Below are 72,089 nucleotides of genomic sequence, written 5' to 3'. Positions count from 1 at the left end.
TATACACTAATATGTATAAAATGGATAACTAATAAGAACCTGCTATATAAAAAAATAAATAAAATTCAAAAATAAAACACACACACACACACACACACAAAATAAAAAGAATAAGTGGTTTAAATTGATTATTTAAAGTGGCAACAGTAACCAGGGAAGCATCTATAAGCAATGAAATCACTATTGGAAAGAAAGAGCAGGAAAAATAAAGCTTAATGAGCTGAATTCTCCCCTCTCCTGTCAGAAATTCAATAAACAATGTCTATAGTCAATAAATCAAAAACATCAATATAAATACATGATTTAGAAATGAAGAGATAATCACCAGAAGAATTGGGAACAGCAAATTATTTTTTTCTCTGAAAGCAGAAACAGAGAAAAATAGTGATTAGGATGATAATGGTTGTTTTTAATCCTAAATTTTTCAGAAATATTTGAGTTTTTAAACTACACGTATGTTTCATGAATTTCTTGGGTAAACATTAAAAAAGGTCTGTTATTGCTAATTAGTATAGAATTTCTGAAACATTAGATATGTTGAAAAACTTTTAATTGTTATGATACTGCTTTTCTTAATATATCTACCTAATATGTCCATCCAGTAACTACTTCTCAGTAATATTAAAAAAATGAATGTGATAAAAAGTATATCTGTATCCCAATAGGTAGAATTGGATACATTTCATTACCTTTGAAGTAAAAAGCAATAGATTTAGAATTGATAAAAGAAAAACACTGTGATAATTTTCTGGAGTTTGCCTCAGTTGATAATTATTTATCTTATTTGTGTACGTTCTTTCTCATTGCTAGGCAATTGAGATATTTATACAGTTACATCACAGCTTTTTATTATTATGTGCTGGAAACTTTGATAATAAAATGAGAGCTCATCTTGCTCACTAAACTCAATTGAGAACAATTTTAGTAGAAAAAAATTGGAAGAATTAAGGAAGCAACCAGCCAAGCACTAATAAAAATCAGATGCACTATAAATTGCACAAGATCTGAATATAATCTGTTCTTTGTTAACATCAAATAATTATTCAGTAGCATGAGGTTTCAATTCACTGTATATTAGGGATATTCAATAGTTGTTAGTGATAAGTCACATAGCAGCATAAATTAAGGGTACTAATCAATTATGTTTGATGTGTTGCCATTTCTTGATGTCAGATTATCTATTAACCTCTGAATGGTTTTTAATTGAAATAACTTGTATAAATGTTAAAAGAATATCATATTTATTATTCCGGGTTGTTTGTAGCAATATGTTCATAAGGTTGGCAGTCTTTATATTCTGGAGCACTAATATTGCACAAACTGGATTGTCATGTTCTTATTTCTTGGCTAATTATAGCTTCCATGGCATGTGACTGTGAAGGAATGAGCTTGAAAGCAATCCAAGGACTTTTACATCTCCGAGGGACCACGGAAAGGAAAAAGCAGACTCTGACAAGAGATATTCACATTTTTTTTAAAAAAGTAGATTTTTGTTAAATTTTTACTTTGATCCAGTTTCCAGACATTTAAAACACGCCCTGGAATCAGGATGCTAAACTTTGAAATTGATTTTGGTTACTTTGCCTTGGGAATGAAATTGATTTTGGTTACTTTGCCTTGGGTAGGGCTTTCGAAATCCAGAATCCTAAGGTTGATTTCTTCTTTATTGTATCTCCCTTGTTTATTTCTCTGACTTGTCACACAATTTCCATTTTTGATCTACACAGTTATACAGATCTGGAATAATTTTCTTAATGGCCAACTACAAAATACATACCACCCAGTATTCACTCAAAGGTACTTTCTGATTAAGTTATCCTTTTAGTTTATTGTCCCATGTTTAATATAACCCACTTGTATTACATAGGAGATAATTGTATATGACCCCCCCCCCCAAATCTGCAAATGTCACATAACCATCTGGTGATGGTTGGGGTGTGGAAAAAGGAATGGAGTATTCTAGGAAGTTGGCTTAGACCAAATTTCTTAACTGCCTTCTGTGTCTCTTTCAGTTAAGTTGTTTCAAATTCCCAATTTGTGTGTGTTGGGGAGAAGCACAATTTGGAGTAATACCCATTAGAGCTGATTTTTGTGGAAGATGTTGCCTTTCCCACATAGCTATATACTAGTAACCTCCAAATCAGAAGATATGTAGAAGGAGAAAACATTGAGAATTGGGAGAGAAGAAGGAAGAGGAGGGGGAGGGGAAATGATATATGTGAATGAAGATAACCTGCTTAAATTATCAAAGCAGGTTAAAGCAACCACCTGAGAGTGCATTTAGCTTCTGAAATCCTTAGAGATTATCCTTAGAAGTTAACGCTTTACCTGAAGATCAAGCTGTTCCTTCACACGATTTTCCCCCATGTATGACATGCATGATTGTTGCTTAGAATGTGTTGCCAGTATGTGGGTTAATGGGGAGGTGTGCCCAAAGTACTTGGACTCAATTTTTAAAACGTTTAGAACCTAGTCTTTAAAAGGTTAAATTACTGCTCCTATGGGGCATTCTTTGGCTGGCACCACCTGAGAGAGTTGCTGGATTTCCCCAGGTCTTGCCGGAGGACGTGCTCCCTGGCTTTGTCTAGGCCGAGAAGATCTGCAGTCAGGTACCCTTCCCGGCAGAAACCAAGCTGGTCACCAACACCTGTACACCTGTAACACTTTATGTACTTGGGAGATCTTACTATGGCTTACTATGTTATTCTTAAAATTTCTTTTCCACTTGGTAATTAATCTCAATTTTTGAAACTTCCTGGAATGAATTATTTTTTTCAAGCCTTTTGGACATAGGAGATTCCTGTGAAACTACTACACTGTTAAATTTTGGCAAAGATGGACTATGGTATGACCCTTTCCACTAAGTAATGGATTTGGATTTCATCTAGAACAGGCATGAGGTACAGGAGGTAATTACCATCTCAGTCAGTTAAAAAGGTGTGACTAACGATCTTATTTGAACACAGGAAGATAGATTGCACTTCTCTCCTTAGCCAAATGATTGAACTTTATCAGGCAAGCACACAACTTCCAGTTGGAAAGTGGGTGAAAGAAAAACCCCAAATGAAACAGTCAACTAATCTGTTCTTTAGTCTCCAAAATGCTTTGACTCTGCCATAATTTTTTTTTTTTAAAGGAAAGCCCTTTAATTAATTAATTAAATTATTTTATTTTTAGCTGTGTTGGGTCTTCCTTTCTGTGCGAGGGCTCCCTCCAGCTGCGGCAAGCGGGGGCCACTCCTCATCGCGGTGCGCGGGCCTCTCACCATCGCGGCCCCTCCCGTTGGGAGCGCAGGCTCCAGACGCGCAGGCTCAATAATTGTGGCTCACGGGCCCAGTCGCTCCGCGGCAGGCACGCGGGATCCTCCCAGGCCAGGGCTCGAACCCGCGTCCCCTGCACCAGCAGGCAGACCCTCAACCGCTGCGCCACCAGGGAAGCCCTCTGCCATAATTTTTTAAATACATTATTGGCCTGATTATTTTTGGTAGAGTAGAAAATAGGTTTTAACATAGCAGTGGGACTGTTTTCAACCACAGCAGTTCTTTTCTCTGTTTTTTAATTGTAAAAATTAAATCATACCATAAAAAGCTCAATTATCCATAATGCCAGAATTCTAACAAGGCTGTTCCAATTTTGCCTATTCATTTCTTATCTTTGGCAGGAGCTTTTAGTGGGCACAGAAACAGGGCTTAAATCCTTTTCAGCCTGATACAACAAAGGGAGTTTGAAAACGGAAATCAAGAGGAAAAAAGAGTGAAAGGTTTGCTGTTTCCAGCAGGGCAATCTTCCCCAAAATAATTCCTTCTGGCCTCAAATCAAAGGGACTAGATAAGCAATTCCTCCCACCATCCTGGGAAAAGTGCAAAGCAGACCGATTTTGCAATCCACTCAGAAAAGACTGTGGGAAATATGAGATTTGAAATGTGGTCAAGGTGAGTCTGTGAAGGGTCATTCATTCATTCATTCACTGATGCAAACTTTTACTGAGAACCTGCTATGTGGTGTACTTTGTAGTATGCACCGGGAAGACAGAGGTGAAAGAAACACTGTTTCTGGCCACGCAGAGTTCATAGTTATTTGGAAGATGCTGATGCGTGCAAAGAGGTAAGTAACAAAACCACGTGGCGAGGTTGTAACACAAGTACCAACAAGTTTGGTGGGAGCCAGGGAAGTGGACAACTCAGTTTGATTATGGAACTTGGGAAATTAAACAGAAAAACTGGTACCTGGCTCCTGAAGAATAAATGGAGATTGCACAGTCACAGGTAAGATGATGGAGGATGTTATTCAGGAAGATTAGATCCTGGGTGGCAACTTGGCAGAACTCACAATGAAAATGAGAAAGAGACACAATAACAGCTACCATTTAGTTTCTACTGTATCAGACCCCATGTGTGTATTGCTTTACATGCATTTTCACCCCAACTGTTTCAAGTTAGATATTATTATCATCCCCATTTTACTAATAAGGAAACCAAACTCAGAAAGGTTAAGTAACTAGCTTAAGGTCAAAAAGGATTCAAATACACATTTGTCTGGTGCTCTGTGACCACTGAACTCATTCAGTCCTGCTGTGTAGTTTTTAGACTATCAGAAAACCTACAATCTGTCTTGGGTAGCCAAATTGAAAAATAACCTTGAGAATGGACATACAGCTTATATTGAAAAGAAGAGAATGCAAACACAAAAATACAACTCAGAGCTGAGTGAGTCCAAGAGTGGTCAAATCAGTGACTTTCAGAATCCGTTGAAGTCAGGTAAACTATCCACAGCTGGTCAATGTGGGCTCAAAGTGAGCCTTCCATTTTGAACTTGCTGGTTAGGTCGAATCTACCCTTTTTTGTCTGTTTGTTTTTCAGTCTGCTAAGAGACAAGTTATATAGACAGAGGTTGTATACCTGGCATTTTAATTCAATAGAATTTGCTTGACAGGGTCTACTGTAAATAGAACCTATAGTGCCTACGATTATAATTTTAATGAAACGTTGCCATCTAGAGGTAAGCTAGAGAGCTGATGTAGCATTGCCATAGCAAGATTTGGACTCGGGGTAGATATTTCGAAGTCAGATGTTAAATAAAATAAATTAAAAATATATACTTTAAGGATATTATTGTTCTTAACATACACCAGACAAATTGCCTGTAGACATTGCTAATCACTCTTTAAATTCACTATTAGCAAAAGGATTAAATATTTTTAAAATATTTAAAATTTATTAACTTGTTTTCTTTCTTTTTAAAAATATTCACTTTATGACTTGTGTTGTTTTTTTCCTAAGATTAGTACTCCACATGTTTAGGAAAATCAAATCTGTATTTGTTAAGCAAAGGAAAATATTTATAGAACATTTTTCAATTACCCAGTTATTGGCTGTGTTCCAAAAATTGTTTAAGTGCTTATAGGCACATACTTCTTTTTGCAGAGACAGCTATTCTAAATGGGAAGTCAGAGGCCAATTTATTTACCATACAATTGTGTTGAAATACTGAATATTTCTCACGGGGAGAAAGGAATACAATCTTGATGCATAGATAGTATAAAAAGGGTGTGGGGTAGGCACTGAATGAGAAATAGGTTTTTATTTTAACATCAAATCTAGTATTTGATCTTGTATTTTTCTAAAACGTCATTCTTCTTTCTCTCACCGCTTTGAGGCTAAAATTAGATTTTCTTTTCTTGCTTTATATCCAGTCCTCATTGCTTATCTAGAACCTTGGCTCCAGGGGACTTGAGATCCAACTCCCCACTCTTGTCTTCTTTCACCTTAGTAATCTTGAGCTCATCATTGCTCCATACTCACTCCCTAACATCTCTCAAGGTGATTCTTGAAGAATGATTCTTACAAGGAGTAGCGCTGTGCAGGAGGACAGGTCACATATCCAAATCTTTGAGTGTGGATCTTCAGTTGAATGTGAATAGTTTCATCTCCATCTGCCAAGTTGATATGATAACCAGAAAGCTAAAATTCATTGTCATCACTAATTCATTCATTTATCCATTCATACATTCACTCACACAGCACTCATGCATTCAGCATCTATTACATGCCAGACATTATCTGAGTACTAAACATGACAGCAGGGATCCTTACCCTTATTAATCTTACCATTTAGTATTACTGATCACTAATGAAATATCTTCCCCTCCCAATGTCCCTCTAATGTCTTCCTTGTTCTTTCATCTAATTAATCTCTTTTTCCTTGAACATGTGAGACCATGAGTGGAGATCTCCAGTCTATTCAAAAGATTCAGTCTACGCAAGAGGGAAGAGATATGGAGATATATGTATATGTATAGCTGATTCACTTTGTTATAAAGCAGAAACTAACACACCATTGTAAAGCAATTATACTCCAGTAAAGATGTTAAAAAAAAAAAAAAAAGATTCAGTCTAGGCCCATAAGATTTGGCTAGACACCTTTTAGTGAGGATGTGTGGGAAACCTGGAGCGTCTTTTTAAAATGGCAGCTCTATCCCAGTCTACTCTGCCAGCATCTTTACAAGATCTGGACCATTTCCCTTAATCACTTCAGTTTGTGGTCAAATGCTTGGATTCTTCAGGAAACGACAACCTTGTATTCCTAAATTCTCAGCTGCTTGTTCCATGTCCTTATTAAATATCTGACTCAAGACTGGTTTTCCTGGTACGAATAGCTCTTCCAAGAAGTAAGAGAATAGCCACCTCAGTTTTGATAACTCTGTGATTCTCACTACCTGACCTCCTGCCTTAGCGATTTTAGGGGATAAATGCCAGAAAAATTGATGGGATTTCCGTCATCCCCACAATTCTCTGCAGCTTGCAGTCAGATTTAATTATTTGCTCCATGACAAATATGACATGTCTTTATCAGGAAAACTTGACTCATGGGAGGAAAGGCTTTTGGTTCTCAAGCTACACGAATGTCATTTAATGAATATAAGAACTGAGTGGGAAAAAATATCCCTCAGAGAAAATGATCACTAAACTCTTAGATCTCTACCACCCCAAACTCTCCAGAGCAGGAAAGCGAGGCAAGAGGTTCTTTGGGATGAAATGCAGAGCACACAAGCAATCTGAGATTTGACAGAGTAGAATGGTCTTGTTGAGGGTACTACTTATCTTGCAGGGAATGAATAGAACTTCATGGAGGAAAACTATCTATATAGTAGAGAGGGGAAGAAAGGGAGGGTGGAGTAAAGTAACAGCCTAATGGGGGTGTTTCAGTTTGGTGGGCTGCTTTTTTCTACCCAGTAATTCAGGGAAATGATTCATTCCATTTATGGGTCCCCCAATGCCTCAGTTCTAGTAGACTTTTGTTTTCTAGTGGAAGAAGGGGAAAAACAGAATGGAGAGAACTCACCATCTTCCTAACGGCCTTAGCCTGGAAGTGACCAACATCACTTCTGCTCATAATCTATCAGTGAGTACTTTTCAGTTGGCTATACCTGGTTCCAAGGCCTCTGGAAGGGAAAGCACACATTTTTAGAGAACAGCTAGTTGAGTCTCTGAGGCAGGAGAAACTATGTACTACTACACGATGTTAATGCCATTAAGAAATAATTTCAGTGTTTTCATGGTGGTCTGAAAATCATTCCCTTATGAGCAACTCTTAAATTATGTTGCAATCACAGGATCAAGTGTTTGTTCTCAAATATTCAGAAAGTACAATGTCATTAATTCCCAGTTTGGGAATTATTAAACAATATAACTAAGCAAAGTAGCCATCACTTATTGTTTACATCATGTTTGTGAATCTGAAACACACATGAAATAATAGTCACTCTGCAGCTTAAAACCCCAGAGATATTTCGTCTCAGCAAAACATATAAGCTACTTTCAGGGACTAACACCACATGATCTAGTCCTTACCTACAGTTCCAACTTTTCTCACTCCATGTCTCACTGATTCACCGCACGTTTGTCGTGCTAGCTTTCTTTTCTGCCTTCAGTCAGTTCAAGAGAATTACAATGTCAGGACCTTTGCTGCTCCTTGTTCTTGTCCTTTTCTCCTCCCAGATTTGAGCAAGGCTCTCTTTTTCTCAACATTATGGTTTACCTCAAATATCACTTATTCACGAAGCCTACTTGGCTGCTTTATACTATCTCATTGGTTCCCTCACTACCTCATCTTCTCTGGTTACATATTTACTGATGATTTCTTTAGGGAAGACATTGTTCTCTGTTCACTGCTTTTTCTTAAGCATATAAGATATAGGTAGCTGGCATATAGTGGGCACTTGATAAATATTAGACTAAATATGATATAAAGTTTCTTAATATCTTAAATATGATATAGATTTTTTCCTTGGTTTAATAATTCAAAGAAAAGGTTTGGGGTTAAAAAGGCTTACACAAATTATTAGATAATTTTCATTTCTGAGAATAAGAAGAAATCATTGTGAAGTCTAGACAAGTTAGGCACAGGTTGGCTTTTAAGGGTATATATATGTGCAGGAGGGGCACCTTTCTAAAAGACTACTATGTTCAGTGCTTATGTACATGATCTCATTTAATAATCAAAGCAACTACCTGAGGAACGTACAATGATGGTCATTTTCTAGAAGAGGAAATTCAGACTCATTTAGTTTAGTAGGTTTTCAATTTATTCAGTGCATAAATCAATTGAGCTGGAATCTAAACCCAAATCTTCTGGTTCTAGAGCCCCTGCTCTTTCTACTGAGGCACTTCCTTAATCAGCAACCTCCATATTCAGAAACACCTCTTCACAATAGCATCACTTCCATGAAACACATTTATTAAATTTTATGGTAAGAAAAATTGGATCACTTAAGAATGAATGAGTCAGCTAATCTACCAAAACACCAAACTAATGGAATTATTGGAGATATGGAAAATACAGTGAATCTTCCAGTTCCAGGTTGGAAGTCTAATACCATCAGCATAATCTAGATTTTTTAAAGAGGTTAACATTAAGAAAGAGTGCCACCTTGTGCTAATTTTTATACCAGGGGCACTCCTGCCTTCTCAGAAAGGATTTATGAAAGTGTGCTGATGCATTTGCATTTTGTCCATTGCATATCTTTGAAATTTGTAGACACACAAAATAAAATAACATTCTATTGAAGATGAAGAAAACCACAGTCTTGGAGTATTAGTCATAATTAGGATTCCCTCAGATTTCAGGGCAATAAAAACCTGAACTGTACCTCAGTATGTATTCATTATTTTCTGCTTTAACTTATGGGAAGGTAAAGCAGATAAGCTTTATGTCTATGTCTTATCTACTGTTTGAAAATGTTGGAAACCAGGTGGAAACTTTAGGAAGAGGGTTGGGATGAAAAAGAGAATGACAGTCGAGATGGAGGCCTCATCCCCACTGCTGATTCTCTTTCTTTCCCAGATCAAGGACCATGGCATGAGCCTCATATTGAATAGAAATAAAATCTAATCACAAAATGACATTCTCATTTATTAAAGCAAGCTTCAGGATTTTTCTCAAATCCAACCAAGAATTAGTATTCAAGTTTGAAATGAGTTATGAGATGCTTAGGCTCATCTCCCCTTATAGAAATGAACACTGGCATTTATCCAATGATTCTCTTTCTTTTGTTGTGGAAAAGTTGGAATTATCTAATTATGACTGTTGTCCATTATTAAATAAGATGTGCTCAGATCTGTGAACATCATTTCCAGGAATGTAAATAATGTTGGGAAGGGGAAATCAGTATACTTAAGAAGCTCCTGCTCTAAGCTTCTTTGTCTGCAAATTATTCTGGCTTGTTTTATGGCTGTCTAAAGAAAATTCTGCCTACTAAGTGCCTCAAATTAGTGTGTGATTGGATGTCTCCATTTAACCTGCCTTAAGGTGAGAGTAATGGATGACACCTTGTACTTCATATTTCTGCTTTAGAGAAGGTAATAAACGGAATCAGAAAAATTTCTCTTTGAAGCAGTTACCTTATTTCCCACACAAAACTTAGCTATTGTCTGTACCAACTCTTCTTACCAGCTCCTATAACTAAGTGAACCTTGGAAACATGGGGGTCCTCAAGAGAGAAGAGCCCCGCCCTAGGCGGAGTCCTGGAGGCTGTGTAGGCAACACCAGCATCCCTCCTGACATTGCATTGACAGAGATTAACTGATCACTTTCCTGGTGTCCTGAAATTTCCCACCCATTGTGATGCAAACAAGCTAAGTAAGACCTGGTCTATTACAAAGACATGGTACCCAGTTTTGGTTGGTCCTAGGTTGGAAGAAAAATTGATTTCCTCATTAGCAATTAGAGATGCTGCCATACTAATTTGCCTGAAGTAATGAGCTTCACATAATTTAATTGAATTTCTGCCACATATCTGCTTTGTGCTCTGAGCTGCGTGCCTCACGATGGGGGTGAACCAAGCATGATCCCCACCTTGCTATTTACAGTCTAGCGGGCATATGAGACCAAAAAAAACAAAAAACAAAAAAAGATAAAAAGGAGTTTAAAGAGGAAAAGAGTAAAGAGAAGTAAACACACACCCCCCCACACACACAAATAAACAAAACCCTGGAAGGAAGGATATTGTCCTCACTGTGATTGAAGAGAAATCTGGGACAAGATAAGGCTGGAGAAATAAACATGGGTCAGATCACACAGGCTTAGTGCTCTAATGCCAAAACATACAGGCATTGTGTATCAGCCAAATAAAATGAACATTTGTACACCTGCTGTGTGACAATCTCATTAAAGACTCACAATAACTCTCTATTTTCAAATGCTCAGTTTTGTAGATGAGAAGTAGGATTTAAGAGGATTAAATCCTACTTAAGAGGATTAAATGCTCAACTTCACCAGAAAATGTGTGGCAAACCGTGGTGAAGTATCCAGTTTTCCGTGCTCCTTTTTAGGTGACTTTAACATAAAATAGTAAAATATTTATCTGCCAAACATTTTACACACACACATCAAATAAATACATTCAAGAATCAAAGCAGTTAAAATATTTCTGTGGGCTGTGGATAACAAGTTCAAATGTGAGCAGTAGAGTGCGTAATCAGTGTTTAGGACTGAATCTAACACCAAGTGAAAGTCTGTCCAATTGTATATGCATCTCCTTTTCGTGTTCCTCAGTCCTTCGGCATTTCTTGCCTCCTCCATCTTCATTGCCTTTTCCCTGTACTCCCTTCTAATTTGCCTTTGTCCTTCCTTTATTCTTTTCTTTCCTGTTCTCTCAACTAGGTGAGAATATTGGTGGTACGCATTGCTTACTAATGCATTGTCTTATTTTAAAAATATAATCTACAGCTCTCATGCACAAACAAGTAAACAAAACCAACAACAAAACCAAGAATAGATCCAACAAATGAATGGGTGGATTGGGAATAGCTCAGTGTTTTGGAGTCAGAAGACCAGCCTTTGAGCCCAGTTTCTGGACTGAACTTTTGCAAAGCATGAGAAATTCAGCTTTCCTACCTGTATGATGAAGATAACTTTTGACCTTTTAAACTCGTAGGGTCATTGTAAGGACCAGTTTGGATATTGGAAGTGGAAGTGATGTGTCACTAGTGATAAGCTATTTAAAAATACTACTACTTTCACTGTAGGTGCTTAGATGCTTTGACCCATCTCCTATTGTTACTACTCTTTTGCAGGGCTTTTAAATGAACACTTAAACCGTGGAAGCACATAATACCTAATGATATATTGGCCAAAGTCATCCTTATATCATGAAAGACTGACGTTTGTGAAGTAGATTTTTCATTTGGGAAGGAGACAGTCCTTTGCTGACTTTAAACAGCTTGGCACCGTTAGGCAGTTCACTTTTCCTGGAGTGTTGTTATAGCGCCATCTGCTGGAACTTGCGGAGGTTGACACTAAAGACTTAAAGGAGCCTATCAAAGATGTACATAGACAAACATGATTAAATTCCTGTGAGCTACGAATAACTATAAGCTTTGTTTGAAATAATAACTCATTTCCTTCGTATACTATGGTATACCCATGTAACAATATACTATGTGGTATTTAAAACAACGAAATGACTCTGAAATGAAAGTAGTTCCAAGATTTATTAGAAAAATCTAAAAGTGCAGAACAGTGTGTTTTATTGTATTATTACTTTAATTCAAATATAGAATTTGTATGTAAATGAATATATTTGAATAATTTTAATAGAAGGTATTATACACGTTGACATTTTAACTCTTTTTTTTTTTTTAATTTATTTTTGGCTGTGTTGGGTCTTCGTTTCTGTGCGAGGGCTTTCTCTAGTTGCGGCAAGCGGGGGCCACTCTTCATCACGGTGCGCGGGCCTCTCACTATCGCGGCCTCTCTTGCTGCGGAGCACAGGCTCCAGATGCACAGGCTCAGTAGTTGTGGCTCACGGGCCTAGTTGCTCCGTGGCATGTGGGATCTTCCCAGACCAGGACTCGAACCCGTGTTCCCTGTATTGGTAGGCAGATTCTCAACCACTGCGCCACCAGGGAAGCCCCATTTTAACTCTTAACAGTGTTTACTTTGGAGGAAAATTCTTGGTGGAGGTATGGCTTCATTACTTTTAAAACAATCCCTGTCTATATTGTTTGAATCTCTATCTTGCACATATATTACTTTCCTCTTATATTACTTTATTTCTAATAAAATAATTGGGGTTATCTGTATAGTGAGAGTTTAGAGCCATTTGTTTCATTTTTATGTTTGCCTATGCCTGAAAATTGAGTTAATAGAAGTGTTCTTTTTTAACTCCTTTCTTTATGCCTCTATAACATTTTGTCTATATTTGTTTTATAGCAATTATATTAATTTGGTTCTAGCATAGTTACTATAACAACACATCCTAACATTTTCAGAACAAACATGGTTTCAAATATTGTGGCCTTTTGTCTCCAGTAATTACTCTTGTACTTTTTAGACTGTGAAGTCTCTTTCTTTTAATTGTAGTAAGTAGCTCATTGTAACAGACTTTGCTACTAGCTGTGTGAACTTTAGAAAAATTACTTAATGTCTAGGTGCCTTGATTTCTTATCTGTATAAGGAAGATAATGCTATCTATCTTAAAGGTGTTTATGAAGCTTATAGAGCAGGAAACAGGTAGAAAATACCCAATATTCACAGTTGTTGAGACTGCATATGTGTGTAAGTGTTATGTGTGTGTATGTTGTGTGTATCTGTCAACCTCACTACTAGTTTGAAAACTCTTGGAAGGCTCAGATGTCTTACTCATCCTCAAATCCTCAGAAGCTAGCAGAGTGAGTGCCTTATGTATTAGTAATAACAACTCTTTTTAAATTCACTTCCTAAGAGTTTATGAATTACCAAAAAAAAAAAAAAAATCTAAGCATAAAGAGAAACTAGGATGTGAACGTGACCCTTCACAAAATTTGAATTTTTGACTCTGGGTATTTTTCTACCTAGGTCATCTTTCAACCTAAAGTTTTATTTGTTTGTTTATTTATTTATTTATCTAAATGATTGTTATAATCCTTCCAATGTGATTTATTGCAAGGTTTTATTGTGTGTGTATATTATTACCTTCCCTACCTATAAACAACAGGGCTTTGCATGCATGAACTTTGTATTTGAATGCAAAAGTTCCCACCAGTTATTGATGTTGCAATCTAACTAAGTACTGTCTTTCAGGGCAGGGACTGGTTTACTTATCTTTACATCTCCAGCATCTAGCATAGTGATCAGAATTGAAGCACTCCATTAGTGGGTAATTACTTTCAATGGTACTTTCAATAAGTAATTACTTTCAATAAGTAATTACTTATTGTACTTTCAATAAGTTTTATAAAACTCCCGCTTTCAAAGAGAAATCAAATCAACTTGGAAGGAAGGGGCACAAAAGAGGTCATGAGAAAATAAAGCAAGAACGGGATCAGCAATAGCCTGTGAATCAAGGAACAAAATGCTAAAAGTAAAAGAGGAAAAATCTTTGTATCAAACACATTAAAAATATATATGTGGGCTGTAACTTGAAATATATTTAGGCATTATTATGATACAATCAGTGGCTCTGGGAAGTAATGTTAAGAGTGCACTTACCAAATAAACAAAAAACACTTTAAACAGTGTTTTCGAGATAGTTGACGTATAATGTGCTACACACTCTTGAGGTATATAATCTGATACATTTTGACATACACGTACACCCAGGAAATCACCATCAAAATTAAGATGGTGAACATATCGTCATCTCCAAAAGCTCCCTCATGCTTTTGTGTAATCTTTCCCTCCTGCCCCTTCCCAAACCCCCCCCCATTGCCGCAGGCAACCATGGTAGGCTTTTTGTCACTATAGCTTAGCTTGCATGGTCTAGGTTTATACATTGTATATATATGGAACCATTCAATGTGGACTCTTTTTTTGGTCTGCCTTCTTTCATTCAAAGTGCTTATTTTTAAATTCATCCATGTTGTTATATATATCAATAGTTCGTTCCTTTTGATTGCTGATGAATAGTGCATTGTGTGGACATACCATTTTGCTCATCCATTCACCTCTCCATGGACTTTTGGGTAGTTTCCAGTTTTTAACTATGGCGTATCAGAACATTCATAGATGATCATACTCTTTTTGTATTTAATGAATAATTATCTTTGGCTCCAATAGAAACATATATCTATAAAATTACTTTAGATTATTTACTTGCAAATGATAAATTATCTTTGATTCTCAACGTAAGAGTTATCCTTTCTTACTTATGCCATCACTGCTACCAGATTAATCATCCTTAAAATGCTACTGACTTGCTTAAAAAGCTTTGATGGCTCCACACCACCTGGGTGTGACTCGATATCATTTTAGATAGTAAGGTATGTTTTCTTCTCTCTGCTCTGTGTAATTTTCCTCCCCACTACCAATTCCCTCATTGCAAGAAGGTAACCAAAGCTTCCTTTGCCCTCTGCTTTAGGAGATTTTATGTTGTGGAGCCAAAAGGAGAAGTTGCTAGGCAAACTAAATACTCACAGTATCCAAGTTTTCCAAACTTCTGCATATTGAGGGGATTTTATGGTCAATAATTCCAGAAGGGATGGGTTGGAGGCAAGGATTGTTTGGTTGGAGATCTGAGATAGTTGGACCTGGAAATATTTGGAGACCTTACTTAGCCTAGACATCAGATGAGACTTCTATGGGTCTTGTGAATATCTGAGTACACTACCTGATTTCCTGCAGAGTCTTTCATAACAATCCTTCTAGTGTTGCTGAAAGACGTCAAAGAGGACTGATGAAGACCTGGGGCCTTGGGAACAACAACAGAAGGCTTCAAGGCCAAGGTTGCCAAAGAAGCATGAACAAGAGGCATATTATGGACGACTACTGAAGAAAGATGTATGGGGCTATTTCCTCTAATGTTTATGACCAGTTAAAACACCTAAAAGTAGAAGTTGGAATTCCGCAAGCACGAGTGACATCGGATTTTCCACTAGTCAGGCAACTGGAAAACTGAAGCAGGTTATATTCCATTTGGAAAAGTAAAGGGGAAGTGGCATTTCTTTCCCACTAGTGTTGCAAAATTAAGTCATGCTTCCTACGTCCACAAAGTCGAAGTTAGGAATGCATCTGGCTACAAAGAGCAGAAAACTCAACCAAAGGTGGTTTCAACATAAGGGTGCATTTTTCTCATGAAACACCAAGCTCAGAGGTCAGCTGAGTGCTAGTGTCCAGCTGCCCAAATTAGCATGTTGACCCTATTCTTCTGTTAATTTTTTAAATCTTAGGGTCACAAGGTGAGCCATGAGAGATATAGGCTTGTGTCCATGTTCAGGGCAAGAAGAGGGAATGGGGCTGTGCCGATCCCAGTTGTTCCTTTCGTGGGAAAGCAACAGATGTACTTGAAACCTCCCAGCAATTTCCCTTTGCCAAGAACTCTTTCTCCTGACCACATCTAACTGTGATCCTGGGAAGTGAGTATTTTTGCATAGCCTAGAGTGGCAGTAAACAAGGAATAGGGAGTTGATATGGGGTTTTGTTCAGCGAATCCACAGGATCTGCCATGCACTGAAATTCCAAAGTGATCTGGCTCGTACATAAGGCCCTCCAAGTCTAGCCCCGACTGATCTTGAAACGGAGCAGGACCTTATGGTCCTTCCCTGCCATGTCCTCTGCCTACCTTTTGTCTGTGGAAAAACTTTAGCCAAAGGATAAGTTTAATCAGAGAAATGAAAAAATACAAAAGCAAAGGAAAACAGTCAAACAGTACAAAACAGTAATAGTTTAGTCACTAAACAAAGTCAAGGACCTTTAGTTCCTCCTCAAGGGCTGTAGATCATATTCTGAGCCGTATCCTGTGAGCTGTCTTATAGATACTGAAACCCTCACCAGGTGGAAGAAGTTAACTACATGATGACCAGGCTGTAGCATCACATAAGCTGCGACAATTCTGAGAACTGGCCTCAAAGAAATGGGAACAAACCGACCCTGGAACTGAACACTAACTGTACTTAAACAATCAAGATGACGCTGATCAGACCACTGCATGACCATTTGAGTATGACTGTCAGAGCTGACTGTGCTGTTTCTGCATGTAGCCCTCTTCCTCCGTCTATAAAAGCTCTTGCCCACTGATTGTCAGTGGTGGGGGGGTGGAAGAGTTGGCCTTTGGACAGGAGTTCACCCTCCCCCTGTTGCCACATCCAAAATAAAGCAAACTTTCCTTTCCACCAACCTTGCCTCTTTACAGTAAGTTCCCTACATACGAACGAGTTCAGTTCCAAGAGCTCGTTCTTCAGTCCAATTTGTTCGTAAGTCCAAAAAAGTTAGCCTACTCCAAAGATATACAGATTGCCAACAAACACATGAAAGAATGCTCAACATCATTAATCATTAGAGAAATGCAAATCCAAACTACAATGAGATATCATCTCACACCGGTCAGAATGGCCATCATCAAAAAAATCTACAAACAATAAATGCTGGAGAGGGTGTGGAGGAAAGGGAACCCTCTTGCACTGTTGGTGGGAATGTAAATTGATACAGCCACTATGGAGAACAGTATGGAGGTTCCTTAAAAAACTAAAAATAGTACTACCATACGACCCAGCAATCCCACTACTGGGCATATACCCTGAGAAAACCATCATTCAAGAAGTCATGTACCACAATGTTCACTGCAGCTCTATTTACAATAGCCAGGACATGGAAGCAACCTAAGTGTCCATCAACAGATGAATGGATAAAGAAGATGTGGCGCATATATACAGTGGAATATTATTCAGCCATAAAAAGGAACGAAACTGAGTTATTTGTAGCGAGGTGGACGGACCTAGAGTCTGTCATGCAGAGTGAAGTACGTCAGAAAGAGAAAAACAAATACCGTATGCTAACACATATATATGGAATCTAAAAAGAGAAAAAGAAAATGGTCAGAAGAACCTAAGGGCAAGATGGGAATAAAGATGCAGACCTACTAGAGAATGGACTTGAGGATATGGGGAGAGGGAAGGGTAAGCTGGGACAAAGTGAGAGAGTGGCATGGACATATATACACTACCAAACGTAAAATAGATAGCTAGTGGGAAGCAGCCGCATAGCACAGGGAGATCAGCTCCGTGCTTTGTGACCACCTAGAGGGGTGGGATAGGGAGGGTGGGAGGGGGAGGGAAGGAGATGCAAGAGGGAAGAGATATGGGGATATATGTATATGTATAACTTATTCACTTTGTTATAAAGCAGAAAGTGACACACCATTGTAAAGCAATTATACTCTAATAAAGATGTTAAAAAAAAAAAGTTAGCCTAGGTACCCAACTAACACAATCGGCTATATAGTACTGTACTGTAATACGTTTATAATACTTTTCACACAAATAACACATAAAAACAAATAAACACAAAAATAAAGAAAACATTTTTAATCTTACAGTACAGTACCTTGAAAAGTACAGTAGTACAGTACAACAGCTGGCATATAGGGGCTGGCATCGAGTGAACAGGCAAGAAGCGTTACTGACTGGAGGAGGGAGAGGAGGTGGGAGATGGTAGAGCTGAAGGATCGTCAGCAATAGGAGACGGAGGGCAAGCTGCCATTTCCCTCACGCCTGACGTTGATGGCACAGGTTCTGGTTCCTTGCTGGATTCAATTCTATCTACCCTCTTGAAAAAATAATCCAGTGACGTCTGGGGAGTAGCTCTTCTTTTTCTCGTCATAGACGACACGGTAGCACTGGATTACATTCTGAATGGCTGCTGCAACCTTTGTGTACCATTCTACGTTTGGGTCATGTGCCTTAAAAACTAACAGTGCCTCCTGAAATAAAGAAAATCCTCTTGCAATTTCCTGCATCATGAATCTCTTCAGTTCTTCAGTTACTTCTTCTTCCTCTTATCGCTCTTTGTCCTTTCTCTGGGCCTCCAATTCCATCAGGTCTTCATTAGTAAGCTCCTTGTGTTGCACAGCAAGGAGTTCAATGATGTCGTCCTCTTGCAGATCTAGCTTGAAATAAAGATACTGTGCTACTTTATTCTTTACTGTACTCTGTACAGTAAAGTACACAAAAGCACAACCACTTGTAGAGGATGCACGCATGTGACAATGTACACCAGACATGTGAACTAACTTACATGATTGGACGTGTGAATGCACGTTCGCATCTTTGAAAGTTCGCAACTTTAAGGTTCATATGTAGGGGACTTACTATATTGGCTTCTGAGCGGCGAGCAGCCGGTTACAATCTGACTTATCTTCTATTTAAACTAACAGGGACTCTTTACTCCTTCGCAGGGATCCCTCACGCTTCTTCAGATGCTGCATTAGTATTGCTTCTACTGCACATGTCTGATCCCTCTCCTTGATATTCTTTCTTTAAGTCCTACTTGCTTCATGAAATCTTCTCCACAGATCTACATTACACTGATTTTCACATTTTTAAAAAAAAAATTTTATTTATTATTTATTTATTATTATTTATTATTATTTTTTGGCTGTGTTGGGTCTTTGTTTCTGTGTGAGGGCTTTCTCCAGTTGCGGCGAGTGGGGGCCACTCTTCATCGCGGTGCGCGGGCCTCTCACTATCGCGGCCTCTCTTGTTGCGGAGCAGAGGCTCCAGACGCTCAGGCTCAGTAGTTGTGGCTCACGGGCCCAGTTGCTCCGCGGCATGTGGGATCCTCCCAGACCAGGGCTCGAACCTGCGTCCCCTGCATTGGCAGGCAGACTCTCAACCACTGCGCCACCAGGGAAGCCCGATTTTCACATTTTTAAAATGTACTGGTGGGTACCATTTAAAATAAGTGAAATATTTGTAGCTTTTAAATTGTAGGGTGTGAATAATATCCATATGCTTTATAGAAAAAAATAAAAGAATGCATTGGGAACCTCTCTTACTGAGATGTTTAATCATTTTAAACAAAGAAGTCACAGGACTCTGAGAACTTCCTACTTTCTATAGAAAGTCATGATTATTTCCACCTAACAATATTTCAACTCCTTTCCAAGGGACCTAGTAGGAAAGAGAATGAAGGTGCTTGCACAAAATTCTTATTTTATAACTCAGTGACTTTTCTTGATCATAGAGAGACTAAATTAATATGAAGATTTCTGGATCTATTCCTAAGCATAATGATCCTTATTAGCTTTTAGGGTCCTAAATCTGCATTTTTATAAAGGTTTCAGGTGATTTCGAATGAGGTGGTCTCCTGATCACATTTGGAAAGTCACCTCCGCAGAGAAGGTGGAGCCATTAAAAAAGCTATGCCACAGACACTAAGTGAAATCGAGAGAGCTGCAGTGTTCTTGTTGCTGGGGTTAATGAGCAATGACATGACTCTGATAGTCTGTGGGTCTTTGTCAGCATGGTCCAACACTGTGACTGTCCAACAGGCTGACTTGTATGGACAACATGCCATGCCCTCTGCTTTTGGTTGGAGCCCTGGCAGAGGATTAGAGGGAGGAAGATGAATGGTGTAAGGATAGTCAATCTTCTATCTCCCTGCAAGTTGCCTTAGTCTAGCTTTATCCTTGCACAGAATGTCATTGCTTATCACAAAGTGGCCTGCCACTCACAGGTCTGTCTTTCTGAGTTCTGGTAACCCCTCCACCTCCTTGTTCCTTAGGATCTGGGATGTTAACAGAGTCACTGCTGCTGGATTTGGTCGCTGCATGTGTCATGGTTCCCCTTCATCTCTTCAGCTTTTATTTATTTATTCATTTTTTAATTTTATTGAAGTATAGTTGATTTACAAGGTTGTATTAATTTCTGCTGTACAGCAAAGTGACTCAGTTATACATACATATATTCTTTTTCATAGTCTTTTCCATTCTGGTTTATCACAGGATGTTGAATATAGTTGCCTGTGCTCTACAGTAGGACCTTGTTGTTTATCCATCCTGTATATACTAGTTTGCATCTGCTGATCCCAAACTCCCACTCCATCCCTCCCCCACCTCCCTCTTGGCAACCACGAGTCTGTTCTCTATGTCTGAGTCTGTTTCTGTTTCGTAGATATGTTCATTTGTGTTGTACTTTAGATTCCTCAGCTTTTAAATAGACATTTTATATACAACCTCTTTCTCTTTGAATTTTTCTAATGTGGGTGTGTTGCTATTTCTTGTTGTTTTATTGGTGTAAAGAGAACTGGAAGACAGAGTGGGACAGTCTAATATGGCTATAATCTGAATTCTACAAGTAAATGAGAGGATAAACACAATGAAAAATATATATAATAAATAAATATAAAAATAAAAATATAAATATTAAATATAAAAATACAAATCAATGAAAATTAATAAATATCCAGCATGGATTAAAGATAATAATCTTGATATAGGGGAAGCAAAATATATACCAAATAATATAAATTAAGATACATTAAATTTATGTATAACAGATAGTACAGAAAAAGAATCAAAGAAAAATAAAAGACTGTCAGAATGAAAAATGGGTTACACATAAATAAATGGTAGTTAAACTGATGCCTTTCTTCTCAGTTGCAACAAAGGAAGCCAGACGACTGTGGAATAATAGATTTAAAAGAGTGAGAGAAAATAGCTGTCAACCTAGAATTGTAGACTTGGGAAAAATGTTTCAAGGATGAGGGTGAAATAAAGGTAGCTTCAGACAAATAAAAACTGAGAGAGTTTATTTCCAGTAGACTATACTAAAGGAATTTTTAATGAATGTGATTTAGGAAGAACAAAAATGATCCCTGAGGAAAATCTGAGAAGCAAGAAGTGAGTCAGCTCTGAAAATGGAAGACCTGTGGGTAAGTCTAAAGAAATATCAACTATATAATTTGGTAATGATACATCTAATTTCTGAGGTTTAAAAAAAAAAAAGATAGATTTAAAATCTTGAACAGCATCGTCATATAATTTGAGAGGTACATATTGCAGTGTATTAAATAAAGCTCCCCTATTGTAAGAATGACAGTCAATGTTTAGGGGGTTGTACACAGAGGCCAGGCTTGTATTTCCATAGAAGAGATTTAAGGCAATTATCTGGGAGTAATTCAGGGGGAAAACTCTAATGCAATTTGCTGTATCCAGAGAAGGACTTGACATTTTGCAGGGTTTCCTCTTCCTAGCATTTCTAAAGCAAAGTGAAACTATTTTGCCTTCAGACAGGAAGATGCAAGACGGTGATGGGCTGAGATACTGAGGAGATTCCTTTTCCTGATTATTTGGGAGGGGTCTCAAGAGGGGTTTCTATTCCCAATTACGCACCCTTTCATTCCAGAGAGGCAGCTGGTAGGAGAGGCAACGTCTAAATTAGAGACGGGGTTCACATGCTGAATGGCTGGCATGATAATAACTCAGAATGGCGACTACCGGCCAGAACAAGGATTCCCTTCCTCTGCCTCAGGGTTTTCTTTAACTGAAATAGATTTCTCTTCATGTTTTATGCAGTTCTGTACCAGAGCAAACTACATTTTATGGGCAAAAAAAAAAAAGGTCATGGAATCTCTTCTTTGATTTACTGCTTTAGTTGGGGTCTGTACTAGAAAGTACAATGAATTCTCCTCCTTTGCAGTGCTGGGCCAGTCCAGGTAGTCAATTTGGTTTCATTTTGGTTTGAATGCTTCCTACAGACAGGGTCTGATTTCTTCTAATAACCACCTTGGCACACACTCATGGACGGGCAGGCTCTTCACTTACCAAGTTATTTGCTAATGTTCTATTAAGCCCTGAATTCAAAGCCCAGACTTTTACTTTCTGTCCAACAGCAGTACCTGACTTTGGGCACCATGTTTCAAGGGCAATATAAGCAGTTTAATAACCTAGAAAGGTTTTCATCATTTCTTTCACTCTACATTTTACCATTACTCACAGGTTATAAAAGATAAAGAGATTGATTTTCTTTGCTCAGAACAGAATTCTGTCTCTGGTTTTACTTCAGAGATGAGTATAGGTCCCAAAGCATCCAATTGCTCTTCTGGAAGTCTAACAACTCTCAATTCACCTTACAAGTAGCTTCAGAGGCATGGTACTTTGGAGACTTGGATTCATCTGCTAAATAAAACCTTTCAGGCTGACTATATGCTGCTTATCAGTATCATGCTCTGATGTGAAAATAATTTAGCCCCTAAAAATATTAATTTGTATTTCTCAAGGAAATTTGCCTTTGCCTAAGACCTAATTTTTTTTTTTTTTTTGCAGAGCAGGATTTCCATCAAACAATGCAAGGGAAAAATAATTTTGCAAATAAAAATTTCCCAAAACAATGCCACTTTGACTTTGAACTCTTTCAAGGTCCTTTGTTTTTTGTTTTTGTTTGTTAAATTAACAGGCTTCACAGAATTAAACAAATTTCTATGAAGAAGAAAGAAGGGTAAGGGCTTAGACAACCTCCAATTAGCATGGAATTATTTTTCTCTGTTTCATTGATAAGACACACTTATCCTTAGTTTTTAGCAATGAAATTCAGCTGATAGAACTCTGTTTTGTGAGTTGGCGTGGGATTTTATATTCCACATCAGGCACTGAAGGAGCATCTATTTTTTGTAAGCCTGAAATTTCTGCCTGTTCAGGTAACAAAAGTTCCACTTCATTTGGAAATAGGAAGATCCATATTTATTTTTAAAACATAGTTATTAAGTTTTAAACAAATTGTGAAGAGTATCAATGTATACATGAAATATAAATGTACAGCTCAGTAAATTCTTGCAAAGTGAGCACCCATTTGACCACTGCCCAAGTCAAAATAAAATGTTGACAGCAGTTCAGAAGCACCTCTATATCCCCTCCCAAATATTAAACCTGAATGTGGCCACTAGCTTAACTTCTAATATAATAGTTTAGTTTTCCCTACCTTGGAAATATATTTAATTAGAATCATTATTTATATACATTAATCTATATAATATCTATCTATAATAGATGATCGATAGATGGATAGCTAGATATAGAGATAAAGATGTAGATGTGTATACTTTTTTAAAAATTTTATTTTTTAATTTATTTATTTTTGGCTGCGTTGAGTCTTTGTTGCTGTGCGCAGGCTTTCTCTAGTTGCGGCGAGCGGGAGCTACTCTTCGTTGTGGTGCACGGACTTCTCATTGCGGTTGCTTCTCTTGATGCGGAGCTCAGGCTCTAGGCGCGGGGCCTTCAGTAGTTGTGGCACACAGGCTCAGTAGTTGTGGCACACAGGCTCAGTAGTTGTGGCTCATGGGCCCTAGAGCACAGACTCTGTAGTTGTGGCACACAGGTTTAATTGCTCCACAGCATGTGGGATCTTCCTGGACCAGGGATCAAACCCGTGACCCCTGCATTGGCAGGCGGATTCTTAACCACTGTGCCACCACGGAAGTCCTAGATGTGTATACTTCTGTTGGCAATATACCGAGGAGTAGACTGTGGGATCTTTGTGTTACATGTCTGTTCATATCAATAGTGAATAAAATGCTGTTTCCAAATAGTCATACCATGTACTCTCCTAATGAATAGTACTGAGTTCCTCTTGCCCCATGTTAGTAGTGATTGGTGGTGCCATTCTCTCCAGTTTTAGCCACTCTGCTGCATAAGTAGTAATGCCTCACTGAAGTTTTAATTGGACTTTTACTGATGACTAATGGGGTTTGAGCATATTTTCAATTGTTAGTCTCTTCTTTGTAATTCTTGCCCATTTTTCCACTGTGTTGGCTGTACATTTTCTTATTGATTTATAAGGTTTTTTTTAAAACATTCTGGATATGAGGCTTTTCTTGGCTAGATGTGTTACATATTGTACTCTGTATGATATATTTTGATGAACAGACATTCTAAATTCTAAAGGGATTTGTATTATTGATCTCTTCCTTTAAGGTTAATGCTTTCTATATATGGTTTAAAAAAATCTCTCCCTATAGCAAGACGATAAAGATATGTTCCTATATTACCTTCTGGAAGTTTTATTGTTTTGCTTTTCTTACTGAGAGCTACGGTTCATCTGGAATTACTTTTTGCATGATTGGATGTGTAAGTTTTATCTCCTTGCATATGGATATACTGATTACAGAAGTCCCAGGGTTTCCTCTCAACGTTCTCAGACATTGACACTACACATCCATCTTTATATTATCTCCCCTGCCTTAAAATACAGCACTCATATTTTATGAGTTAGCATTTAGTACCCATTTATGATTTAATTGGTCAGACTTTAAAACTTTTGCTTTATAGAGGAGATGGCGATGAAAAAAGGACTGAGGAACAGCTAGAATTCTCTCTGCTCCACCAGATGTTTTCAGAGAAAACGCTACATGGCTGTCCCACCTCAAGGAAGTTTCTCTGTTAACATGCTCGTCCACTGGTTAGTTGCTTGTCCCAAACTAGTTGCTACCTTAGGCTGGCAGAGCCATTGGGCCTTCTTGTTCACTTGTTTCTGAGATTGCTATTTTAACAGGTAACATTCTAAATTAAGTTAGGGCTCTCTGCCAAGGTAGCAAAGCTGTTGGTTTCCATAACCTGTCCTGTTCTGATTAAAACCACTGCCCTGACACAATTTGGGGGTGAGAGGCTTGGGAACCATAGGTAAGAACTCCACAGACTAGTCATTCTTATGTGACGCTCAATATTTTTTAAGAATAGATGATTCTATTTGGGAAAGTTTGTTTCTTGAATGCTGAAATGTCTGTTTTGGACACTTTCATTTAACTTCATAGTTGCTTTCTTGGGGAAAGGATTTGTCGACTGCTTACTCCATCATGTGAGAAGTCAGAGCTCATAATGATATTTTAAGTCACAAAACATCATGCTTTAAAAAAAATTGTCTAATTAGAATGTGTGTGTGTGTGTGTTGTATAATATATTAATCAAATATTCTACCATCATTCAAAGGTGAGAGTTCCACATTGTAAAAAACAATATGGGAGGGACTTCCCTGGTGGTCCAGTGGCTAAGACTGCGTGCTCCCAATACAGGGGGTCCAGGTTCGATCCCTGGTCAGGGAACTAGATCCCACATGCCGCAACTAAGAGTTTTCATGCCACAACTAAAGACCCTGCATGCTGCAACTAAAGATCCCACACACTGCAACTAAGACTTGGTGCAGCCAAATAAATAAATATTAAAGAAAAAACAATATGGGAGATGTTAGTATACTGCTAGCATTTAAGGCCATGAAACTAAATAGGACCACATAGGAAGTGATTTACATTAAAAAATTATCCTAGAACTAAGACCTGGGACATTTAAATATTTAGTGGTTGATGAGTTGATGTGGAAACAGCAAAGGAGACAGAGAAAGTGACGACTGAGATATGGAAAGAACCAGGAGGAATGCCCCATAAGCCAAGTGGGGAAAAAAAGTGTTTTGTTTTGTTTTTTCAACTGGGTTTATTCAACTGGGTCAGATCTTGCTATAGTCACATGAAATGAGGACTGAGATTAATACACGAGATTTGGTTACATAACGGTCATTGGAGATCTTGTTAAATGTTTCGGTGGGGTGGGATCAACAGAAGTTTTATTGGAGTGAATTCTATAAATATGAAAGGAGAAAAATTGGTTCTAGGCAATAATTTTGAAGAAATTTTTCTTTAAAAGAAGAAAAAAATGATGGGGGTATAGCAGGAGCAGTCCATGGGTTCAAAGGAGATACTATTTAAAATGAAGATGGGAGAGAATAAAACAAGATTATAGGTACGATCTAGCAGAGAGAGGATAATTGTTGTTACAGAAGAGGTGGGAGCCAATTGTCTACATTTATATAAGAATATTAGAAGAATGAGCTCTCGATAATGAGGAAGATATAGAGGAAATTTGCAGAAGGAATATAAAAATATAGGGGAAATTGGAGGACATGACTTTGGATAGGAGTTCATCCATAGTAATAGAAGAGAAGGCAAAGTACTGGGCACAGATTCAGAGGGATATAAGATGCCATAGTGAGACCTCATGGAAATGGGAGTTCTCTTCTGGTTTCAATAGGTAGTAAGGCCATCATCTGAGAGTGAGGATAGCAGACAAGGTGTTGGATGTTTGAGGAGAGAGAGGAAGTCTAAGTAGAGTGGAATATTTGATTGATTCCCTCAAATAGACAAACCTGTGTTCCTGAAACAACTACATCATTTTTGTTCATTTGATACTGAAGGAACAGATTTCAGTGAGTCATTGGCTTTTAACTCACTAATTCTTTATTTTTTCAGGTAAATTTAAGCATTTAGATTCACTAGGCTTTATAATTTCCCATCTTGCATTATCTACACCTGCTTAGCTTTAGAGCAGGGAATAATTACTGTTTCTGCATCACACTTTGCACTGTGTCTGGGTTTCAGGGTGGGTTGTAAAAGCCAGTAGGAGTTGCTCTCAGCATCATAATGTTATGTTTCATAGGTATAGAAATTTTTTGAAATGAAGCTTGATAATTCCAGGTTAACTAAGACTTTGAGGTTAAAAGTAGTGCCACCATTTTACTAATGCACCATTTTGTTTATTACTATTTATAACCCATCCATTTCCGTTTGCAAGTCAAAATCAAATAACAAAAAAAAAGATATTGAAGAAAACCACAATAGTTCATCTAAAGGAAACATCAGTAATAGGTTATTCTAAGCAATCAAATGAATAAACTACTGCAAGTGGCTACATACATGAAATGTCTCTTTCCGGCGCTACTCAGATAATTTCCAAATAGTTAATCCTTTTCTTTAGAAGTATGTTAATTTTAGCTTTTCTTTTTGACTATTTAATACAAGACAATCTAATGAACAAGGAACATGCATTGTACTATTTCTTCACTATTTGTTGTTGCCTCTGTTTGAACTAATGAGCAATACACTACTAAGTAAGCAGATATATAAATTGTGAATTCGATAAAAGTGAAATGATAAATTTGGCAAATAGAAACCGATTGCCGGAGACTATATAAAATCACTTCTTATGCATATGTGATATATATATATCGCTTCATATTCTTATGCATATGTGATATATGTATCACTTCATATATATATATATACACACACACACACATATTTGGTGATATATATATATATCACCAAAAAATTTACTGGGTTAAAAACCACCCTTTATTTCACAGGTCTGGGGTTGGAATTTGAGGTTGAGGTCATCGGGTCTGGGTTCTTCTGGCCTCTGTTGAGCTCGTTCACATGTCTGCAGAAAGCTGCCAGTTTGGCTGGGTGCTGGCTGTCGAGCTTGTTTCTGCTTCTCCTGATTTTGATTCATCACTGAGCCAGAGCTGATCACATGGCAGTGGAGGGTTCATGAGAGAGAACACAAAAGTGTATGTCTCTTGAGGGCTAAGCTCGTGACTGGCACCAGCACGTCTGAAACATTCTACTGGTCAAAGCAAGTCACAAGGCCAGCGGACATTTAATAAACCCTAACTCTTGGTGTGAGGACCTGAAAAATCACATTGCACAGGAGTTTGTATTCAGGCAGTTGCATCATTTCTATTATTTTTGCAAAAAATCTACTATAGCGAAAAATTAATCCAATGAACAATTATAGTGTAATCATTAGAAATGAGCATGAATAAAAACACTGAAAAAAAAAGATAGAAGGGGATTACTGAATAAAGAAAAAATCATTTTAACTTTTAAAAACCAGATTATGTGATTTACTGAAAAAAATACCTCTATGGTCGGGAATCAGCTTGGGCTTTATTACTCAGTGGCAGCAAGGGAAACACAAACCATGGGGAACCGTGAGGGCGTCTCAATCAGAGGATGTTAGAAAGATGTATAATAGAATTTGGGTTTGTGTTAGGTGATTTGGGGGACAGTTTAAAGAAGGAAAGCTTAGCTCTGGCTTGGATGCTGTCAGGGAACAGGGTGTCTTAATAAACCTTATCTAGAAGAAGGAACAACGAAAGTAAGCCAGAGCATAGAGCTGTAGTTGATAAAGAAATGGAAGTCACTCACGTTAGCCAGGCTTGGGAGGATGTTTGATGTTTCCGTGGTTTGCACAGAACCTCAGTTTGTACCTAGACAAATGCAGTATGCATAATAGACTTGATTTATTATAATTTTATATTAGGCTCCAGGTCATGGTAACATTTTTACATTCCCAAGGAAATATTTTCTCATCATCCCCCTTCAAATTATTTGCTGCCTATCTTGTACAGCTCTATTTGTTTCATCCACTGCCTCTCAATCTCCTTGGTTAAAACATTTAGCAATGTTATTAAAATTAAGATTTTCACTGTTTACAAGAATACATTGCATTAAATTAGGATCACTTTATATGTGGTGTTATATCGTGGTCCTAAAATGAGCTTTTAAGCATTTTATCATGAAAAAGAGAATGATTAGTCCAAATCTCAACAAGACACTAAATCAATGTGCATATAGAGCTTCAAGAGTGATCATTTAAATTTTCTTTGGAACAGTTTGTCAGTGGAAGAAACAACTTTATTTACAAGTCTCTTTTTTTCCTCCAAATTTTATCAAATTTTTAGAGATTTAGTCATGTTGGTCATTTGGGAATGGACGACAACAAGACTAAAAATAGCCCTGTAGGTGGCAGCCAAACTCTAAATATGAATTTAAATTTTCTGCTTGTTACAGTTGATTGCTAGCCTTGGAAAGCACTTTTTAAAAAGCCAACATACTTTATAATATTCTCTTTACCACTATTTTGCAATATGTCTGAATTAAATCTTTTGTACAGTCATTTAAGATGCACTGTATAAAACCTTTCAAAAACTAAAAATAAGAGAATTATGAAGTGTAATAGGATAGTACATCTAAATCAACTGGATTAGAAATATGTTTGTTACAATTCTAATCTATGAGTTATACGCACTTAATGTAATAAGTGCAGTAGAAAAATAATCTATTTTACTTAATATTTATCAAGTAAAGAATATATTAAATGCAATTTCTTTTCAGAGTGGTAAGTATAAGTTACCACTTAGAATGTTGCTTTAATGAGGCATTGACAATTTTTAACATGTCTGTGAGAGGATAATTATTGATTTAACATACTCAGAAATATGACTCCTAATATTCATATCTTAAGGAAAAAGAATATACAATTTGCATTTGAAAGTGCATTAATAACTTGATATGTATTATATAATACATATTTTCAGATGTAAAATATTCTATTTGTAAATGTTGGTCTTCTAAATCTGTGTTCACAAATTCCAAAACCCATAACATTCTATATACTTCAAAAAATTCAATTTTTGCCAACATTAGCTACTATTATACAGAACAGAAAACAAAACAAAAACCTGGTAAACAAATACTGGTGGGATGTCAGAATATTGTATAAGAGAAGAAAAGTTCAAGAAACAAATTTTATAGAGTTGTTTATCAAAAGTGACTCAAAGGAGGGAATTAATTATTGAAACTTTGCAGACACTCTGCTTAATTTTTAAAAATATCCTATATTATAGGTACCATAGGATTATTAAAAATATTTAATGATGTAAATGACATGAGCGCTGACCAGTTAGAAGTGATGCTGGCTGAAAACAACATGTGTGGGCATACTAGCATGGACCAGCCTACGATCACCCAGGTATTATTATACCTGTTGGAGATTCTGAAAATAAGACTCACAGAGTCTAGCCTATTATCCAAATAACCATTAAAACTAGAAACTAGGCTGATATGATTTCACTTTTGTTGTCTTTCTATGAAAATTTAGATTTGTATATGATACCATGTACATATGTGCAACAGAGGACTTTTTGTTGTTATTGTGGTTGCAAAAGCAGAATTAAATTAACCAAAGGAATTTATAAACAAATGAATCACACGACTCGCTCTAATTTCTTATGGCCCTCGTCTATTTTCCTCAGGTCCACTTGAGACAACTTCCGAAATTACATAGTATTTTAATTTAATTGCTCAGAACCCAGTATCGTTCAAATTGAAGACCTTATGTCGGCTTTTGATCTCAGGTAAAAATGCATGAAATGCAAATACTATTTGCCATAGTGATGTGGATTGTGGTGCAGCAACTGAAAAAAATATCATAGAATTTCAGAAGAGAAGAAAGTGAACTAGACTTATTTTGGTATGAATAGTAATAATAATATGAAAGTGATCCAATTTGCATGGTGGTGCTGGTGAGGAAGTGGGTGGATTATCCCACTGTTATTACAGGATGCGTCAGAGCGTATTAGATGCCTGCCTAATGTTCATTGCACCCTTATTTTCTAACTGAACTCCATTTTTAGCAGGAGTTAATCTGCAACTATAACACATTTCAAGCCTTCTTTGCAGCTAACTGGGGCCTTCTATCCCTTCAAAACAGAAAAAAAGAATAATTCTTCCTAGCCCTGGACTTCATTTAATATTTATTGAGCCTCTAATACATTCTAGTCATTATCTATGTAGAGTATGGTGTACCAGGCTAAATTTTTAAAATGAAAATAGATTCCAGTCGATTTTCAGGAAAACTTTATTCCTTCGAGAGAACTGAGTCGGTAGGAAAATTCATCCTGAGGTGTATGTAGTAAGTGACATTTTTGACATCTGCCTTTCAGCGCTTAAAGAATTCCTCATTTTAATTATTGCATGTAAGTAGCTGTTCTGGGAAAAGTAACCACAATCTGATTCCTACTATTGAGGTTACTTTTGTATATTATCTAGGGGGAAATAATAGTTTAGACTGTAGGGTTTTTTGAGGGCATAAAATAATGTAATATTCCTGGCTACACATGTGTACCTGCATGCGTTTCTTGTTTTTGTCTTTTTAAACTATTTTCTTTCCATAAAACGCAAAACATGCATGATACTTAAAACATAGTTTTGCAGGACTTCCCTGGTGAGGCAGTGGTTAGGAACATGCCTGCCGGTGCGGGAGACACAGGTTTGAGCCCTGGTCTGGGAGGATCCCGCATGCCGCGGGGCGGCTGGGCCCGTGGGCCACGGTTGCTGGCCCTGCGCGTCTGGGGCCTGTGCTCCGCAATGGGAGAGGCCGCGATGGTGAGAGGCCCGCGCACCGCGATGAAGAGCGGCCCCCACTTGCCGCGGCTGGAGAGAGCCCTCGCACAGAAACGAGGACCCAACGCAGCCATAAATAAATAAATAAATAAATTTTTAAAAAACAAAAAAAAAACACATAGTTTTGCAAAACTATTTTAATTGTTGCCATAATATACTGATGATAGAGGTGGAAAAAGTAAGTTCTTTAATAAATGCTTCTTATAGATTCTCTATTTTCTATTCTCTTGTGAATAACTATTCTGTTGTGTTTTCTTTGATAGTAAAGAGATACTAATTCATCCTCTGTGTAGAAACCTGTTAACCCGAAACAAATAGACTGCTAGATATTTCTCCAGCAAAGATGGGTTCATTTGGGATCAGCAGAGAATTACAATTTGAGTTCTGCAACCCTGCAAATTGCCACAAGGCATAGGGAGGAGAATGCTTTTCAAGAGAGGAAAAGGAAGTTGGCCTTGGGGGTGGGGGTGGGGGCGGGGGAGGGAGCTACATTAAACAGTGTGCGTGGCTCTTCTTTGGCTGAGCCCTTGCCTGGAAAGAAGAGTCTTTCTCCTTCCTGTTGGGCTCTGCTGTCATCATAGGGTCTGAGGCTCTCCCTTCTGGTCTCCCAACTCTCTTTAATTGAGGTTTCTGTCTGTTAATTTTTTACAAACCCTTTATAAAATTGAAGACTGCTTTCTTTTCCTTTATTTAAGTTGAATAATCTCCATAGATTTATCCATTTTAGTAGGTATGATTTTATGGTGTTTGTTAACTTTTCAAATTCTTCATCGGCCTCTTCAATTTTAGCTGTCAGAAATAAATATTGTATTTATCATTGTCAATTTTTTAAAGTTATTTAAAAAGAATCCAGCTTCTTTAGTGGATATTTTCTTGTACTACCAATGCATGCCATATCAAAAATATTGATAAAATGCAATATTTTTACATTTATCAATTAATCATTTCCCAAAGTAATATCTTTTCTAATCTATAGAAATCTGTGTTTATAGTCACCATAAACATCTAAAAAATGGCACTTCATTTTTTCTTTTAGTATTTGGGATATATCTACAGAGTAATACGTATTTAAATTTAGCTTTAAGTATGCTTTAAAATTTTTGTGTTTACCCTTTAATTTTTTTTTAAAGTTATTACTCTTCCTAAAACTGTAAGTTCAGAAGAATCTCAAAGAATGTATCTGGGGAAGTACCTTTCTAGGCTACAATTTTTTTATCTGGAAGACTAAGAAGTCGGATTAGATGAGCTCTCAGATTCCTTCCAGCTTTTGGTTAGAACGTGTCAAAAATGAAGGAAACTCATTTTGTTTTTTCTGATATATTAAATTTATGTTTCTCTTTTTTGTCTTTCTAGATTATACCACATTTACTTCTTTGGCTTTTTAGGTTTTCGTTTGTAGTTTTCCTCACCACTCTTTTCTAATTTAGAGGCATTCCCATTTATATTTCAGCTCCTTGTGTAGGTTCATTGTAACCTTGCTACCGTAATAAGAGTAGGATGGCTTTGGGTATGGCCCCAGGGCTATGGTGAGAGAAAATCAGAGGGTCTCACTTGAAAGAATTGGGATGTTACATTTTATTTCTGGGAGGCAGTGATTTTGCCAGAGGGAAGGAGTCATTCTACTTTAGCAGGTTTTTTTTTTTTTTTTTTTTTTTTAATATTTCTTTGCATCTTTACCCTTGGACTCTAGTGCCTGAACCTACAAGTCTGCTAAATCCTTCCATGATTTTTTATCGCGCTACATACAACATTCTTTCAAATGCAAGGTCAGAGTATAAGTCTCTTTTGATATCATGGTTGTAAAATGAGAAGTGGTGCTTATTTCAGATAAAACCTCTTTTTACCTTCCACAAAAGCTTTATTCTGTCACACATAATATCTGATTTTTACATGTCAGTAAAAAAAAAAAAAAAAAAGAATAAAACTCAGGAGATGGAGTAATAATGTTTGTAACTATTGAAATCACAGAAATGCATGGCTGGATGATACATTGACAGGTCATTTATTTCACCATCAGATACATTTGCTGTTAAATCAACCAGGGAAATAGGTCTAAAATCTTTTTATGCTGCCCTGTGGCATCAAGGCCTAATGCTTCTTTTTCAACATTGTTAAGTCATCAATTTAGGCTTTTAAGTATATTTCAGTCATTAGACCTTCAGCATATAGGCCTTTTTTTAAAAGACTGGTAAATATTAACTGAGCACGACTCCGTAACACATTCAAATTGTAATTTCCTTCATGCTTTGAGGGCAATTGGAGGAGACACTTGCACATTTTCTTTTGAATCCTCATCTCTCAAGTTAGTCCTGCTTGATTAAGATCTAGGTATGAAGTCCCAACTCCTGACTCAAAGTTCAAGGTTTATACAAAAACGATTTCATTCTTGAAGTTTGGAGAACTATGAAATTGATAAAGCCCTTATTTCCTCTTCTCTTAACTGATTACAAAATAAATTGTATAAAACAATATAATTGTATATAATTGTATTGTTTGGCCCATAACGTATAGAAATGTTATTTGCCAACACCAGCACGAAGGAGGTGAGTGGGAGCAAAGTTGTATTGGGCTAAGGAAATGATACCAGATGGTAACTCAAATCCACAGGCACAAGTGAAGAGAACCAGAAATGGTGCATAAGAAGATATAAATACATATATACATGTTATAAATATATACCTGCTCTCCTTTCTTTCCTCAGCTCCTTTAAAATAAATGAAATTATATAAAGTAATAATTATAACAATTTATTGTTGTATTTGTATGATATACAGATGCAACTGAATAACAATAATACCACAAAAAATCAAGCTCTTCAGAATTAATGCTTCTATATCTCAATGGAATTAATCCAGTATAAATCTAGAGTAGATTCTAAATTAAGATATATATAAAAATCCCCAGAGCAACAACTAAGAAAATCCTTTTTTCAAAAGTGAAAAAATATTAAAGAAATTAGAATGTTACATTAAAAATATTCACTTAGTGCAAAAATAATGTAAAGGAGGAATAGAGGAACAAAAAAGATGTAAGACAGAAAACAGAAGGTATGTGGCAGATGTAATGTAACTCTATCAATAAAAACTTAAATGTGAATAAATGAAACAATCCTATATATATATATAAATTTGCTTAGTTAGATACTGAACTGGTATAATGACCTATACAGGATAATAAAACCATAAAATTTGGGTTTATCTTCTTTACCATACAGAAATCATTTCCATGAGACAGTAATCATTTGCATCTCATCAGTTTGTTTTTTCAATATCTAGCCTAATATTAATAGGATATAGAATGTTTCCATTAGAGATTCAGATGACTCAAGTGGCTTTGTTAAACAGTGTTCTAGTATCACATGAAAAGAGTTTGCGATCATTCTTTTACCTTGATTTTTAACATTTAATATTACCTACTGTTATTTATTGATATGCAGCTTCATCTAAGAAATGAGGTGGCCAGAAGCAAGCGTTCCTTGATACTAATCCACCCCCGTCACCACGACACAGACTCAGACCCCAAAATATTTATGTATAGATGATAGATGGACATGCAGAGTTTTGAAACGAATGCTGGTCTTCCTTTATGGCTGAAGGATTATAGTTGAAGTTATTTGGAAGTACAGTGTGTCTGTTCTCAACATATAACCTCAGCCCCTAAACCATCCTCCTTTGTCCTGCTTTGTAATATTGGAGCTGGACCTTGTAATCAGTTCTCCTTTAACACTTGGCATAATGTTAAACATTATAGTAGAAGGCTCTCCCACAGGGGAGAAGACCCCCTCTTCCAGAAACCAGTGGTTTTCCCCTTTTGCTATAGTGATATGCAGCTGAGCTGCCATTCTCATGTGGGTCACTCAATAGTGTGTCCCCTGTGGAGTGGCTTCTTAGCACGTTTTGCCAGAACTCCAGATGCAGCTTTCTCATGAGATTTGTTCTCACCTCAGAGGTAGCCACGCCCAGCAAGTTTCAGTGCCCTGCTCCCCATCCTCTTCAGCTGGTGGCTTCCTAGTAGTGTTGCTGGAATTCCTTTGTGCAGTTAGTTTCTGCTGGCCAGGCGTGGTGTGCAACACCTCGGGGAAATACTCTGCCCTCCAGTGGGAGACAGTCGCACCTTCTCCAACTGGTTCTGAACGTCAGTCTGGGTGGCTTTCTTCCAAGTTTCTCTTCCTTGAATACTCTCTTTTAGTCCTAGAGGTAGTGACTGCCACTTACATCTGTTTTTTCTGTATTCTTTAGATTCTCTTTACCATTCTTATTGGTAAATTCCCTCTTATGAATTAATAATTCTTCATATTCAAATTTCCCAGTGCAAATTACTGGTTTGGTTGCTGCCCGCCAGCTGACACTGGCTGATATAGATGCAGATTTTTGCAGGGAAACAGCAGGAAGACGGACCCACCCTGCCTGACAGCATCCTGAAAGAATCCACTCTTTGCACTTGGTCCTGCGCTTGAGGGGAGGTGTCTAAGTTCTCTTCTTTAAGCTTTCGACAAATTTCATTACACTTTTCTTTCAGTAAAGTTATTGCATACCAGCCACCTCTCCCACCCCCGGCAAAGAAAAAAGGTCTGTGGTTTTGCGGGGATAATGGAGCCACCGGGCCGCAGTGCGGAAATCCAGGCACTGACTCTTGACCTCGGGGCACTCCCCCATCTCTCAGGCTCAACGTCTGTGGGCACAGATGGGTAGGACATTCTAGAACTCGGGGATAAGAGGGTCATGCAGCTTCCGGGACCATCAGCAAGAAGGACAATACCAACCCGCACAAGAAAAAGTCCAGGAAGTCCTCAGAGACACTGACCTTCAGGAAGCCCACGGACATGCACCAGGAAGTCTAAGCACCGCTCTACTCTGGCAAGAAGGATGCACCTCCACTGTTACCCAGTGACCCTGGTCAAGGCCACCGCACAGTTAAGGCCAAGTTGGGCCCCAAGAAGGCGTGGTCCTGTAAGTGGATGCCATTCACCAACCTAGTCTGCCAGGACGGAGCCACGTTCTTCCACTGGCGACAGGCAGCTGAGGAGGGCAAGGACTACCCCTTCGCCCGGTTCCATAAGACTGTGCAGGTGCCAGTGTATTCAGGAGAGGGGTACTAGCTCTATCTTCACGACAACTCCTGAACAAAGGCAGAAACGACCACTTCTTTGACCTCAGCCGCCGCTTTGACCTCCGTTTTGTCATTAGCCACGATCGGGACGACCACCAGCAGTTTAAGAAGAGGTCTGTGGGGGACTTGAAGGAGCGGTCATACCATATCTGTGCCAAGCTGGCCAACATGCACGCCATGCCAAACACAGACCTCAAGATACCAGGGTTTGATGCTGGGCACCTGCAACGGCGGAAGGAACAGCTGAAGCGTTGCCGGTCACAAGCCTCAGAGCAGGTGGCGGCGGAGAAGTACCCGCTACGTAAGCTGCGCCAGATCTAGTCCCGGCAGAAGGGGCGTGAGGAGCGTAGCCAGGACTCGCTGAAGCTGCTCACTGCTGCAGGCCCCGCTGCGGAAAAAGGACCCCGAGAAGCAGCCGCCCCAGGAAAAGGAGGCCGAGAAGCCAGCTGTTCCTGAGACGGCAGGCATCAAGTTTCCAGACTTCAAGCCTGCAGGCTTCTCCCCGCGGAGCCAGCAGATGAAGCTGCCAAGGTGCGGGCCAGAATATCGAGGCCCTGGAACAGGTGCTGGGTGTGGAGCTGAGCCTGACACCCGCGGAGGAGCTGGTGCGCATGCTCTATGAGCTGAGGACGAACTGGTGCAGCTGAACGAGCCCAGGCAAGCCTGCGCCAACTGCGAGGATGAGCTGCAGGTGCTGCGGTCCCTGCACGAGGCTCTGGTCGGGGCTGGGTGCTGGGAGGCCGCCACGCCAGCGTCCTCCCGCCCGCGGTGCCGAACCCGGCCTCGACCCTGACCCCAGCGAGGACACCGTCATCGACCATCGTCGTGTGTCGGGCACACCCTTCGCGCCCACGAGGAAGCGACGGGAATCGTCTCCAGCTCCTCTTCTGTGAAGGAGGCGGAGAAGCCATGCGAGGCCACGCGCGGTGTGGGATGCTGCTGCGTAGAGCTGGTGAGTTGGGGGAAAAACCAACCCCCAAACCTTTTTACGTAAATGAAGACTGTAACGGAAGTAACTTTGCACATCAAAGTATGCAATGCTTCTTCATATCTATGTAAATATTTGTTTTTTTAAGTAATTAGCTTGTAATAGTTCATCTATGCAAACTTATTTTTAAAAAGTTTTTTATTCCCTAAAAATTTAGAGTACCGGAAAGATTCACAATGAATTGCACATGTTATTGTGTAGTGGTGTTTATTACATTTCCTACTGAAGTGTCTTATTCTCAGAGCGGAGGGAGCTAAAACCCTAGGGTAGAGTTGGAGGGAATCTTTTGAGTTTGAAGGTAATGGACATAATATTTAGTATTTTAGTTTATATTCTATTCCATAAAAGAGTCTATTCTGTTTTCATATGTAAAAATTATGCTTCAAGTTACCATTAAATTTCTTAGTATTTTCCTTAAAATTCCTAACACAATATTTAAGCTCCACGAAGATATACATGTTCAGCAGTGATTTTTAACTGTGACTTTCTACCTCCTAGTTGGTGGCCAAGTTCCCCCAGAAGTGCAAATTCCCTCGTATGATATGTAATGACTGTACCCTTGGAGAGTCTAAACACAGTTGCAAGCTGGTTCAATTCAGTTTTTCCAGGCTTACCTGCCTACTAGATAGCTTACCACCTGTTTTTTCTTGGGCTTAAAAGAATCCTTAAGCTTTTTAAAAAAATTTTATTGGAGTATAGTTGAATTACAATGTTGTATTAGTTTCAGGTGAAGAACCCTTAAGCTTTGAGAGGAGACATGTTGTCAGGAAGAAATTCAGGTGGGGCATATGCAGTTTTGCAACACGGGCAGCTCTCCTTCTGGGTGGCTATTGGGCAAGATGTTAGCTGATGATAAATTGAAATCTTCTGTAGATGATACCAGAAATAGTAATGGTTGTTCCATGAGCCAAACTTGATCGTGTGAAGTTTGGGTAGTTAGTTTGTGAGCTCTACTCTCTGTAGTCCTGTGGGGCAACTTGGTCCTTGAACAAGAGCAACGGTCTCTCTTGGTTGTCTTTCTTGGTGTGTACCTGTTAACCATTTCCTCTGGACATTCTTGCTGTCTATGATTGTGATCTCTCGTTCTAATTTTCCTTCTTTTCTTTTGTTTTTATCTCTACCTCACCTTCCCTTCCCCCATCAAAAAAACATAAAAACAAAAAAAAGAAGAAGGCCAGGAAAATTATTTTATACTATGGAAAAATCTTTTCCTTGAATCTACTCCCTTTGGTGGAAACCAACATTCTTTGAGTTCCCCAAAGTCTTAGGATTTTGGAGTAAATAGCTAGAAATGGAAGTATTTGGAAGCCATCTTTGTTTTTCTGTCCTGCCATAGACCTCACCTTAAGAAATAAAGACTCAATTTCCCTTTTGCATTGTCAGAAAGAAAATAGGAAGATATGAGGAGAAAAGAACAACCCAGTTTCATAACTCTAAATTGCAACCCCACTATAGCTTGGTATTTCAGATATTGTTTGTATGTTTCCAGTTGGATTGCAAATTGCATGAAGGGAGGCAGAATGCAAAATAAAGGTGTTTTTTTTTTTATTTGGTAGAATTTTGCCAAAAACAATGTTACTAATTTCTGCGGGGTTGGGGGGTGGTATGTGCCCCCTTTTAATAACTCATTGATTCTGAAAGATTATTTTAGAAACAAGGGCATCTAATCCAATGTTGGGAGACCTTAAAGTCTGCTTTTCCTTGGAGACGTAAAGACTGTTTTCCATGGCTGTCACTGCATGATAGCAGATGTTATCAGGCCACACTAGAATCATGCAGTTAATTTTTACCTTGCTTTCATTGTGATTTTACTTAGAAACCTCTCATGTAATAACTGTTTGAGATAGCTGCTATGTAATCAGAAATGTAGCCTCTTAAGCTTTTTAAGTGCTATAGAACTTTAATTTGTAGTTTGTGAAATAGTGCTTGTAATGATCATTAATGTTTTATAACTTGAGGAGGAGAAATCACAAACTAGAAACTGCAAGATTAAGTAAAAAAATAAAGACCTCAAGCTCTTCTCACTTCATGGGGTTAAAGATTGTAAAGAAATCTCATGTCTATAAGAAACATTCTGCAAATAATAAATTTACCAAAATTTAGTATTTCCATTTTACAGGTTGTCTAATGAGTTGACAACATTAACATAATACTTCCAAAAATAATTTATGTTTTCTTCCTAGCTTTTGATTTGCATTATTATTCTATCATTTCTTGAATCTCAAAACATATGGCTTTGATACACTCTACAGAATTTTCAGCCTTGTGACTATTTAAACAAATCATAGGCAGTGGGGTGTAAGTGAAGAAGTGATGCCATTATTTAGATGGTTTATTCTAAAATTTGTACCATTCAAGACAAAAAGCAAAAAAAATCTCCTCAAGAAATAAACACTTGCCCAAGAGATATCAACACTAATACTCCTGTCCTGTCTCCCGATCATAGTCACGGTCTGAAAATGACACAGACTCTCATAGCATAACTAGATCCAGACTTTTGTTCTAATTTGGACGGTTTCTATCATTAGAAAAAATATACAGACAACATTCCTTTAGAGACAACGTTTATCATTGATAAGGGAATGTGAAATATAGAGTCATTTGAATGAAGCTGAATATTTTGCAGTGATGTACATCTATTCACTTTTCTTAAGTACAGTGACTTAGTCTCCTCACTCAGATTACCTTTAGACTCTATGTGTTTGAAATACCATGTCTGCCTTAGGTAATTTGAAAAGGAGCGTGCATCGAGAGTGTAAACAGTTCAGCAATAGTCCTTCATTTCAGTATCAAACAACTGTTTCCACAGTATGTATGTGTGCATTTGTGTGTGTGTGTGTGTGTGTATACGTGTGTGTATATATATATATTTCAAGGTAACCGTTTTGAAAGTAGTTTTTTTGGGGACTGAGAAAACTTGAAATAAATTTTAAAAACATATTTTAATGACATTTGAGAGTAATTATGGAAATTCTTCCTTCTAGGAGAAAAAATAAAAGCACCTTGAGAGCTTCATACACATTAAAGTTACTATAGCATTTGAATACAAATTTCTAGTTACATAAAATACGGCTTTATATAACTGCTAAATTTAGGAGTTTCTAATCAATATAAAAAGCATTGCAAAAGAAGGTCCAGAAGACTATGTATGAACTTCTGGATTCTGATATTTGAAAATCGCTAGAATCCACTCATATTAAGTTGTTTTGAGTCTGGTTAGAAAAAAAAATGTACCATTTAAATATTTGAATTATAGGGAAGTGCTTCTTTTTTGAGCCATAGTAAGCAGATTAAAATTTATCCATTTTTTAAAAAAAGGAATAAATTTGGTTTATTTCTTTTTAAAGGAAAGAGATGTTTAAACTTTCAGTTTATGTCTTTACTCTTTAGAAAAAAGTCTGAAATGGGCAGTAAACACAGAATGTATATGTCAGTTATAGTTCAGTAAAGCTGGGTAAAAATCCCACAATACTATCCACTTGAAAAGATTTTCAGAGGACATTTCATTACTTCTCTGGCCAGTCTGAACAAGCAGAGATGGAGCAGCCCCGAGTAGACTGTCCCCTTTAGAGATTGTTCATGCTCTCTATGGCTGTGCCTACTGTGTGCTATTAGACAAAAAGCTGCCCAGAAGAGGCCTGACCAGTCCAGGTCCTTTATGCTTTTTAGACTCTGTTAAAAGAGTAACTAAAGCAAATATAATGGTCCCTGGCTGGGATAGCCCTGGGCAGAACTGTGACATAGAGGAGCTCCCCTCTACTTCCCTTTCTGAAATGCTTTCTGCCCTTGAAGTCTCCGTGGCCTCATTTGGCAGCCCAGTTGCCCAGCTCTCTCTCCACTCTATTTCTTTCCCAAACTTTTCATTCTAAAACTCCTCATTGTCCTTAGCCTTGAATGCCTTCCTAGGTAGCTTAGTATTTAAGTTAGAAACCAATAAAGGCAGCAGTGGTTAATCAGTGGTTTCTTGTGACTTTCCCTTTTGAAAGTAAAAGCATTTTTAATTCTGGCATTCAAATTCTATATTAACTAAAGTGGAAGATTACTGACATTGGTCAGCAAACCAGAGAACACAACATTTTGGGGGCAGAAGAACTTTTTCTGGCAGTTGTCCCATTATACCACATGTCTGCTCAGGTCGGTGTGGGATACACAAAGCCTCACACATGCAAATACTTGCGAAGTCTTTTTTTTTTTTTTTTTAAGAGTATAGGTTATAAACAGAGGAGAGGGGAATCATTTTCTTATCCTTAAGAGGAATGCTCACATTTTTCTACAAATCTATAACTTTATATATTTGGCATGTATTCAGATTAAGCGAACTTTGATGGAGATCTATGATGTACGTGGCTTTGTGCTAGGCACTTTGATATTTTTATATTATGCATAAAGAAAATACATGTCAAATCTTTACCGTATAATATACTAGTGACTATTGGCTCAGATAATAGTACAGTGCAATAGAAAGAACTTTTTTCTTATAATGATATTCACATCTTTACGTTACAGTTGACCCTTGAACAGTGGGGCGGTTAGTGGCACCAACACTTTTCCCCCTCCCCCGCACAGTGGGACATCTGTATATTGCTTTTGACTGCCCAGAAAGTAACTATCAATAGCCTGCTGTTGACCGGAAGCCTTACCGATAACGTAAACATTTGATTAGCACATATTTTGTATGTGATATGTATTACATACTATATCTTTACAATAAAGTAAGCCAGAGAAAAGAGAATGTTATTAAGACAATCATAAGAGAAGATACATTTACAGTCCTATACTGTATTTATCGATAACCTAAGTTTATTTCGTCTGGTTACAAAATGAATCCTTTGTGTGTCAGTACCTGCGTCAGCGTTGTCTTATATGATACAAAGCACTGTGGATGTTATACGTATTACTAACACTGGGCATCAAAAATGAAAAGATAATGTGAAAGAGAAATTCATATTTATTTACAGGTATAATGATTTATACATTGATAATTAAAGAAGCCGCAGTACGATGGCTTTATGGTGGTAGCCTAGTGCAGTCTATAAGATTGCTCCATGGTAACCACCTGTAAAGGAATGAATGAATCTTCATACAATTTTTATGGCACATAGTATTACAATCATATTCATAATATAGTATTAAAAACATTGTTACATTAAAAACACTTACCTTTGATGATAGGCTGATACACAGTTTCTCCATTTATAAGGGAGGCATACTGTATGGTAATGTAATTCTTTGAATGTAAAGTTATAAAACATGCAAATACTATGCCATTTTATATAAGGGTCTTGAATGTCCAGGGATTTTGGTATCTGAGGGGGATCCTGGAACCAGTCCTCTGATACCGAGGGATGACTGTACAGGATGCAAAATTAAAGATGTAGAAAGAAAAATAGTTACTGAATTAAAAATTAGAGGCAACAACTGATGACACAGGAGGAAGTAGAGGACTTTGGGAGGTGGAAAAGCAAAAGCATGCCAAAATTGGGGAAACTGAAAGCATTTGAAATGGTTGTAGCATACAATAAACTAGAAAAGAGAGAGGTGAACCTGGGCAGGTCATCAGGAGCCAGATTAGAAAATATTTAATGAACTATGAAAAGGTTTCGGACTTTATCAGAAACACTTAGGGTTTTAAGTAGAGTAACATGATTTTTAAATTTGTTTTTTAAAAATATTCTTGTTGTAGTGAAGATAGTGGATTGAGCTGGAACAATTCTGGATGCAAAGAAACAAGTTAGAAGGCTGTTGAAGTAACTTAAACTATAGCTTATGGCTATAGAACAACAAAAGAAAAGAAGTTTGTGAATTTGAGAAATACTTAGGTGGTAGAATACACTTGCAATGAAGGAAGGTCAAAGAGTCGAGGATAATACCCAATTTTCTTGTTTGAGCAACTGAGTCACTTACTGAAAAATGGCAGAAGGCACCCATCTTTTGGAAGAAACAACATGAGCTCAATTTCGGAAATATTAAGTTTGACGTGTACATGAGAAAATTTAAATGGAGAGAAACATGGAGAATTTGGGTAGATTTATGGAGCGAGTGTTGGGCTGGTGGCATATGTGAGAATTCTCAATACATTGCTGATGTTTGAATTTCTGAGAATGAAAAGAAGAATAAAAAGTTAGTGTGTTTACAGTAGCATCTGAGAAATGCTGAGAAATGGCATTTGGGGGATTGTAGAAGAAGACAAACAGCAGTGTGCAGATAAATAAAAAAACAAAGTAACAAAGCTGATTCATGGATTTGTAGCCTTTGCCAATTTCCATGGGTAAGCATTCCTGCTGTTACTTATTTTTGAGCTACCAGTGTTAACATCCCCTTGAAGCTGGGAAAAGGTGCATGCAATTAGCTCTCATGAATTGGTGCAAGCTGGTTTCTTTATATCCCGGAGAAACCTAGAAGCAGAAGCAGAGTAGGGAAGCATGAGCAGTGAGGAATTAACAATCAGTGCATGTAGAAAAATCCTTCAGAGAGAGATGGGGAGGGCAGGATACATTTTGTTTTTGATTGGAGGAAGATCTGAGTAGATTGATTTATTTATCTATCTATCTATCACTAATTTAATAAGAAAACGCATTTGATAGATTTTCATAACTGAGAAATTTAGCGTAAAGGCAGAAGGAAAAGGACCGGTTGGGAATTGTAAGCCATGGAGCAGAAGAGGTGACTGTGCTGGCCCCAAGCAACTCCATGGTGCTGGGATTTCAAAATCCTCAGAAACTTGTGGCCAGACCTCCATCATCACCTTGCCAGGACTTTTTCAAAGACTGTTCTAAAAGCCTCTGTCTACCAGCACGCCTGACAAAGGCATAGTGTGGTCTGGCTGCTTCCCAGGGCTCTTGAGAAACACCAGGGCATTTGGGGAGGTTAGCTCTCCAACATGCACCTGGGCAGTGTACTCAGCTGGCCCTCCTTATCTCTTCAGAAATGAGGACACAGAAGAGACAGAAATGCAGAACTAGAAACCATTTGGCTTCTGGAGAGATGTCACTTTGGTAATGGGAATTAAAGTAGGATACGGGACCTGACTCTCTAAAGAAGAGTTAATGTTAAAGTTCAAGTAAATTGTCTCACTTTTCATTCTTTCATTTTCTCAAAAAAGCTGAGGCTGCATTTAACCTGGATCAAAGCCGTAAAACGTAGACAAGTCATTTCTTTAAGAAAATTTATTTGTAGCTCTAGGGCAGAATTAGGGAACTCATACCACATTCATTTTAATAAGGCCTGTTGCTGCAACATTGTTTCTAGATTTTCAAAATCCAGCCAGCATGGATATCTCTGCTACTCTGTTTTGGCCTACACAGCAGCTTCTTCTCTCAGACAAGCTTTCTTTTCTAGGTTCAGGCTTGTTAACTGAGTAGATTTAAATGCTGCCTGGTTGAAAAGTGAAGTCTCTAGGAGCTGAATACGTGTATGTGGAGTTGGAGAAAATGGGATCATAAGCACGAGATGAAGGTTTTGGATGGGAAGAGGGTAAGCTCTTCTCTTAAAAGGCAGAGAGGCAGGAGGGGATAAATGCAGATGCAGATGGGTTTGCATGTTTATTGCAAGAACTATAGAGGTTATTTTCTGACGTATTGCATATTTTGCAGCGAAATAAGTCAGATAAAATTTGAGGCTGATGAAAAGGTGATTGAGTATTGGAACTTCAAAGAGATTCCAAGTTGGAAATGAGTTGCTGGGAAGTGTTCCTTTGTTGAGGTCAGTGACCATAAATTAATAGAGGCACAAATCTATATGGTAAGGAGAAGGATATAACGAGAGGGTTGACCATGTGAGTAGGTGACTGAATGGAGTACAGTTGAAGGTTAGAGGAGATGAAATCACAGGAGTATAAGGTCAGGCTTATGTATCAGTAATAAATTTGGATATTGAAGTCACTGATGATGATGCTGGAAATTAAAGAGAAAGCCCATTAGTTTTCAATAAAAGGGTGATATTGCTAAGGAGGATAAAGGGCGTTGTGTGAGTACTGTGAGAAAAAGTAGCAGCTTGGGGTGGAATAACTCTGGGTGTAACTGGCTGAGGAGAGGCAGTTGGTGTTCCTGCTGTGTACAGGTAATGCAGAAACTTCAAGGCGGTTGATATTTTGGGGATGGGAGTGAGCATGGGAATCAGATTCTGGTTAAATCTACAAAGCGAAGGTAATGTTCAGTGAAGTAGGACCCTAACTGCTATTTTCTGAAATTCAAATCATAGAGTTGTTATAATTTTCTTGGAATTTTTCTCCTTGTCTGAAGGCTGATCTTATAGTTTTGGGTTTGGAACAGTCTGAATGGATTTGTTTTTATAAAACTAAAAAATGTGGACACCCTGTATAAGGGCAGAATCCATACACACTATGTTCTCTTTTTTTTTTTAATCCTTTGAATAAATACATTAATCTGTTGCTTTTGTGATGAGAGGCTTTGGGTGGGGGTGGGGAAGAGCAGAACTAGGATTTCAAAGGCATTAGGCACCTTGTGGAGAAGGACGGGTCTGAGAGGGCGAGGTGCTACAGAAGCAGGCCTAGGAATTGCTAAAGAACACACATAGGTGTGATGTAATTTACTTCTAAACTTTAGACCTGTGTAAGCCTTAGGTTTGAGAGAATGAGCAGAGATTTTCAAAGACTGGCTAGTCTCTCTTTCGTAGTTATTTCTAAATTTTAGCCTCTGTGCCTTGTATTATAGCATTTAGTATCTCCACTTTAGTGGGCAGCTAAATGGATACATAGTTTTTATTAAAGCTGTAATCTGTCTCTTCAAAAGTATACCTCCTCATTTTCTTATTGCCTGTTATCACTGCCCTCCAGAAAAACTGGCACCTGTGCATTAACACCAAATGAATTCATAATGCGTCAACTATTACAGAAGTTAATAAGTTAATAATATTGATTACAAAAGGTGTTGCCTTTAAAAAGCATTTGTTTGAGAAGACTGTCAATGCACTTATGCATTTATTTAAAGTTTATGAGCTGCTTTATTTAATACACCATAGTGGAGAACAAATGAACAATTAAGTAAAATCAATTATGTAAAGAAGCTCTTATCTTTCACCTGGTGAAAATGATTTTTAGAATGCAGACGGCACTTTAGATCATTCTTACTTAAGGTAGTTTATGTCCTCTGCATTTTGTGATAATGCGTACAATTTCTCTAATGATGCAGACAGCTCAGAGATACAGGGGAGCATGCCGTAGGGTCATATGTGCAGTGACGGATATCCACAATACTGTGTCTGTGACGGGGAAGGAAGCCTTTGATCGTCCATAGAAGAGAAAAAGTGTGGAGCGTATTCAGGAACACACGAAAGGAGAAATACATTTACAAAGCATTATATTTTAAATAATTTTTAAAAGTGAAATTTAAAAACCATAAGAAATATAACTTTATTTACCCCTGATAAATTTTACTCCCTTAAGTTTGGGTTGTATTTATTTAATGATTCATTGATTTTCATTTTTTAAGGTTGAAAGCTAGCTGAAGGTTCAAAATAATCTCAGTTCATAAATTCAAGTATATGCAGCACCCAGAAGAGTGTCTAGCACAAAAGAAGCCATTAATGTTAGTTATTCTTTTTGTTGTTATTCCTTATAACTCAAAAAAACATTTATAGAACTTTGTTCCTAATGGCATAACTGAATGTTGAACAATGGGAAAGTTAATAATATATTTTTTTAAAACTTTCAATATTTAATATACTTAGAACAGTCCTGTCACCTTTGCATATTGACCTTTGAGCTGTGCAACTTGCCTTTTTAATGTATGTGTCTTCCTGCCCAAATAACACAGTAAATCCCTTGAAGGCAAGAATGTAGGCTTTACTTCTATTTCTTTTTTTTTTTTTTTTTTTAATTTTTATTTATTTATTTATGACTGTGTTGGGTCTTCGTTTCTGTGCAAGGGCTTTCTCCAGGTGTGGCAAGTGGGGGCCACTCTTCATCGCAGTGCGCGGGCCTCTCACTATCGCGGCCTCCCATTGCGGAGCACAGGCTCCAGATGCGCAGGCTCAGTAATTGTGGCTCACGGGCCTAGTTGCTCCGCGGCATGTGGGATCTTCCGGGACCAGGGCTCGAACCCGTGTCCCCTGCATTGGCAGGCGGATTCTTAACCACTGCGCCACCAGGGAAGCCCCTACTTCTATTTCTGAACTCAGTATCTGCTTTAACATATGACACATAAGTGAAACTTTACATTTAGTATTATTATCAATATTTGGTTGGATGGAGGCCCTCCAAATAAAGGGAAATTTGGAAGGGGTAGACACTGAAGTGTTTGCTACCATTTAAAAATAAATACGAAGTGAAATTGTAATATTATTTGAGTCTTAGAGACATAACATAATAATCACAAGACTCTTGTTATTCTTTTATGTATTTCTTTATTTTAGGGCAGTTCTGCAGTGTGGCTTCTAGGCCTTTGAAATCTTTTTTAAAACAATCCCTTTCATCCTCCTTTTATATAGATTGGCGTTCTTAGTTGCAGATAACAGGATCCATTCTGACTACTTTAAATAAAAGAGGAATTTATTAAAAACATGTTACATAGCTCACAGAAGTGACATGCCTAATGTACTTAATATTTCTCTACAGCATGATATGACTATTTTCAATAATAATTATGAAATGAAATACATAATAATTATGGCCAGAAAAATATGCAGTGAAAATTTTCTTTTACTGACTTTTCAATATACAATAAAATTTTGTAAAATTACAATTAAAAATTAAATCTTTATTACAGATTAAAAAAGGAAAAAGTGATAGATTGATAATTTTAAAATATGTTAATATTCTTCTGTAGAAATTGAACATTTACACCTATATATTAATCTGTCATGACAATGTATAATAACATTACAGTTTCTGTTTTCAAGCCTTAACTTTGGAAAATTTGTCAGTGACCTCATAAAAATGGATTTTCATTGCATATTTATGTTCAACAAGTAGTGTATGAGACTTATCAATCTAACTTCACTTACAAATGACTGAAAAACAATTTTTATTAATTTTAGTTTTGAAATTTTCATGAGACAACAGGTATACAAATAATATGTATAAATAGTGTTTATTTTTAAGTATGAAGTTTTAGAGCCTTGGCATCTGAAACAGACCAGGCTATTTAAGGTGATTTTCACCTCTGACAGAGAAACTACAAAATGCTGAATTTTTATAGAGAAGAATTAAATTGGAGTTCATGGACCTAGGAAGACTTAAGCAAGTAAACTGGTTCATATTTAAATAAAATGCAGTATTGATAAAACTTTATTCAGAGATTTTTTTCCATAAGTTTTGTTGATTGGAGAAAAAAGGATTTCACCGTGTTGATTATTGAATATTAAAATTATTTTGTAGTTTAATCTGACACTGAGATCAGAAGAAACTAGGTGTAAATCCTTCTTTTGGTTGCATGACATCATTGTTATATAACCAGAACACATCACTTGATCTCAGTGAGCCTCAGTTTCCTCATGTGCAAAATCGGTGTTTTTCAGAATTGATTGAGCTTTATCTAAAGTACTTAGCCACAAAAGAAGAACAAACAAAACCTAAAGTCAGCCGAAGGAAGGAGATAATAAAGATCACAGAGGAAATAAAGTACTTAGTCCACCCAGTATCACTATAGCACATAGATGATACTAAGTAAGTAACAGTTGACATGACTGTGTGTTTTTCTGGTTTCTATACTTAATTTCTGCTCACGAAGGAAAACAAAATACTAGAAATGTTTGCTTCTCATTATCATGTTCATACTAAACAGGTAACACATTGAAAGGAGAATTCGTGGGACTGCACTGATGTTTGTTTAAACACACAGACACACACACACACGCACGCACTCACCCACTCACCCACTCACTCACTCACTGACTCACTCACTCACAGGAGCCTGAAAAGTCCAGCCTGCACTCTTGCCGGCTGTGAATTGATGTATGGCTTTGGGCATAGACTACCTCTACTGCAGATGACTTTGTTAGACTGGCAGACCCTGGCTTCTCAGTTCTGCACTTAGAATCACTAGAAAACTGTTTACACCAATCCCAAAGAAGCAAAGTGTTTAGCATCTAGATTTGTTACAAATGCCTTTATAAAAAATTATGAATGCAACAATCAATCAATGTACCTTAAAGAGAGATTTGGTAGGATGTTTGGATAATGAAAAGAATAAAACAGTTGGTTAGACAGACAGAGGAAAGGTGTTTTCATTTATAACTGACTAGCATCTACTTAACTTCAAGGAGAATAATTTTATTTTATTCTTTTTGGAACTTTGGCCTCCTAAAGAAAGACAGAGTACATATAATAAGCAATAAGCATAATTTTGGAAGTTTAAAAAGCATGGACCAAGTTCCAAATATTTTTTCTCATAATTTTAGGGTAGCAACAATTTGCTTATTCCAACATTCTATTCTCATTAAGCATTAAAAATAAAATGTGTACAGTGTTTTTTTAACTACCTAGTTTTAACTGGTATGGGAAAGTGGGATGGTTACCTCTTTCTGTTTATCTTCTTTTTTAAAAAAATATCAGTCAGCTTACAGCTGTTCAGATATAATAATTCCCACAAGAGGCTTTCCTTGGTGAATTGCTAAACACCTAGAAGTGCAAATGACTGTATTAATAATATGTGTCAAGAAGTATTAAACAAAAAATGTCGCTTCGGTCTCTGATCCTTTCTAGATAAAGATATATGTTTAGCATTAAACAAACTACACAGTAGAGTATCAGTTTTTTAAAAGATTTATGTTTGGATTCTTCAGGTTTTCTTCTGGAGGGTGTTGAAGGTCCCTGGCCAATATTTTATATCAGATTGTGTTTTGTTAACACCTCTGAACTCTGCTACCAATAATCAGCCTTGTTGGAATTTTAGAAATATTGTCTTTTTGTTTTCAATTATTTTTCCTGATAAAAATCCCAGAAAATTCATTGATCAACAGGGGAAGAACGTAAGAACACAGGGCAAAGCTCTGTGACCCCAAAGTAAAATTTGATGCACAGAAGTTAATGTGAATAAATTTAGTGACTAGATCTTTCAACCAGAGCACTTACCCATGGTTTCTCTGGTGGATTGGGCTTCCTCACAGCATGGTGGCATCAGAGTGGTCCTTATACGGTGGCTCATGGCTCCAAACATGAGTGCTCCAGTGAGCAAAGAAGAAGCAAGAGCATCTTTTATGATCCAGCTTTGGAAGTCACATAGTGTCACTTCTGCTGTATTCTATTGATTCCATTCTGTTGAGTCACTAAGGCCAGCCTAGATTCAAAGGGAGAGGATATAGATACCACTTCGTAATGGAATGAGTTGTCAAAAAAATTGTGGATGTGTCTTAAAACTGTTACAAGCAAAATATATGTCAGCAAATGGTCATGAGGCATAATAAATTAACTTGCTTTATCAATGCTGTAATTTGAGTAAGAAGCCAAACATGGCTTGGCAGCATAGATACACAGATGGGTAAAAGCAGAGGTAGCCTTCCAGTTAATTCAATTCTGATCAGATTCTTACTGATGGAGAGAAACTGTAGGTCAGAAAATAGTTAAGAGGTTAAGAAACTCTGAATATGGATAAATTATAGGACCTGTCAACAGAGTTTTAAGGGATATTGAGATTTTCAACATGAAACAAGATTTCGCAGGAGTTTTAATAGGGTAGGTAATGTGGAAGAATTGAGTCCTTACCCAGCTCACGGTGGGATAGACCAGCTGCCTTTCAAAGAACCTGCCCCAGAACAGTATCATATTTAAGTTACAATCAGCAATTTAGTGACTATTGTGAAATTAATTTTCTTAATTTGAAGTAGTTTTGTGGGTTGTTCTCATTTTAAAAAACTACTTTAGGTTTTATAACTGTGTAAAAACTTAAACTTGGGCTTATATTTATGTCTCTTAAATTGTTATTATATTATAATAACAATAATTTACATTAAAAAAAGAAAGGTTGAGATAGAGATTTCTTTGGATTAATGAAATTTCCCTAGACTGTATCAGGTTCTTCCTGATATTCAACTTCAATCATTGATGTTTTCTATAATTAAAAAACAGTTAACTCTTAAATCCAGTATTCTGCCTATCCATCTATAATTTTTCGTATTAAAATTATCAAGACTGATGGATTTGCATTAGCGGAAAACAAAGTCATGTGTTAAAATTTTTAATCTCTTCCAGCTTGGGATATTTAAATTAATACAAAAATGTTATGGAAACATTAAGAATTACTATAGAGCTGAAACTAAGCTAGATATACACTTGAGCAAAGATGGTAATGATGATGTAAAGCAAGGTTGTCATATGGGTCCTTAAAAGCAACCATGTAACTTTGGCCAGATGTTTAAGAAAACAACCCTTACGAAGACATTGATCTAATTCAGTGCTTTTTCAAAATTCAGTTGGGCAAATGTTTAAATGACAGCAAAACTAAAGTCTTGTGAAGGTCTCCTGAGTCAATTAAAGAGTTCCCCAAATGAATCTTTTTATAAGCATACAAATTTTTAAAGACTGTGGTTTTATAAAGTAGAGATATTTAGTTTCTCAGAATCAAATGTCAGGGTGTAATTGCTTATATCTAATGATTCCCTTAATTATTAATACAGATTGATAATATTTTCAAAAGGACCGTGATACAGAATTTTTGGTACACGTTTCCTTTAGTAATGGCTCTGTAAAGGCAGTGGCCACCAGAGGGCAGTAAATATGCCTATTGCATTGCTTGTATTTCAAATTAGTTTGAAATATTTCATACTATCCAATAATTTTAAATGTAAATACGATTATTAAAGATTATGGTCAAAATTGTATGTGATTTAATAATAGAAGAAGAAGTATTTACAGAGCAATCTCTTACACGTTGGCTATGATGCTAAACACTTTCCATATATCGTTGCTTCTTTTAAACCTCACAACACATTTATAAGACGGACCATTATTATATTCATTTTATCGTGGCAAAAATCGAGACTTATTGAGGTTAATAAAAGCCAAATGTCTTTAAGCCAACATTTTAACTGTTTCTTTTGGGGGGGGGGAAGGAGGTGGGAGATGACAGTGGGCATAATATTAGGCTTATTATATGCTTAGAAGCTGTCTGCTTGAAAAGGTTATGAGAGGATCAAATTAGCTGATCCTGAGTTGGTACAGAAAGTAAAACTTGGAAAAATGAACTCTTTAGTTTGTAAAGACAATGAAGGATGTGATATAATAGCTTATGCAAAGGAAGAAAGATAAGGTAGTAGTACATTTGGTTCAAGATTGTTTTTGGTGATAATTTCAAAAAGTTACTATCGGAAGAGTCTAATCAGTCTCACTAAAATGACTGCTATTTTGCTATTTGTTGTGGGCCGAGTTGTATCCCCTAAACCCTCATAGGTTGAAGTCTGAACCCTCAGTACCTCAAAATGTAACTATATTTGGAAATAGGGATTTTAAAGAGGTAATTAATTTGAAACAAAGTCATTAGGGTGGACTTTAATCCAAACTGACCATAAGAAGTGGAAATTTGGATACAGATAGGGACACAGGAAAGACCACTGAAGACACAGGGAGAAGCACGTTACACAGGGAGAAGTAACGTGCCTATAGCATATTGAGCTCAAGAGATGAATTGTTCATTTAAGGTTCATTTAAAGGCGTCAGACAGTACAGTAGTTTGGCATTTTTTCTTCCTGACTGCCAACTGTGACTTGGCACCATGCATCCGGCTGAATGACACAGGTTTTTGGCGATTGCAGTTTGGTTTCTGCATCTCATGGGCATGAATAACAACTTTTCAAGAGCACTGTTACCCCCAGAGGGTTTATACAAAAGACTGTTTAATTTGAATTGCTTTCAAAAAATAGCTTATCAGGAATATTTCTTATTTATTCTACCTGGTCATTTAGTTACTATTAGCCATAGCCAATCATAGCTGTTGACTGCTCTCATTCATTTTTTAATTGGTAATATTGAACATTAATCAAGAAGCAGTTTTTCGTTGTATGGTCAGCAATCAGTTTTAGAGCTAGAGAGCATTTAAAAAGCAGAAGACAAAGAAATAAAAGTAATGATTTCCGTGGAGAAAAACTTGCATATATAAAGAAAAATCAAAACCTCCAACAATACCCCAAGTGTGAGTGTTGTGTCTAAAAATCTGCAATTTATTGAGCCCTTGTGATATGTTAGGCATAAAGCTGATATTATTATTTTCAGTTTACCCATGAGAAACATTTGGCTGTGGGGATTAAAAAATCAGTCATAAGGGGAGCATGTGTCAGAGGAGGACTTAATTTTAGGGTTGTCTAGCGACAAAGCTTAGGCACCCAGAGACAACACCACTCTGCATCTCTAGATGTGCTTTCTACTTAGAATCTCAATCTCTGTATCATGGTGGGACAGAAGTTAAAAGATAATAACAATAATTTACTAGCAATTCTGGAAGTTACGTAATTTTCCTTCTAATACTTGAATTATAATAAAGGTTTGGCTGCTGTAACAGAGACCCTAAATAACAAAGGTTTAAACTAAATTGAATTTTAATTATTTTCCACCTGACCGTCTAGGACAGTGCTGTCCAGTGTTGCTTAGTTAACTCTGCAGTATGAGACACAAAGCTGCTTCTGTCTCACTCTCCGCTTAGTGAGTCGCCTTCCTGTACGTATCCAAGACAGTCCCTACCAGCACATCTGCGTTCCAGCCAGGGAGCTGAAGGAAAGAAAGAGAGGACACACCTCTTTTTTATATGACCTGGGAGTTGCTTGTATTACTTTTTTTATTGAGGTAAAATTCACAAAACATAAAATTCACACTTAAAAATTTTAGAACGTATAATTTGGTATTTTTTAATATATTCCCAGAGTTGTACAATAATCACCACTGTCTAATTCTAAAATTTTTCGATCGCTCCAGAAAGAAACCCCTACCTCCCAATTCCCCACTTCTTCTCCATTTTCTGGCAACCATCCATCTACTTTCTTTTTTCTATGGATTTGTCTATTTTGGACATTTCCCATAAACGGAGTCATACAATATGTGGCCTTTTGTGGTTTCCTTCTTTCACTTAGCAGAATGTTTTCAAGGTGAATCTGTGTTGTAGCATATATATGTATCTTATACTTTTTAATTGCAGAATGCTATTCCATCATATGGATGTATTCATTTTATTTATCCATTGAACAGTTGATGGACATTTGGATTGATTTCACTTTTTGGCTGTTACGAATAATGTTGTTATGAGCAAACATGTACAAGTCTTTGGACATATGTTTTAAATTCTCTCAGATACATATGTTGGAGTGGAATTGCTGGGCCATATGGTAGTTTAATGTTTAACTTTTTGAGGAGTTCATATTACTTTTTGCTCATACATCATTGGCCAAGGCTTTGTTATATGGATTTTGGGAATATTGAGAAATTTGAGGAATATAGTCTGTATTCTGGCAACTCTAGGCCAGCTAAAAATCTATTAATAAATCTCAGTATCTGTTACTCTTAGATAAGGGAAGAATGGGTATTTGGAAACAAATAGTCTTTACCATATACATCCTCTTGGTCACACAAATACCAGTGCATTCTCTTCTTCCCATGTGTAGAACACAGTCACTCCTTCTCAAGAAAGACAATCCAAATTTCTGTACCAGGACCATCTTCAACTAAAAGTTTTAGATATTTGAGATATGCTCCTCCATGTATATCACCTCTGAATTACATGACAAGTTATCTGTCCCCCCAGTACATGTAATGGACAATAATGATGGCATGGCCATATTACAATCTACTATTTGAAAAAGGCAAGAATGGGAAATATCAGAAGTCAGTGATCTGTATAAAATATCATGTGCTGCTGTGCAGGAAAAGAGTCCTAAACTGGTAGGTGAGTAAGTTCCTTGGTTAGGGCATCTCCTGATTTGCTCTCTGGAAGAATCTGTTTTGTTCGTTGTTCTCTATGATTCCAGATATTGCTGTCTGGAAGGTTCCTCATTGTCCATTAATCTGCACAAGTCACATCTGTAGTGAGTTCAGAAATACATTCTTGGAGAGAATCTGCCACTTGAAAATAAGCTGAGAGGATAAGGCAGTAATCTCAATCTGCTTTTTAGCTGCTCAACTGGCTCACATTGTCTGGTCTTTAAGGGAGAAAGCTTTGGGGCCATAGAGTTATTTCTCACTGAAACTACCTTTTGAGATTCACATCTTAAAATTATTTCAGTTGGCTTGATCAATTTTGCAAAGCCCCAAATTACCAGATTCTTAGTCACCTTAAATTTCAGACATTGGGCTGTGAAAATCTATCTTAAAAAAAGAGCCAAATTCCTTTCAATTTCAGCATAGAAATTTGCTCGCATTGCTTTTAGTAGCTCTTGTTCAACTTTGCTGAAAGTGAAAAGAAACAACCAGTACATATCAGTTTTGTGATTTTCCCTCATAGTTTCTGCAAGCTCAGGGTCACATGGTCTGCCTCCCAGGATTGCAGATAATTTCCCCAAATGCTTTCTCAGGCATAATAAGGGCACTAGTTTTACTTTTTTGCAGTTTCTGTGTTGCTGCAACTGACTTCTAAATGATTTGATTGCTAGTTATTCTGGATCTTGTTAAAACCAAATTTTGTATTTGTTAGGTTATTCAGGTACTGTAACACAGACCTAAATTTACACTGGCTTAAGCAAGATATGTGTTATCTCTTTCATATGTGGTCTGGCCATAACTAGGCCAGGGTGGGTGATATGAGGACAGCCTTGTGCCAGGGACCCAGGTTCATTCCACATCATTTCTGCAGCATCCCTAGGGAATTGCCTGTTACTGTGTAGTTCAAGATGGCCCATCACCTTGTCTACACTCCAGCTAATGAGATGGTGCAAAGATAAAGAGGAGAGTGCACTTAGTGTTAATGTCAAGGCTCAAAAGTTGCACAAATCACTTCTGATCATATCCCATTGACCAGAAGTTTGCCGCATGGCCACACCAGGATTCAAGGTTAACTTGGGAAAAGAAACCTTTGTTCTAAGCAATGATGCACTCAGATACAAAGCAGGGCTTTTTTTTTTTTTTTTTAAATGAGGAAGAAATAAATATTGGAGGCAACCTAGCAGTCTCTTTCTTATTTTTCACCTGTTAATGTGAGAAATTATAGTAAGAATCAGCAGTAGCTTAAAAATTGTTTATATTGCAAGTCAAATTATATATTTTTATTACACTCTTTATCTCTAAAACCTGATTTTTCTTATTCCAAATTAACTTAATTTGCACCCTAAGCCTGTAGTGTCATGCAGATGCAGTACCTAATATAATGACACTAATTTCAGGGGTAATGCTTAAAATTAGATATGACAACTTGTTGTCATTCTTGATTTCTCTTATTCTTTAAACTTTACTTTCATGCTCTTTTAAAAGAGATGTTCCAAGAACAAAAAATAAACATCCTACACCTACATATTTCTCTTTGACTTATCGGGCATGTAAGAAATAGATGAAGAGGGTAAAAACAGCAACCACCCTGCAAAAAAAAAAGACCCAAATTAAAAAAACTATTTCTCACAGAGTTGTTTCTAATTCATACACTGATTAATAAAACGTTTCAGATCCAGAAATGTCATTCCAACTAAAATCTAAAATAATATCTATAAGTAAGTGTTTTATATTCTAGCCACAGAAATTTTGTTCACTCAAGGTTCGTGCTTTTTGGGTGGTAATATTAACTTAAATCCTTTTCCTCTCCTTGCCCATTAGCTTATGAGATCTAAAATCAAAAATAGAATAATTGTGTCATTGTGAACATAGGTTTCTCACATTATGATTTCATTCTATTTGACTATTTGATAATTTGTGATGGCCAATGTTTTGTTTTGAGATTCAGTGTCCTTAAGATATTTCCTGGTTGCTTTTAGTAGACTGCTAATTTTGCTTAAATATCTAAATTTAATTTTCCAGATTTTTTGTGGAAATAAAAATTGAAATTGGGTATCAGGTGATGGGATGATTATAGGTGTCAGACCACTCTTTGAACAAATTCCAGTGATGAATCACACAAAAATTCATCTTGCTTTCATTTTCACAATAGTTCTGGGGAACCGTGAATCCTATAAAAACCCACAGGGTATAAGGCTACTTATCATAAGATCTATTAAAAAAGGAAACAGATCCTCTTAACATATTCTGGCCTGGAATAAATGTATTTTTATATTAGAAGCTAGAATTTGGACCAGGATACAGCTTCCCAATTGGCGACCCATTTGCCACAATTGGCTTGTAGATATATTTTGTTTGGTCAGTATGGTATTTTAAAGATAAAACTGAACTGACTGTTGTCTTAAAAATTAAATATTTTACATAAAAATTCATATTTGCAGCTTTTCTTTTAAAAAAATAAATGTTAAGTTTTGGCCGTGAGGAGTCCACATTGCAACATGAGCTGAGTAGTGGCTGCCCTCTTAGCGGGGGTACGCTGGCTTCAGCTCAGTTCACCGATATTAGTCCCTTATTGATTTTGTTCTTGTTTTTTAAAATTTTATTTATTTTATTTGGAGTATAGTTGATTAACAATGTTGTGTTAGTTTCAGGTGTACAGCAAAGTGATTTAGTTATACATATACATGTATCTATTCTTTTTCAAATTCTTTTCCCATTTAGGTTATTACATAATATGGAGCAGAGTTTCCTGTGCTATACAGTAGGTCCTTGTTGGTTATCTATTTTAAATATAGTAGCGTGTATATATCAATCCCAAACTCCCAATCTGTCCCTCCCCCCAACCTTTCCCCCTTTGGTAACCATAAATTTGTTTTCTAAGTCTGTGAGTCTGTTTCTGTTTTGCAGATAAGTTCATTTGTGTTACTATTTTTTAGATTCCGCATATAGGTGATATCATATGATATTTGTCTTTGTCTGACTTAACTTCATTTAGTATGATAATCTCCAGATCCATCCATGTTGCTGCAAATGGCATTATTTCATTCTTTTTAATGGCTGAGTAATATTGCATTGTATATATGTACCACATCTTCTTTATCCATTCATCTGTCAATGGACATCTAGGTTGCTTCCATGTCTTGGCTATTGTAAAAAGTGCTGCAGTGAATATTGGGATGCATGCATCCTTTCAAACCATGGTTTTCTCCAGATATATGCCCAGGAATGAGATTGCTGGATCATATGATAGCTCTATTTTTAGTTTTTTAAGGAACCTCCATACTGTTCTCCATAGTGGCTGTATCAATTTACATTCCCACCAACAGTGCAGGAGGGTTCCCTTTTCTCCACACCCTCTCCAGCATTTATTGTTTGTAGTCTTTTGATGATGGCCATTCTGACTGGTGTGAGGTGATACCTGATACCTCATTGTAGTTTTGATTTGCATTTCTCTAATTAGTGATGTTGAGCATCTTTTCATGTACTTGGCCCATCTGTATGTCTTCTTTGGGGAAATGTCTGTTTAGGTCTTCTGCCCATTTTTTGATTGGATTGTTTGTTTTATTGATATTGAGCTGCATGAGCTATTTGTAAATTTTACAGATTAATCTCTTGTTGGTTGCATCATTTGTAAATATTTTCTCCCATTTTGTGGGTTGTCTCTTCGTTTTGTTTACGGTTTCCTTTGCTGTGCAAAAGCTTTTGAGTTTAATTAGGTCCCATTTGTTTATTTTTGGTTAGATGTAAGACCATTGATGGAATTTCAGTAGAACTGGAAGGAAGAGGAGTAAGTGGAGGGCAAGCCACATCAGCAGCTAAGACCACTCTTTACTGAGATTCCAGCAATGCCCAGTCTCATCTTCCAGCCCGTTCTTCTTTGAAGCTCTTCCAGGAGCTGCCACTTCCCATCGCCCTTTCACCCAAAATGCCTCTTTAGGAGGTGTGCTGCCACAGGGGATACGGTAGAGCTTCTGTTCTCTCAGTGCCCTTGGAGTCTTCTACTTCTCAAATCACCTCCAGGGATTACTGTCCTCTTCCTCACTGACAGGCACAAAATATGATTTTCTTTCTATTTAGCAGAAGTAGCTTTGGCACTGAGATGTGAGTAGATGTTAGCATGGCTGCAGAGTGCCATAATAAATTGTAAGGAATTTTGGAATTATAGCAAGTAATGAAATCTTGGGGAAGCTATTAAATCTGGCATTTCTAATTCCAGTTGAAATGTTAATTTCACTCACCAACTACAAGTACAAAAGTATTGTGCATTGTAGCAAGAGTGTAGACATATAACATTTATATTATAGACATTTGGTATAAATTTAAGTATCCCTGTACTTACAGGGATAAGACATCCATAGCGTAGAAGGTATTCCCTTGTTACTGCCTTGTAGGACTAGGTTATTGTCCTATACAGACACGTGCAATGAAATTCATGTACTCTTGAAAGTTTCAGAGATTGATAGGATGAACAAGCCATCTCCTAAATTTACAGAAAGTTAATATAGAGTCTCAATCTCCTCCACCTGTAAAACAAAAGCTGTTGGACTTGGTAAATTCTAATTTCCTTAGGTCGTAAATACCTGCAGTTTTTATAAAATAAAAAATAATTTACATGTGAAAGGTGAGAGCAGGCAAAAACTAAAATTAAAAAATAAAACAAGGAACCTGTGGAATATACAACAGAGTTACAGAACCATGACATTATTTATGCTGCATTCCAAAGATTCAAGAGGGATGCATCAGAGCTGCTCCTTATGGGCAGTGGTCCACTGCCCGAATTATTTCGTATAATGTTCCATTTTTGGGTACTTGAAAACCTCAGTAGGATACAGATTCCGCTCATTATTGCTGTGTCTTGCTGGTTTTGCTATATTCGTCACTAGACTTATTATTTCATATTTATTTACTCATGCTGAGTTACATTAGTCAGTAAATTATTTCCCTGGACTCCAATTCTGTCAAAGTTATACTGAATTCAGTTATGTTCTCCTAACTTATCCTGTCTTCAGGATTTTCTTTCCCAGCATTTGCAAGCTTCAGCATTCTTACTTGTTGCTTCCTCCACAGACTTAGAAATAAAAGGTGAGCCGTCGTAGTTTCCATATTGATTCCCGTGGCACCTCGCTTGTCACTGCTTTCAGGGTTGGAACCCTTCCTTTCTCTGCGTCATTTGTCTCTGGACTAGCTCTCCTATGTTGCAGACAGGGCTTGTTGACCTTGGGGATTAATCTTTGGTTGGTGATGCATTTTTAAAAACTCATTGAAGTTCAGGTACTGTAATTTATGACTGTGGTTTACTTCAGTCAGATCTGAGATACTGTTCCTTTATTAAAATGCTGGCATTTATGTGTTACAAACTTGTCTGTCCGAACAAAATTATTTTCTTCTTAAGCACCTTTTGTTTCTCCAGGATGACTCCATTTTGGTTCACAGCATCAAGGTCTTTTTTTCCCCCCTATCACTCATTGTTCTTTCTGGGGCAATAAAAAGCATTTTACTGTACTTTTTTTTTTGGTCCCAGCATCCTAAATTAGAATAAAAAGTCTTGGATTCTAGCTTTGGTTCAGCCATTGATTATCCAGTATTGGACAAATCCCTTGCCCTCACGCTAGCTCATTTTCCTCATCAGGGAAATGGGCATACTATTGATTGGTTATCCTCTTGCACAGGATTTTTCCAAGAAAACTACCAGGTATACAGGAAAGGAATTTCAAAGTTAGAATGCCATATACAAATAGGTTAATAGTGTATTGTCATAGGCTAGCAGAGTAACTGGCACAGAGTATAGGCATGAGATAAATATTAAGTAAGTCACATCCAAGTTACTACTACTTCTCATAGATTCATAGAGTCAGAGGCAGTCTTATACTATCCCCTTTCATGTACGGCCCAGCTAGTGTCCCTCTGCTTATTAAAGGCAAATCTGGAGTAGGATTTAAGACTCCTGGCCTGGCTTATATATAGCGCAATTTTGGACCACTGCTTCTCCTTGGAGTGCACACACAGTGGTTGTGTTTGACTTTATAAACCATCGCTGCCAGTTTGAATGCTCTTCAGTGGGAGAAGAGAAACGTTTTTGCTCCCGTATGTTGATTCTGGGAATGAAAAATGTGGAGAAAGTAAAATTATTCTACTCATGTATCTTTCAAAGTAATCTAGAGGTTTTCTTGAAGTGTAGTTTTATTTAGTTTTAATCTTCTCTCCTTCCAGATTTCATCATACGTTCTTCAATCTAAAGCTTTCACCCAATTGTTTGCTGATTTTTGGGGCTGAGGTGTAATTTTGTTCTGGCCTCTCTGCCTCATGGGCTCTGGCTTCTCCATGTGGAGCTTAGCTTCTGTACCACCTCTGCACTGAGGCGGAACTCATTTATAAAAATAAATCTCTGATACCAAGCATTCATCTGGTTAGGGGACTTTATTGCACATACATTTTTGGGGCGTGGGCTGTTTATAGTAAGGGGTCAATTCCATAGCTTACAGCTTTCTGGAGTTTTGCCAGCCTCTATTTTTTTTAATGTTCTATTTCTTTTTGTTATCTCTATCTCAGATTGTCTCAAGAACTCTAAATGCTTTCCTCTGTAATTGACAAAGTCTTTTAGTTCTCCTATAAGAAAACTTTGCAAGAGCCAACACAAAGACACAGGTTAAGAGTAGGGGATTGAGACGTATGAACTACCAGACTATAAATACATAAGTTACAGGGATGTAATGTGCAGCACTGGGAATGTAGTCAATATTTTATGATAATGTTGTATTTTGTGTAATCTATAAAAATATCAAATCACTATGTTTTATACTTGAAACTAATATACTATTGTAAGTAAGCTGTATTTCAATAAATAAGAAAATAAAGGCTATGCCAATATGACAAAAAAAGGAGTAGGGGATTCGTTAATTTTATCAAATTATATTGTAATGTAATGCTAAGAGAAATTCTGGTGCCACTTCTTTGTAAGTAGTATTCCTCTATTCCGATTTATAAACCCTACTTTCTTATGATTATACTGATGAAAGTGTCTGAAGCCTTATGAGTCAAATTGTTCATTTTGGATTTTATTTTGTCAGTAACAGAATGTCTAGCATAAACTGTATTAAATGATAAAACTCCAAGGTTGATTTAATCTAGCAGTTGAACAGTGTCAAAAATGGTAATTTTCATGTGTGGGTGGCCCCTCTCAAAATGGTGGGTGCTAACATTTGCCAAGGCTACATCTTTCTTGTTTATACTCAGAGTATACTATACTCTCTCTCAACTTTAAAATTAAAATTCTGGATTCAGTGCTGACTGGATGATTTATGTTACATGCTTAGTTCTATTTCAAATCACTATGATCAAGTGGATAAGATTATGTTGATTGATTTAGACCAGTAAATGTCGACCATTGCATCTGATTAAGAACTCAATTTGTCCATATGGTTCAGTATGGGTTGGGGGTTATTTCCCAACGAAAATCTTAGGGTTGATAGGGTTTGAGTAACAGACCAACAGTTTACAACTATCCCATATGGAAAGTTTTCTCTCCTCAAATTGTGTGAATCCTAAAATGAGAAAGCCTATTATCTGTATCTAACCTAAATTGCATTGATTGCCCTCTTTCAAATGCAGGGAGAGCCACTGTTGAATATTGTCAGTTATAAACCAAATCCGTTCTTCACTGTTTCTAGACTATAGTAACCATTATTGCTGCTCACTGAATATTGGCAGCTCTCCATCTTCTGAGTGCAGAGTAGGCTTGACCTTCATGGCCCCCTATGGTTGGATGAGACCCTGTGACTAGATCTGGCCTATACATATATTTTTTTTTTTTCAGTGAACTTTTGTTCCTCTTTGTATTTTATTTTATTTATTTATTTATTTATTTTTCTTATTAGTCATTCACTTTATACATATTAGTGTATACGTGTCAATCCCAATCTCCCAATTCATCACACCACCCCCACCCCCCACCGCTTTCCCCCCTTGGTGTCCATACGTTTGTTCTCTACATCTGTGTCTCTATTTCTGTCCTGCAAACCGGTTCATCTGTACCATTTTCTAGGTTCCACATATATGCGCTAATATACGATATTTGTTTTTCTCTTGCTGACTTAACTTCACTCTGCATGACAGTCTCTAGATGCATCCACGTCTCTACAAATGACCCAATTTCGTTCCTTTTTATGGCTGAGTAATATTTCATTGTGTATATGTACCACAACTTCTTTATCCATTCGTCTGTCAGTGGGCATTTAGGTTGATTCCATGACCTGGCTATTGTAAATAGTGCTGCAGTGAACTTTGGGGTGCATGTGTCTTTTTGAATTATGGTTTTCTCTGGGTATATGCCCAGTAGTGGGATTGCTGGGTCAAATGGTAATTCTATTTTTAGTTTTTTAAGGAACCTCCATACTGTTCTCCATAGTGGCTGGATCAATTTACATTCCCACCAACAGTGCAAGAGGGTTCCCTTTTCTCCACACCCTCTCCAGCATTTGTTGTTTGTAGATTTTCTGATGATGCCCATTCTAACTGGTGTGAGGTGATACCTCATTGTAGTTTTGATTTGCATTTCTCTAATAATTAATGATGTTGAGCATCTTTTCATGTGCTTCTTGGCCATCTGTATGTCTTCTTTGGAGAAATGTCTATTTAGGTCTTCTGCCCGTTTTTGGATTGGGTTGTTTGTTTTTTTAATACTGAGCTGCATGAGTTGTTTATATATTTTGGAGATTAATCCTTTGTCTGTTTATTCGTTTGCAAATATTTTCTCCCATTCTGAGGGTTGTCTTTTCGTCTTGTTTATGGTTTCCTTTGGTGAGCAAAAGCTTTGAAGTTTCATTAGGTCCCATTTGTTTATTTTTGTTTTTATTTCCATTACTCTAGGAGGTGGATCAAAAAAGATCTTGCTGTGATTTATGTCCAAGAGTGTTCTTCCTATGTTTTCCTCTAAGAGTTTTATAGTGCCTGGTCTTACATTTAGGTCTCTAATCCATTTTGAGTTTATTTTTGTGTATGGTGTTACGGAGTGTTCTAGTTTCATTCTTTTACATGTAGCTGTCCAGTTATCCCAGCACCACTTATTGAAAAGACTGTCTTTTCTGCATTGTATATCCTTGCCTCCTTTGTCATAGATTAGTTGACCATAGGTGTGTGGGTTTATCTCTGGGCTTTCTATCCTGTTCCATTGATCTATATTTCTGTTTTAGTGCCAGTACCATATTTTCTTGATTACTGTAGCTTTGTAGTATAGTCTGAACTCAGGGAGTCTGATTCCTCCAGCTCCGTTTTTTTCCCTCAAGACTGCTTCAGCTATTTGGGGTCTTTTGTGTCTCCATACAAATTTTAAGATTTTTTGTTCTAGTTCCGTAAAAAATGCCATTGGTAATTTGATAGGGATTGCATTGAATCTGTAGATTGCTTTGGGTAGTATAGTCATTTTCACAATATTGATTCTTCCAATCCAAGAACATGGTATATCTCTCCATCTGTTTGTATCATCTTTAATTTCTTTCATCAGTGTCTTATAGTTTTCTGCATACAGGTCTTTTGTCTCCCTTGGTAGGTTTATCCCTAGGTATTTAATTCTTTTTGTTGCAGTGGTAAATGGGAGTGTTTCCTTAATTTCTCTTTCAGATTTTTCATCATTGGTGTATAGGAATGCAAGAGATTTCTGTGTATTACTTTTGTATCCTGCAACTTTATCAAATTCATTGATTAGCTCTAGTAGTTTTCTGGTGGTGTCTTTAGGTCTCTATGTATAGTATCATGTCATCTGCAAACAGTGACAGTTTTACTACATCTTATCCAATTGTATTCCTTTTACTTCTTTTTCTTCTCTGATTGCCGTGGCTAGGACTTCCAAAACTATGTTGAATAATAGTGGTGAGAGTGGATATCCTTGTCTTGTTCCTGATCTTAGAGGAAATGCTTTCAGTTTTTCACCTTTGAGAATGATGTTTGCTGTGGGTTTGACATATATGGCCTTTATTATGTTGAAGTAGTTTCCCTCTATGCCCAGTTTCTGGAGAGTTTTTTTTAATCATAAATGAGTGTTGAATTTTGTCAAAAGCTTTTTCTACATCTGTTGAGATGATCATATGGTTTTTATTCTTCAGTTTTTTAATATGGTGTATCACATTGATTTGCGTATATTGAAGAATTCTTGCGTCTCTGGGAGAAATCCCACTTGATCATGGTGTATGATCCTTTTAATGTATTGTTGGATTCTGTTTGCTAGTATTCTGTTGAGGATTTTTGAATCTATATTCATCAGTGATACTGGTCTGTAATTTTCTTTTTTTGTAGTATCTTTGTCTGGTTTTGGTATCAGGGTGATGGTGGCCTCATAGAATGAGTTTGGGAGTGTTCCTTCCTCTGCAGTTGTTTGGAAGAGTTTGAGAAGGATGGTTGTTAGCTCTTCTCTAAATGTTTGATAGAATTCACCTGTGAAGCCATCTGGTCCTGGACTTTTTTTTGTTGGAAGATTTTTAATCACAGTTTCAATTTCATTACTTGTGATAGGTCTGTTCATATTTTCTATTTCTTCCTGGTTCAGTCTTGGAAGGTTATACCTTTCTAAGAATTTGTCCATTTCTTCCAGGTTGTCCATTTTATTGGCATAGGGTTGCTTGTAGTAGTCTCTTAGGATGCTTTGTATTTCTGTGGAGTCCGTTGTAACTTCTCCTTTTTCATTTCTAATTTTATTGATTTGAGTCCTCTCCTTCTTTTTCCTGATGAGTCTGGCTAATGGTTTATCAATTTTGTTTATCTTCTCAAAGAACCAGCTTTTAGTTTTATTGATCTTTGCTATTGTTTTCTTTGTTTCTATTTCATTTTTTTCTGCTCTGATCTTTATGATTTTTTTCCTTCTACTAACTTTGGGCTTTGTTTGTTCTTCTTTCTCTAGTTCCTTTAGGTGTAAGGTTAGGTTGTTTGAGATGTTTCTTGTTTCTTGAGGTAGGCTTGTATTGCTATAAACTTCCCTCTTAGAACTGCTTTTGCTGCATCCCATAGGTTTTGGGTCATCGTGTTTTCATTGTCATTTGTCTCTAGGTATTTTTTGATTTCCTCTTTGGTTTCTTCAGTGATCTCTTGGTTATTTAGTAATGTATTGTTTAGCCTCCATTTGTCTGTGTTTTTTACATTTTTTTCTCTGTAATCGATTTCTTATTTCATAGCATTGTGGTCAGAAAAGATGCTTGATATGATTTCAGTTTTCTTAAATTTACCGAGGCTTGATTTGTGACTCAAGATGTGATCTCTCCTGGAGAATGTTCTGTGCGCACTTGGGAAAAAAGTGTAATCTGCTGTTTTGGGATGGAATGTCCTATAGATATCAATTAAATCTACCTGGTCTGTTGTGTCATGTAAAGCTTGTGTTTCGTTATTAATTTTCTGTTTGGATGATCTGTCCATTGATGTAATGAGGTGTTCAAGTCCCCCACTATTATTGTGTTACTGTCGATTTCCTCTTTTAGAGCTGTTAGCAGTTGCCTTGTGTATTGAGGTGCTCCTATGTTGGGTGCACATATACTTATAATTGTCATATCTTCTTCTTGGATTGATCCCTTGATCGTTATGTAGTGTCCTTCCTTGTCTCTTTTAACATTCTTTATTTTAAAGTCTATTTTATCTGTTATGAGTATTGCTACTCCAGCTTTCTTTTGATTTCCATTTGCATGGAATATCTTTTTCCATCCCCTCACTCTCAGCCTGTATGTGTCCCTAGGTCTGAAGTGGGTCTCTTGTAGACAGCTTGTAGCTGGGTCTTGTTTTTGTATCCATTCAGCAAGCCTGCGTCTTTGGTTGGTGCATTTAATCCATTCACGTTTAAGGTAATTATCGATATGTATGTTCCTATGACCATTTTCTTAATTGTTTTGGGTTTGTTTTTGTAGGTCCTTTTCTTCTCTTGTGTTTCCCACTTAGAGAAGTTCCTTTAGCATTTGTTGTAGAGCTGGTTTGGTGGTGATGAATTCTCTTAGCTTTTGCTTGTCTTTAAAGTTTTTGATTTCTCCATCGAATCTGAATGAGATCCTTTCCAGACAGAGTAATCTTGGTTGTAGTTTCTTCCCTTTCATCACTTTAAATATGTCATGCCAGTCCCTTCTGGCTTGTAGAGTTTCTGCTGAGAAATCAGCTGTTAACCTTATGGGAGTTCCCGTGTATGTTATTTGTCGTTTTTCTCTTGCTGCTTTCAGTAATCTTTCCTTGTCTTTAATTTTTGCCACTTTGATTACTATGTGTCTCTGCATGTTTCTCCTTGGGTTTATCCTGCCTGGGACTCTCTGTGCTTCCCAGACTTGGGTGGCTATTTCTTTTTCCATGTTAGGGAAGTTTTCGACTATAATCTCTTCAAATATTTTCTCGAGTCCTTTCTCTCTCTCTTCTCCTTCTGGGACCCCTATAATGCGAATGTTGTGTTTAATGTTGTGCCAGAGGTCTCTTAGGCTATCTTCATTTCTTTTCATTCTTTTTTCTTTATTCTGTTCTGCAGCAGTGAATTCCACCATTCTGTCTTCCAGATCACTTATCTGTTCTTCTGCCTCAGTTATTCTGCTATTGATTCCTTCTAGTGTAGTTTTCATTTCAGTGATTGTATTGTTCATCTCTGTTTGTTTGTTCTTTAATTCTTCTAGGTCTTTGTTAAACATTTCTTGCATCTTCTCGTTCTTTGCCTCCATTCTTTTTCCATGGTCCTGGATCATCTTCACTATCATTATTCTGAATTCTTTTTCTGGAAGGTTTCCTATCTCCACTGTATTTAGTTGTTTTTCTGGGGTTTTATCTTGTTCCTTCATCTGGTGCATAGCCCTCTGCCTTTTCATCTTGTCTGTCTTTCTGTGAATGTGGTTTCCATTCCACAGGCTGCAGTATTGTAGTTCTTTTTGCTTCTGCTGTCTGCCCTCTGGTGGATGAGGCCATCTAAGAGGCTTGTGCAAGTTTCCTGATGGGAGGGACTGGTGGTGGGTAGAGCTGGGTGTTGCTCTGGTGGGCAGAGCTCAGTAAAACTTTAATCCGCTTGTCTGCTGATGGGTGGGGCTGGGTTCCCTCCCTGTTGGTTGTTTGGCCTGAGGCGACCCAACACTGGAGCCTACCAGGGCTCTTTGGTGAGGCTAATGGCGGACTCTGGGAGGGCTCACGCCAAGGAGTACTTCCCAGAACTTCTGCTGCCAATGTCCTTGTCTCTTGGTGAGCCACAGCTGTCCCCCGCCTCTTCAGGAGACCCTCCAACACTAGGAGGTAGGTCTGGTTCAGTCTCCTATGGGGTCACTGCTCCTTCCCCTGGGTCCCGATGCACACACTACTTTGTGTGTGCCCTCCAAGTGTGGAGTCTCTGTTTCCCCCAGTCCTGCCAAAGTCCTGCAATCAAATCCTGCTAGCCTTCAAAGTCTGTTTCTGTAGGAATTCCTCCTCCCATTGCCAGACCCCCAGGTTGGAATGCCTGACGTGGGGCTCAGAACCTTCACTCCAGTTTGTGGACTTCTGTGGTATAAGTGTTCTCCAGTTTGTGAGTCATCCACCCAGCAGTTATGGGATTTGATTTTATTGTGATAGTGCCCCTCCTACCATCTCACTGCGGCTTCTCCTTTGTCTTTGCATGTGGGGCATCTTTTTGGTAAGTTCCAGTGTCTTCCTGTTGATGATTGTTCAGCAGTTAGTTGTGATTCCAGTGTTCTCGAAAGAGTGAGTGAGAGCGTGTCCTTCTATTCCGCCATCTTGAACCAATCTATCTCAGTGAACTTTTTAATGGAAGTGACATGTATCACTATTGGACCAGACCTTATAAATGCTAATGAAAGACTCTTAAGATTTTGTTTTTTTTCTTTTTTCACAGCATCTGGCATAGGTCCAGGGAGGATCTCAGAGTAAGGACAAAGAGGAAATATTGAGTAGAGCTCCCAGCTGACTGCTGATGGACATAGAGAACGGGTAAGAAATAAAACTTTGTTATTTTAAGCCACTGAGAGTTGAGGATTGACTATTGAGTTGAGCCGTGACTGTTGAGTTGAGCCTATCCTACCCTACTTAGTAATCTAATTTTGGCCTAGCATATTGTCACCCAGAGGGCCAACGGCTCCATTTTCCAGTCCACTTTTGTGGTCACGTGGCTGTGTTTTCCCCAACAGAATAGGAAAGAAACTGATACATTCAACTTCCATATTACTTGTTTGAAAGGATATCTGTTTCCCTGGGCTACAGTGCTGACTGGGAATGATAGCCTCTGCAGTTGTGAAAGTCTCATGTTGAGGATGGCAGAGCTCACCCCATGTCTTTGGTCCATGGATGACTTACTTGACCAAAGGCAGCTACTAGCTCAGTGCTTTATATAAGAGAGAAATAAGTATCTGTATTCTTTAAATCCATGCATTTGGGGTGTTTACCGAAGTAGTCTATTTTTTACCCTGACAAATACATCAATTGGGTAGGACAGCATTCAAGGTGAAGAAGAGGGACATTAAGATTACAGTGCATGGTACTTCCTGTGAATGTGTTTATTGTTTAATAGGAAAGTTAAGAAATATGAAAATTAAGCATTTAGAGAAAACTGTGAAACAGAATAGGGTTGATACATCATGTTATGCTGAAGGGAACCTGCACTTTGAAGGTAGTCAGACACAAAGTGAGATCTGAGTTTAGACTCTGTTACCTGCTAATTATATGATGTTGGGCAAGTGATTATAAAATGTACAATGATTATTATTTTGTAGGGTTGATGTAGTTATTATCATCCTGTAAGTTGTCTAGAGAAGTTCATGACAAATAATGGACATTCAATTGATGTAGCTATTGTTTGTGTTAATTCAGAGTAGTTTGCATAAGCAATTAAATATCAAAGAAAGGATACATTTGCAAGGGGCAGCAAAATTAGAGAATGTTTTGTGTAGATAATGGGAAGAAAACTGAAATTTGAAAGCTATAAAGGATTTGCCCTAATAGAGAAGGTAGGTGAGTTGAGGCAGAGTTAAACAGATGTGTAGGAGCCCAGGGTGAAATGTGCAGAGGATAGATGGGGCATGGAGGAGATCAGATAAAGTACAGCAGGAAAGGTAATTAGAAGAGAGTTAAGAGAGAAGGATGAGAGTGGATCTTAATTCTTCTCTCACTGCTAGCATATAGCAAAGTCAAGGATAGATCCATTTGGTGAGACTTGAAAGATATCATTTCAGGACCCCCTTTGTTGGGAGAAAGAATCCGAGATTACAAATATAAATTTAGGCACTGAAAAGTAAATAGCAGCAGGTCTGTGATCCATTCTATTCCCTTACCAGGGAAGGGGGATGCTTCTAGGAGAGAAAGAAGGTGACTTCATCAGATTTCAGTGTAAACTTCCTAATAACAGATCTCTTAGCAAGTGAATCAATGGTATTTGCTATCAGAAAAGTTACTGTCTTTGGAATATTTTTCCAGAGGATAAACTTAGTTCTCTAGGATTGCTTGTGGAAGTTAAACTTTTATGGGATGGCTCTGGGGAAAATGTCACATTAACTATTAGCTATCTAAAAATAAAATGGAGATGTTTTAATGACAGGAATGCCTCCTTTTATGTAAGGGGTGTGACTGTACATATCATGTAGAGATTTCACATATTAATATAGGCCCAGAACTCATCTAGGGAGCTTCAGTGGAGGCCCTGGATCTTTCCCTGCTTTGCCTAAGCCTCATGATTACTTGAATTCTTTAAATTACTAGTAATGCTTTATCTAGTCTGATTAGAAAATTGATCTCTGATTTGTGTGAGTCTGATTTAACAATATGATTTTTCATGTCATTTCACATTGGTGCATTGAGCAGGGTTGTATTTCAGATCCACAAATCCCAATAGCTAAGACATTTATTATTATTATTATTATTATTATTATTATTATTATTGTTATTTTGGCTAAAAAATGAGATGGGGAAATATGATGAAGTCTTGATGCGAAGTTAGTGGCCTGTCAGTCTTTGAAATGGTGAAAATCCAATGCGTCTTACTGAAATAAGTCTTATCAGTGGAATTTGTAGAAAAATCCACCTATATATGGGGGAAATGGCTAAATGGATAGACAAAGAGTGGTTGAAAAGGGGGAAGATTAATTAAAAATTATTTGCTGGTCATTGTTAGCAGCCTTGATAAAAGATAGACTTCTAAAGGAAGAGTAGATGGCAGTGGGAAAAGATAAAATCATTAAGGTCAGATTTTTCCAGTCCTGGAAAGCTTCTCATGTCTCTTCGATAACCAGGAGAGGTGTTACTTTCATTAGCGAAGTAACTCAACTATAACTGTTGGTTACTCAGAGGTTTATATAAGCATCTGGAGACCCAGTCAGGTAACTTTGGAATCCCTAGAGATCCTTTCTGTTCAAGCATTAGGACACTTAAAAGCAAATCATCAGAAAAGCCTGGAGAATTATTATTGGCATAATCTCTTAGAAATAATAATCAGGGAGGTATACAGTTGACACTATATATCGCTGAATGGAAGTGATTATTTGGGTTGGTGGCTGATCCCCAAGTTGCTGAGAGCTTTGATGAGCAAAGGCATCTGGATGGTCTGCAACGAACAAGCTGCAGTGGACAAGGGTGAGAGAGATTCTCAGCCTCACTCTTACCTCTTAAAGGGCCATGGAAAATTTCCTCTAACTGTCCTGTCTGAAGAAATTTACTCCTTCAGCTAAAGGCTAAGCCATAAAATCCAAAAAAGGTGGCTGAAAGGCCAAGATCTGCTTGCTTAATCTCTGCCAAGGGGTCTTAGACTGTATGCAGTGATTAGAGCAAGTGGCCTGGTAAGCAAAACCTTCTTAGGAATGTTAGCTGTAGGTGTTCAGTGTAAAATTATTCCTATGGGTGTGGGAGAGTAGGGAGTGTGCTTTGAGTGGCATGGCGGTAGACCTGGGAGGAGGGTTAGAGGTGCTCCTG

General features: G+C 37.4%; 1 pseudogene; it reads left to right on the top strand.

The window, feature by feature from the left end:
- The first annotated feature begins 29,740 nt into the window (after positions 1 to 29,740).
- On the top strand, positions 29,741 to 46,608 carry LOC132356741 (DNA methyltransferase 1-associated protein 1-like; annotated as a pseudogene).
- Positions 46,609 to 72,089: the final 25,481 nt, after the last annotated feature.

Source organism: Balaenoptera ricei, chromosome 21 (assembly GCF_028023285.1).
Source record: "Balaenoptera ricei isolate mBalRic1 chromosome 21, mBalRic1.hap2, whole genome shotgun sequence".
In the NCBI taxonomy this organism is placed as follows: domain Eukaryota; kingdom Metazoa; phylum Chordata; class Mammalia; order Artiodactyla; family Balaenopteridae; genus Balaenoptera; species Balaenoptera ricei.
Note: the sequence above shows the minus strand (reverse complement) of the source record. Positions and strands in the feature narration are given on the sequence as shown.